A 53,747-nucleotide genomic window follows, 5' to 3' on the forward strand; every position below is an offset into this window, starting at 1 on the left:
TTCATCGTTGGCATCCAGGGAGTGTGTGTGCAAAATTTGGCATCGACCGGGTAAATGGTAAATGGTGCATTTATATAGCGCCTTTATCCAAGGCGCTTTACATAGATTGTGCATTACATTCACCCATTCATACACCGATTGCGGCGGAAGCCATGCAAGGTACCAACCAGCACATCGGGAGCAATTTGGGGTTCAGAGTCTTGCCCAAGGACACTTCGACATGTAGACAGGAGGAGCCGGGATTCGAACCGCCGACCCATGGATCATTGGACGACCTGCTCTACCTCCTGAGTCCACTTCTTGCTCATATATGGTATGGAAATCAACTGTAGCCTGTGAAGTTGGTGCATCAAACATGGCTGACTGAGATAACAGACTATTGCGCCAGTTTTACACTATGTTCTATACATCATTCAAAAAATAAATAAATATATATATATATATATATATATAATTATGTTGCCAGTCCGTTTCATGTTAATTGACAAATTCCCTTAAGCTGAGGGGAATCACGAAGACACAAGACAAGCATCATAGTAATGATAATAATTTATTTATTAACAGTATGGTAGAGGAAAAGTCTTTGGCAGTGAAAGACATAGGAACTGAGGGTGACTAGATGAGTGGTGATGTGGGGTGATACAAGGGAAGATGACTAGAGTGGTGATGTGGGGTGATACAAGGGAAGATGAGTGGTGATGTGGGGTGATACAAGGGAAGATGAGTGGTGATGTGGGGTGATACAAGGGAAGATGAGTGGCGATACAAGGGAAGATGAGTGGTGATGTGGGGTGATACAAGGGAAGATGAGTGGTGATGTGGGGTGATACAAGGGAAGATGAGTGGTGATGTGGGGTGATACAAGGGAAGATGAGTGGTGATGTGGGGTGATACAAGGGAAGATGAGTGGCGATACAAGGGAAGATGAGTGGTGATGTGGGGTGATACAAGGGAAGATGAGTGGTGATGTGGGGTGATACAAGGGAAGATGAGTGGCGATACAAGGGAAGATGAGTGGTGATGTGGGGTGATACAAGGGAAGATGAGTGGTGATGTGGGGTGATACAAGGGAAGATGAGTGGCGATACAAGGGAAGATGAGTGGTGATGTGGGGTGATACAAGGGAAGATGAGTGGTGATGTGGGGTGATACAAGGGAAGATGAGTGGCGATACAAGGGAAGATGAGTGGCGATACAAGGGAAGATGAGTGGCGATACAAGGGAAGATGAGTGGTGATTTGGGGTGATACAAGGGAAGATGAGTGGCGATACAAGGGAAGATGAGTGGCGATACAAGGGAAGATGAGTGGTGATTTGGGGTGATACAAGGGAAGATGAGTGGCGATACAAGGGAAGATGAGTGGTGATGTGGGGTGATACAAGGGAAGATGAGTGGTGATGTGGGGTGATACAAGGGAAGATGAGTGGTGATGTGGGGTGATACAAGGGAAGATGAGTGGCGATACAAGGGAAGATGAGTGGCGATACAAGGGAAGATGAGTGGTGATTTGGGGTGATACAAGGGAAGATGAGTGGTGATTTGGGGTGATACAAGGGAAGATGAGTGGCGATACAAGGGAAGATGAGTGGTGATGTGGGGTGATACAAGGGAAGATGAGTGGCGATACAAGGGAAGATGAGTGGTGATGTGGGGTGATACAAGGGAAGATGAGTGGCGATACAAGGGAAGATGAGTGGCGATACAAGGGAAGATGAGTGGTGATGTGATACATGGGAAGATGATCGGGCCGATTTGGCCAATGACACATACATCTATAGGGTTGGGATCCTTTTAATATATTAGCGATTCCCTCTTAACGGTCCGGTTCCCTTTAACAATTCCTTGGGGGTTCCAAATGAAACCTGTAACTCTGAGACTCTCTTGAGAGAGAGTACACATTGGGACTATTTGTACTTTCTCAGAATGTTGTCAGATCAGATTTGTCCGGTTCTGGATCCCAACACTACATACATCCACGAGTCTTGTCATTCTGAATGGCCAATACATCATTGGGTTAGATTGGTCGGGGTTACATAGTCAAATCTGTTGACCAACAAAGAACACTGTTGCTGGATGGAAGAACATCTGGATCATGGCAGACTTGAACTCAAAATTTGCTTAACAATGTGTACGTCCATTTGGACCTACGCAAATGGAATAAGTATGTCAGTAATCTTTGTGAATGAGCCTTTACACAATCTCCACCAATGGGTCATTGTTGTTGAGCAATAAGTGCATGTGAATGAGGAAGTTAGAGTACATGGCACAGAAATTAGCAATGGGAAGATAGAAGATGATCAGATGCCAGAGAGTGGCATGTTTAGTTAGGGTGGACAGTCTCTATGTTGTGTGTGTGTGTGTGTGTGTGTGTGTGTGTGTGTGTGTGTGTGTGTGTGCGTCAGTGTTAATTTAGTTGACTACCTTTTTTCACTTACAAAAACTAAATAAAAACTAAGCTAAGATGGCTAAATATACTGATTTTTCTACAAATAGAAACTAGACTAAAATGTTAGGGATGGACTACTGGAGAAGAGATCCACAAAAAATTGATCCACAAGTTCACAGCACGTCACGCTGTGATGCATTGTGAGCTTGTAGAACAGCTATTTTCAGCATGCAACCAAGTGTAAAACCAGGCATCACGATGCCATCAAAGCACACCAAAATGTCAACAAAATAAACTGTAGATTTAGTCTACTAAAACCTTTCAGATGACTAAAACTAAATGAAGCGTGTGTGTGTGTGTGTGTGTGTAAAATCGGTAAAGATTTCCAAATGCATCACAGTAAATTATGTATTTTTGTCTCTCCCCCCACCTAATTCATTTCCACTTCATTTAAAAACATCATCTAGCATCCGAAGAATTAATACACATTTTATGGCATGACTTGTTACAAAAACATATATATATTTATATATAAAAACAAACATACAGAGCAATTCATTTAGTGGAACAGGTGTAATCCATCATCAGAGTGGCTCACTCATTCACATACCACTGGCATCTCTGCTGCTACTGCATGATTCAGATCAGTGCTTCTCAAATGTATCCATGTCAAGGTTGGTGGTGACCAAATGATAGATTTGGTGGTCCATCTCAACATATTTTGTGCCAGGGAGTGACACCCATATGAGATTTGTGTTGCTAAATTGTTTACAAAAATATTCAAAATTTGTCACACAAAAACAGACATTTCTTTTGGGGAAAAAAGTAGCTCTACAAGCTCACAACACGCATGTTGTGAGCTTGTAGATCAGCTTTTTTCAAATATTCAATGTATATGGGGTTAAACTAACTTTGTTGGGGACCCCCTGGAATCTCCTCCCCAGGGGTCCCCGGACATCACTTTGAGAACCACTGTCCTACTCAAATAGCAAGTGCAACTGCATAATCCAGATACTGAGAGGCAAGCGGATACAAGAAGGCTTGATTGAGACTCTGCTCATTGTGCTTTCCATTCCAGGAAGTTTGTCCCTGCATGCCTTCCATACTCCATGTGCTCAGGAGAACTTTGTCGCTGTTGGTTAGAAACCTCTTCTCTCCATATTCTAACTTTTTGTGTTTTTTCAAACATTTACGCCCTGGCTACTTGATCATACTACAGCATCACACAAAGCATCAAAAGTAGCAGATCCGCAAGCTCGAATCGTGGCACGAAGCAACGCATTTTGAGCATGTCGTTCCGATATTCTTCTACTTTTGGATTTGAATTCTGAAAAGTAACAGTTTTGAACATCAGGTTTCCACCCGACAGACGACTCGCTTCATAAATCCTTACTGCCCCCACAAGGTTATTGCAAGAGGGCTCACAAATAATTGGCAAAACACTAAATGTTAATATAACATATATTACAAAATTAATGTAAAGAAAAATGACATAGTATTATTTATTTATTTTTAACCTAAAACTCAGTCAGATGGGTGGGCTGCGAAATTCATTTTTTTTAGTGGGCTCTGATCCAGAGAAGGCTGGGAGTCTGTGCCTTATTGCGTCCAAGTGCAACAATGCCAAACAGAGCAGTGTGTGTTGTCCCTTTTGAGCTAAAGAAAGGAACATTGAAGGTTGGATGGGACCACACAAGGGAACACATTTCTGGAGTGGAATGCAGCTCGAGTTGAGTCTCTAACACCCAAGTGGGGCGGCTAAGGCTATTTCAATAAGAAAAGGACTTGTTAAAACCAAGTTACGGAACCAATCGGAATGCAAAGACAATGCATTCGTCACGCAGTTCCAAGTACGAGTGCGAGTAGCAGAATAACACACGGTGCACATTGTGCACATTGGCAAAAAACATTACATTTAAACATGGCACAGGGAAAGGATAGGTAATGATGTCACAGCTCCTGTCAATTCATCAATTCATATTTCTGAATATTGATAGATACAGGAGTCCATTCATTCATCAATAAAGGCAACAGGACTGGACACTCACTGGACACACTTCTCCAATTCCATCTATCCGTTCAATCATCCGTCCATGTCTCCATTCACAAACATATCCGTCTTCCACCAAAATGTAGGCTTTACAGGCATCATCACAGAGTTCAATACAAAGGACAATACTGTTGGAGGTCAAGAGCCGGGCCTGCTCCTGATGTGTGCAAACAAAACAAGAATTCCTTCAGTTGTAGGGAGTGGTGTTGTCCACTCGGGGACGCTGTTCTGCCTCGTCACAGTCAATCTATTCGATAGAGTTCTCTAGTCCTGCTGCTGGCACAATATTGCCATGCTAGTAAGCTACACGTCCCATTTGTTGCAGGGGTTTGGGGTAAGGGCTATGGAGTATGGCACAGATGAACAGCGGTTGGCACAACTTCAAGTGCAGGGATCACGCAAAGGGCATGCTAAGAGTCTCAACTGAGCTCTTCAAAAGTCTGAGAACCCCTGGACCTCCTCCATCTGGCTGCCTTTGTTAGTGCTCTTTTGACTCGACTGGCTCTCTCTCTCTCTCTCTCTCTATATATATATATATATATATAGCATAAACGGTCCCAGTCGGGCAGAAACCTCTCTTCTATTCAGATTTTTCATAAATCAATGCCCTACTTGATCATACTGCAGTGCCACACAAAAGCATCAAAAGTAGCAGATCCACAAGCTCAAAACCACACGTTTCAAGAAGCCACGCGTTTCAAGCTTGTCGGTCTGCTACTTTTGAATTTAAATCTTGAAAACTAATAGTTTTGGACACATGAAGTTTCCACCCGACGGTGACGACATACGTTCTTGCATTGTCCTGGGTTAGGGGCATGAGGGGGACAACTACTAAATCGGGTAGTCTTTTACAGTCAAGGGGTCACAGAGTGACCTTGCTGAGTCTGAGGGACAGGCTGGAGCGGTGCTGGGAGGTGCGGGGGAGCGTGGAGCTACACCGGCTCCGCAGCTGGACCGGCCTCGCCACCGCCGAGCCTCGCACCCGCAGAAGGAAGTCAAAGTTGGCCGAAGAGTTCATGGCGTAGAACACGTTGGCGTTGTCGGGAATCACCAGCTCTGAGGGAGGGCAAAGGAGAGTTCAGAGAGAGAGAGAGAGAGAGAGAGAAGACAGGGCTATTACTAAAAGGTGTGAGAAGTCATTTTGTAAATCTATTGTTCCATTGTGAGCGGAAACTCCAATAATCCAATTATATTGGGGCCGTCTGCAGATGATTTGCTTTAATGTGCGACAAGGCTTTCTCACTCAACAGTAAACAAACATACAGTGTGCATCTTTCTAAAGTGACGATTTAAGGACTTTTAAAACCTTTTATACCTCTAAAATGATAAATAATTATACCCATCACTGCATCAAAAGTAAACAAACTATCCTATACAAATGGTCAAATATTACCTAAGAATGGAGCAAAAAGTGTGATATTAGCAATGACTTGCAATACAGAGAGTATAGTGGAAGCAAATTGACCCGTGCAAATTGTACAGTGTACATTGGGATCCCACTGTATGTTTGTACAATCTCAGTCTCAAAGTGTACCTCTTTCGTCAGAGATGACCTGCACCAGCTCGTATCCCTCCTCAGGCTCCGCCTCCAGGTTGTGCTTGGCCATGGCCCTGGAGATGACTGCTGGAGTCTTGTCCTGACTGGTCAGCTGGGTAAGGAACACAAAGTACAGTTTAAATGGCATCACAAAAGACTGCATGTGTGTGTGTGTGTGTGTGTGTGTGTGTGTTTGTGTGTGTGTGTGTGTGTGTGTGTCCGTCTGTCTCCGAAGCTAATCTGGACTAAATGTCTTGTATGCACTGCCAGTAGAAAAGCAAAGGCTCGCAACTCACTTTTGTAATGCTCCAAGTATTTATTCACAATCACAGCAGGCAGGGCATACAACAGTATTGGTCTTTTTCAAGTATTGGTATTATTGGTATTGGTCTTTACTGCCAGTAGGCCACACCCAAATGTTTTGAAATATTTTAACTTTCATTTTATACTGGAAGTCAACAGGGCTTGGATCCCCCATTGTTGGCCTACTAGGGAGGGTGTAGTAGACTATAACACGCCTTCTCCAATACCTTTCAGCCCAAAGTGGGGAGTTTCACTCCGGGTGGCTGTCTGCTGAGCAGGCATGCTAAACAACCAGTTGGAACACAACACTGTCCAATTTTCCCAAATGTGTGAACACAAACTAGTTGTGTTCATTGGAGCCAAAGGCACCGTGTAGGAACCGAGGAGTGTGTGGTGTTGGGACAAATGTATATTGCACCACCCATATACATTTCTATACATTTGGTCAAAGGCAAAGCTAGATATCCACATTTAGGCTGACACATACAATTTACAATTACAATTTAGGCATTTAGCAGACGCTCCTAATCCAGAGCGATTTACACTAAGCAAGAACAAAAACATGGTAATACATCAAATACATAAAAATAGTCATCATGAATCATACATAAGCTGGAACAGTGGAATATCTATGTAATGAAACTATGCGTATACACTATAGAGTGCTACGTTTACATAAAAGTTACATAAATTGAGCCTATGCAATACGCATACTCCTGTAAGCTTGACGAGGCTAATACATATACACATTATGCCTGCACTGCTAGCATAGTGGGAGCAACCATGATCTGGTACCACCCAGATTTAGAACAAACTGTTCTCATTCCACTGCCAGTGTTGATTTGAAGTTGAATTTTGTTTTAGTCATAGTTTTTTTAAATAAATTCTTTTAGTCATTTTTTAGTCATCTGAAACGTATTTCCTTTAGTCTAGTTTTAGTAAACTAAATAACACAAGATTTTAGTTGACTAAATCTACAGTTGATTTAATCGACTACAAGCTCATAATTATAACAGTAGTCTTAGCCCTAGAATGTCTCCTGTTGTTAAGACGTGGAGTGAAATATTGTTTTTATATCCATGTGAAAGTTCTGGCACAAAACGTGTATTTAGTTAATTATCTCCACTTTTTCTGCACACGGACGTCTTTCTCTCCGGGCAAAGTGGCCCGGAATGAAAGCTGGACTTCATTTATCAAAACTTCCTCGGATCACCACAAACGTCATCACCAATTGACCAGGGAAGCACAAATGTTTGGGACACACAATTGGCTATTAAAACGGATGTGTAACAATAGTTACTCACCAGTATGCTCTTGTAGAGGTTGCCATTGCCTTGCTCCAGGCTGACTCGTATGATGCATGCGTCCTGGGCCTGGGTGTTGTACACTGGCGGCTGGCTGGGGGACGTGGGAGACAGGGGGATGAGGGAGACGCAGCGTCGGTGCGTGCAGGGTGGGCCGGGCAGGGAGGGCGACGCAGGGGTCTGTGGGACGCTGGCTGAAGACGAGCTAGTGTCCATGGAGTGGAGAGATGTACACGACGAAGACTCTGAGAGCTGCGGGAACAACACATCAAACACAGTGGTGGTCAGAAGAAACATGGGGAAAACCTCATTCTACCGCTCTGCCACCAAAATGTGGAATGCCCCGTGGAATGCCCCTCACCTTGTTGTGCTGGGTGTCTATAGAGGAGTGTGTGGTTCTCACCTTGTTGTGCTGGGCGTCTATAGAGGAGTGTGTGGTTCTCACCTTGTTGTGCTGGGCGTCTATAGAGGAGTGTGTGGTTCTCACCTTGTTGTGCTGGGCGTCTATAGAGGAGTGTGTGGTTCTCACCTTGTTGTGCTGGGCGTCTATAGAGGAGTGTGTGGTTCTCACCTTGTTGTGCTGGGCGTCTATAGAGGAGTGTGTGGTTCTCACCTTGTTGTGCTGGGTGTCTATAGAGGAGTGTGTGGTTCTCACCTTGTTGTGCTGGGTGTCTATAGAGGAGTGTGTGGTTCTCACCTTGTTGTGCTGGGCGTCTATAGAGGAGTGTGTGGTTCTCACCTTGTTGTGCTGGGCGTCTATAGAGGAGTGTGTGGTTCTCACCTTGTTGTGCTGGGTGTCTATAGAGGAGTGTGTGGTTCTCACCTTGTTGTGCTGGGCGTCTATAGAGGAGTGTGTGGTTCTCACCTTGTTGTGCTGGGTGTCTATAGAGGAGTGTGTGGTTCTCACCTTGTTGTGCTGGGCGTCTATAGAGGAGTGTGTGGTTCTCACCTTGTTGTGCTGGGCGTCTATAGAGGAGTGTGTGGTTCTCACCTTGTTGTGCTGGGTGTCTATAGAGGAGTGTGTGGTTCTCACCTTGTTGTGCTGGGTGTCTATAGAGGAGTGTGTGGTTCTCACCTTGTTGTGCTGGGTGTCTATAGAGGAGTGTGTGGTTCTCACCTTGTTGTGCTGGGTGTCTATAGAGGAGTGTGTGGTTCTCACCTTGTTGTGCTGGGCGTCTATAGAGGAGTGTGTGGGCGTGGTGAGTCCCTCGCTGTCAGACGGGCTGCTGGAGTCACTGGAGGACACACTGACAGAGTCCATGCTCTCCCCTGAGCTGCCTGTAGGGGGCGAGCGAGGCGTCTCTCTGACGGGAGAGCTGGCTGCTGAGGAGACGTCCGCTCCGTGGAACAAGCTGGAACGAGGGGTGGACACAGTAACAGAGTACATTTATTTAACTACTAGTGTAGGCTATTTTACTCAAGTACTTTTTTGATACTTATGATGACTTCTACTCCTCTACATATATTGTATTTTTGACTCCACTACATTTCTAGGAAGAGGAAAAAGTACATCATGAACTAGTAACAACTTAAACCCTATTTTAAATATAGTGAAAACAGCTGATCTACAAGCTTGGAACTAGTTGTGGTGTGAACGTTTGAAGTATGCCAGTACCTTAACTGAAGTACATGTTTGAGAGAGCAACTTTCCCTTATAGTTGAGTAATATTTGATCCGGAGTCTCTATACTTTTAGTACTGAGTTGTTGAGCACTGGTATTGGTGAATAAAATAAATGGGTCAATTATTATAACTCCTGCTGCAGTTTTCATGCCGTCACTTTGTGTATGTACTGAGTGTACTCACAGGCTGAGTCTCTTGACCATGCTCTTGCGAGGTTTGGGTGAAGTCGGACTGCTGTCACCGAGCCCTTCTATCTCACAGGACAAGGCGTAACTGCAGGAAAGAGAGAAATGACGTGAAGAATACCATAACATAAACACCATCATAAACCATTAGCAAACCACCCAATATATATCGTCGGGTGGAAACCTCATATGTCCAAAACTGGTACTTTCAGCATTCAAATTCAATAGTAGCAAAAGTAGCAGATCTACAAGTTTTGTGTTGAAGTGTCCTCGACAAAATACAACCTGCATGTTACCCTTTAACAGCTAAAGCTCCTGATCAGGACGGTGCCTTGCATGGTTTCTGTGAATATCTAATGTGCATTGTGAAAACGCTTAGGAGAAAGGTGCTATATGAATTGTCTCCGTCGGGTGTAAACTGTCCAAAACTGTTCATTTTCAGGAATTACAATAAATAAAAAGCAAAAGTAGCAGATCTAAAAGCTAAAAACGTGTCACTTTGCACCGTGTTTCGAGATGCTTGTATGTGACGCTGTGGTGTGGTAAACTAGGGTGTTAGAATATGGAGATCAGAGGATTCTGCCCCAAAACAGTGGCAGAGACAGAAGTGAGGGAGATGAAGAGCAAAACAATGGAGCGTGAGGTCAGAGGGGAGAGGGGACGGGACATGAGAGAGGGAGGAGAACAATGAGAGAAAGAGGGCTTTATTATTGTGGATCCGGGAACAATAAAACCCCCACAGACTCATGTTACTTTCTCTCCTAATCTAATAGATGAGAGGCAGCAATCAAAAGATAAGGGCCTCAGTCAGGCCATGCAGCAGAGCGCTGCATGGGGCTGCAATGCCTAAAAGTATGACAAAAAATGGTTGTCGTCGATTACGTTTAATCACCAACAAAACCTAAATAAAAACGAAGCTTTTATGACTAAAACTAAGACTAAATAAAAACTAGACGGAAATGTTAGGGAGCGACTAGTGGAGAAGAGATCCAATAGAACTAAATGTTAGGCAGCAACTAGTGGAGAAGAGATCCAATAGAACTAAATGTTAGGGAGAGACTACCGGTAGTGGAGAAGAGATCCAATAGAACTCAATGTTAGGCAGCGACTAGTGGAGAAGAGATCCAATAGAACTAAAAGATCCAATAGAACTAAATGTTAGGGAGCGACTAGTGGAGAAGAGATCCAATAGAACTAAATGTTAGGGAGCGACTAGTGGAGAAGAGATCCAATAGAACTAAATGTTAGGGAGCGACTAGTGGAGAAGAGATCCAATAGAACTAAATGTTAGGGAGCGACTAGTGGAGAAGAGATCCAATAGAACTAAATGTTAGGGAGCGACTAGTGGAGAAGAGATCCAATAGAACTAAATGTTAGGGAGCGACTAGTGGAGAAGAAATCCAATAGAACTAAATGTTAGGGAGCGACTAGTGGAGAAGACAAGTAATGTTATGTATGGTTGCACTCTGCGCTCTGAAAAAAACTGCGACGCGTTGTGAGCTTGTAGACTGGCAATTTTCAGCATGCAATCAAGTGTAAGATCAGCCATTATGATGCCATCAAGCCTTGCCAAAATACATTTGTGTCGACAAAAATCAACTGTACATTTAATCTTATGATATTTACTCAACTAAAACCTTTAATTCTGAAACTTCTGAATGAATGAGCAGTGCTGCAGTGCATTACCTCTCCTCCTCAGTGTGTTGAGGCTGGCTCTTGAACCATCGGAGGAAGGCCGGGTCAGGACTCAGACAGTAGCTGTTACAGGCCGACTGCAGCAGCTTGATCTGGGCTATCACCTCAAACTCCTGCAAGGGACAATTAGACAAGGATTAAAGCTAAATAAAATGTGAAACAGTGTGAAAGGAGCCCCTCCCCCTCACACACACTAGCAATGTCTCCTAAACAATTAACACAATATGTAAATGCCTAAAATTGTTCCTGCTGTTCTACATAATGCCAATCAGGTGAAGAAATCACAGATTGAGGCTTAACCCTTGCTTTCATATGAAATATCTGAGACAATTAACATTTTATGGAAGATGTTCCTGAACATATTGCTTGCTATAGTTTGACCAGTTCAAATGATCTAATCTTAAAATGATAACTCAAAATAGCCTATGTACAATCACGCATTGCGATCGGCTATTTCCGCTGCCTAACATGCATCCATAGAAGACATGCTGGCTTCTACGGAGTCCAAATAATGACTGAAATAATCAGTTGTGTCGACTGAGAACTTGAATCCATGAGAATAACACTTGTCGGGCTCATAGCGGCGGAATCATGTGATCCCAGTGTGACATACAGTATCTCTATGAGCGACAAGACAACTCACCCTGCGTCTCTTCTCAAAGTTGTACAGACCACCCTGCGGAACGACACAAAGAGCACGCTGTCAGAAGAGCCCAGACATCACATACCAGCGGGCGGCTTAGACAAACAGCGTTAGGTTGGACCACTCCCAAAATGGAACCAGCAAAATTCCTCACTCACTCATGGAAACGTAACACTCCAGACAGTGGCTTGCACACAGAGAGAGAGACAGAGTTCGATAAACTCCACCATCAGTCAGTCTCACGTACACAAGCTCACATGCACAAGATCACCTTCACGCTCCCCCCACAAGCACACACACACACACACACACACACACACACACACACACACACACACACACACACACACACACACACACACACACACACACACACACACACACTTAATCAATACTGTCAAGCAGAAACCTTTTAACTCCACATTTCAACTTTTTATGTTTCCTTCGTAAATGAATGGCCTAAATCATCGTACTAGAGTGTGGAAATAGCCGATATACAAACTCACAATGCACTGCATCAAGACGCATTGTGAGCTTGTAGATCGCTCTGTGGGTTTTATAAATATTTAACCAATGGGAAGTATTAACTTCTGACTAAATAATAACCACATGGAATTCATTGGAACACAGGTTATTTTAAAAATAATGGTTTTGGATATACAAGGTTTCCATCCGACCGCAATGATACATATACACAGTATACACCAACCAAGCAGTGAGCAGGTGTTCTGTTAGGGTGGTGTTTTTACCTCCACCAGGTCAGGCAAGGCTGTATCCAGCATGGTCAAGTCTGTTAGGAAGGTCCCCAGGTATGGGATTGTTCCCTGCATGGCTCCCTGTTGAGCAAAAAACCCATTCAAAACACGCAATCCATAGCTCAGGGTTTGAAAGAGAATAGGTCCATTGTACCCAAAATAAGAGAACTTTGTTTGTTGCCGAGATGTCTAAAAATATAAAGAGCAATGTCATTGTCCTTTAAATAGGCTGTGTTGCCCCCAAGGCATTGTTGCTGAGTCTGGTAGTAAAGCTGCCATTTTCCCCTCACCATTTCCTTTTGCAGCTGCAGTCTCTTGTGAGTGCGCTTGTGGTGATCCTTGGCACCATTCTCCACACTGGCAAACTTTGAAGTGCCCTCCTGCAAAGGAAACAGACATAAACTTTAATATACAATATGACACTGGTTCTCAAACATTTACATGTCAAGGACCCCCAAATTGATATTAGGCCACGAACCCCCCCCATCTGAATTTTCCACAGGGACACTCAGAAGAGAAGGTTTATGTTAATATATCAAGTTTAAAACAATCTTTGACAATGACCTCATCCCAATGATCTACACTACAGTAACTCACCCTCATGAGCAGCTCTCTGCTGGTCAGGTAGTTGTTGTGGTCCGAGAAGATGTCGGACAGCTCCTCAAAGGTCTGCATGCTGTCTCTGTGTACACGACCACACAGTTAGAGACTTAAACAAGGGAACCAAGTGACTGAAAGAGAAACCTGTGCATATATGCACAGCTATCCTGCCAAGGGGTTATTCATCTTTATAGTCAAGCAGGAATATTTGAATTGTTATGAATATGAAGACATACTTGCTCACACAGGCCCATGCCCTTTTCAGCCTGTAGATGGGATTGGTCTGAAGCGCAGACACAATGGCTCGGAGGGAGGAGAAGTTCTTGCGCATACGACACTCCTGGAGGGCGGCAATTAAACACAAATCCCAGGCTTAACGTTGTGCTCCATAAGATGTGCCTGTTCATGCAACTGTAATATACTTGCGTTCTTTATAGTCGTGTACTTGAGCTACATAAACAAGAGCGACAGTGAAATTAGCTTCAAGTGCACAATCACCCCTATTATAAACAGCCCGCAGTGAGCTATGCAGTACACACGGTCAGGTTGGCACTTGTTATTATAATAAAAGAAGACAGGACCGTCAGATGAATACCTAAAATGCAAACCGTTGCTATCAGGCAGAAAGCCTTGTATCTCCATGTTTAGAAGGTTTTTTTTAATATATAAATTAATTCCTTACTTCCTCATAACAAGAGTGGCTCACAAAAAGTAGTGAAATTAACAGATCCATGGCAGTCAAGCGTTTGATTTGAGATGGCGATCAATGTGTTAAACATTATGTTGTAATTTAGCTATTGAAAAATAGCAGATCTACAAGCTAATAGCTATGAACTATGAACTTAGCTATGAACTTGTAGGTCTGCTATTTTTGAAAAATCGTTAAAATGTGCCTCAAATCTTTCCGAAAATTGTCATGATTTAGAAAACTTGTTTTTTAAATTTCAACGTCAGGCCTGAATGGGTTAAAAAAAAAAGGGAAAAAAAAGAACCGTTTACAATGTTTCTTTCTCTCGGCCAGACAGCAACAACAGTTGTCCAACCCTATACCTGAGCGATGTCTATCCAGCGCTGGATGACCCGTGCTCGGAGGTGCGGTCGGACCTGCCGGCGCCTCAGCACCGTGCTGGCCACGCACGCCGCCACGGCGTTGAACTGGGTGATGGTGGCGCGGATGGTGGGGGCGCTGTGCTTGTTCTGCTTCTTGTCCCGCTGAGACCAGATGGAGCCCAGGCAGTGATGAGGGACCACCTTTTTAAACAGTGCCTAGAAGAACAGGAGGGGGAGGGGGGGCACTTGTTAAGCATAAGAGCGCTGAAGAAAACATCCAAGATAATAATATAAACAAAAGGGCATTATTTAATCCAAGAGCAAACGCTTCTGGGGTGTACATTTCTTCAATTATAAAAAGGTAGTGACGTGTAATGATATTATTTTGGTTAAAACAAAACATTTTAATGGTTAAAGCTCTATATTCTGATAGTATTCATTTCTATTGTGTTTGTTCATTAAGAGGGGTCCCCCCCCCCCCCCCCCCGTCTCAGAAAATAAACAGAAAATACATTTTCAGGTGGGTGGCAAAATGCAATTTCTGGAGATACATGGAGAGACTCCCGTTACTGAACAAACACTCGACTGTAGAGCAATGAGTACTAGACTATCAGAATATAGAGATATTTAACACGTATATCTCACCACTACCTTGTGTTGTGTAGCTTCCCCCCCCCCCCCCCCCCCCCCCATTCCCTCACTCACATCCATCCCTCTGTCCTCATTCCCCCTCATCCATCCCTCAGTCTTATTAGGGGTCAAGCCCGAAGGGCGTAGATTATAATTATTATTCCCTCACATCCATTCCTCTGTCCTCCTACCCCTCATACCCCCACATCCATCCACCCCCCCTGTCCTTCCCTTACCGCGTCCATGAAGGTCAGTTGCTCGGCTACCAGGTCAGCCTCAAACGACAGGAAGTCCTCTTGGACCTCAATCTCAACTTCCTCTTCCTCCCCCAGGCAGAACGAACTGTTACCGTGGAAACCACCTGAGAGCGACCAAACAGAACAGAGTCCATTTAACTCAAACGAAATGTAATTGTAATGTGGATAAAGGGAGTAAGCTGTAAGTGACTATTAAGGAACCGATTCCGACACAGTGTTTCCAACATTTATAGTACAAGAACATAAGAAGTCTTATCATCACATTACTGATACTATAACTGTTACCTGTAAGGATATAACCAGATTTAACCAGACTAGTTGTGGTGCAATGACCATACCATGGTACTAACTAGCAATCAGCCATTGCAAGTGCCATAACACCTGACCCCATAAGTCGTCACAGAATGTTTTACAATGTGTCCAGATAATTGGTAGCTTTAATTGTTTAGCCTATCACCCCTTCTATGGTGTGCTGCGGGACAGGATGAGCACTTTCAGCCATAGGCTCACACTCCCCCCGAGGATGCACACGGAACGATACAGACTTTCTTTCAACTGCTATCAGACTATACAATGCGAATGCATAAGAACTGCCTCCCCCCAAATGGCATATGGTCCTTGGTTGTCCTGGTCTTGTGTGATTATGTCTATTTGTGTCTGTTTTGTGTTCTTCTGTCTGTCCAGTATTTTTAGCTTTTTATGTGTCACATTATGCTGTTGTAACGCTTAAATTTCCCCTCTGGGATTAATAAAGTATATCTCATCTCTCATCTCTAAAGTATTTACAAGCTCCTAAAACCACAATGATACAGTGCCACAAGCAGACTACAACACATCACAGACATGGGATGGCAAAGCAATGCGTTATCCAACTTTGCTAAAACTGGGTCACACTAATACCAGTAAGACGCCCGTATAAGTACATTTAACGTCAAACGTCTACTGGTAATGAAAGAATCAGAGCATTGTTTGGACACATTGCACACACTGTAATGTTATCGTCTGTCTGGTGGAAACCTCATATGCAGGGGTGCACACTATTATTTTGGCCTAGTACTCAAAGGAGCGCCTGCCCATGTCGTTTGGTACGCACAGTGGGAGCGGGAGGGGGGGGGGGGGGGGGGTGCAAAGCTACACTAGTACACCTAGTCACAAACAGTGTCGTCGTTAAGCAGCAGTATATCCCACTGGCAGAACCTGTCCGTTTAGCTCTAGCACAACCACAAACGTCCAACACATACAGTATACAATGAATTACTCACCTAATGCTCCATGTTTAATTCCAGCGTGTGTAACCTACATTGTCTAAGTGACAGTTTTCATATTGTAAACATGGTCGCTAACGTGGTTTAGCGACTAGCACTTTGACAGCTCATCCATCGTAGCTTGTTTACAAGTGAAACTGACTTTCTGTGCAGAAACTGCCTCAAGTCTTCTTACAGGACGTTAACATCTAATTTGAGTTCCTTTTGAATGCCTGTCAGCATTCTCTAAATCCCTGTCTCTCAGCTGGTGCGCAAATGCGCCTCCATGCCTTTGATCTACCGCGCACCAAACGTTTTGACGACGCATGCGCACTGGCACACCGCTTGTGTGCACCCCTGCTCATATGGTCCGAAACCGTTACTTTTCAGGATCCAAATGCAAAAGCATCACAGTACAAACTCAAAACGTGTCGCTTCGCGCCGCTTTTAGAGCTTGTGGATCTGCTTTTGTGTGACAATGTAGTGTTGTGAAACTTTGGAGGTAAGAGAGGATTCTGCCCCACAGCAACGACATAATCCCAGTATGCAAGGCTGCCAGGAAACTGTGCATACATACAGTTTAGACAACAGATTATGTGGCTTGGTCTCTGTCAGACGCTAACCTTCGGTCTCATCCACATTGGCCTCACTCTGCAGCTGTTCCAACAGGCCCTGTGCCCGTCTCAGGGGCTCGGAGCCTGGCAGAGTCCTCTGCAGGTAGCCCATGATCCTTTGCAGGCAGGGGTAGTCTGGAGGCTCCTGGAAGTCCTCTGGACATTGGTCCAGCCAGGCACGCAGGATGGATGCCAAGGCACTGGACAGAAGGAGGGCGGAATCAAAGATTAGTGGGGCAGGAACTGCAAGATGGACAGAAGCACTATCACAATTCGCTAGTTAGGCCTCCGCGAACCATGTCCAGTCTTACAAGTTATGGTAAATAAAAACTAGGGAGAAAAGACAGTGTGACACCACAAAGAGTACACAGACTAATCTCAATTGCCTTGGTTAATAACAACAACAACAAAGAACAGCCAGAGAAAAGCATTACAGAGAAAGTGAAGGGAAGAGGAATGGGATTACCTTCTAATGGCTCCTTTGGTTTCAGAACCTCGACTTCCCTCATTCTCCCTAACGCTCGCCTCCACACTTCCATACCTGGAACAGATAATGAAGAGAGGTTTGCATTTGCAACAAGCATTTTAATTATTTTCATCATTATCAGTCAGCTCGGCTGTGTTGCGGAACCTCATGTTCAAAAGTATGTGTAGGCTGTCTGATTCTGCCAACAGTGTCATTTTAACTTTGACAAACCCTGCACAGTCAGTGCAGTCATATTTTATTCAAAATGATGGAACCATTGACTACATGTAAGCCTTTATATGAAATTAGGATTTGAATGGACTCTGTCCACCCTTGTCTGTGTGTGGCTTATTAAAGTTTGATTAGGATTGTCTCAATGGGGAAACATCTACATCATCATAACCAACATAACAATTCCAGAGCGCAGTACGTTACCTGTCCAGTAGCAGCTGCAGTACGGTGTGTGTGCTGGTGAAGGCTCTGTACGTGGACAGGAAGATGGAGGTGTAGGTGAGGTCGTTGTCTCCGAACGCCGTCAGTAACGTCTCCACCAGGCGCTCCAGTGTTCCCGCCCGGATACTCCGGATCTTGCAGGTCTCCAGCTGGCTCACCGTGTGGCCGGGAGGCAGGCGGTCCCCTTCCGCCTGGATGAACGCAAACACACACACACACACACACACACACACACACACACACAAACACACACACACACACACATAAACACACAGGGGTTTTGTTACACTGAGGAACCGATCTGATGTGAACGTGAAATGAGCTTCACAGTTAAGTAAATCGTCGCTGTCGGGCAGAAACCTATTTTAACTTTTCATGTTTTCTTCGTAAATGAACGCCCTACTTGATCACTCTCTACACTGCAGCGTCACACAAAAACATAAAAAGTAGCTACTTTTGCCGTTTTTGAATTTGAATCCTGAAAAGCAAGTTTTAGAAATGAGGTTTCCACCTGACAGACGAAATGTACTGTTCTTAGTCTGTTCATCAACTGCTCTCCTCCTTGGTTGCAGTGTACACAGTTTATCACATAATTACAGACACACAAATAACCACTTTGAACCTGCTTGTCCCTATTTTGGGCTTGTTATTCTGTAGAAAGAGAACGTGACGTCACGCCATTGAAAGTAACAGCTGACACCCTCTCAAGATGGCACCACCTGGCCATTGAACTCAAGGGTGGGGGCTCAAGATTTTCAGAAATCTTCAGAAAACATAGTCCATCTACAATGTGACGCATTGTTGTGAGCTTATAGATTGGCAATTTTCACCACCGTACAACTCATTCAATATGGCATACAGTAAGTTACGTATGCCCTGTAGTGACTCTGTCATGAGGACAAATGAAGGCAACAGACACATGATGAGAACAGCAGGAGAAAAGACTTGAGTGGGTGTAAATGAGGGAAAGACAAAGGTGCCCTATGCCTATGATATCGTCTCTGTCGGGTGGAAACCTCATGTCCAAATTTTCAGGATTAAAATTCAAAAACAGCAAAAGTAGCAGATCTACAAGCTCTTCGTGTTTCGAGCTTGTAGATCTGCTACCGTTGATGCTTTTGTGTGACGTAAGTATGCAAGTAGGGCGTTAATGTATGAAAAACAACAGTTAAAATATGCAGATATGAGGTTTCGGCCCGACACCAACGATATATTACCCAAGCAGATGTCCGACTATTGTGTCTATACTGTAACAGCAAGGGGACAGGGAGAATGAGCGGGAACAGAAAGGGGAGAACGAGGGAGTCATTAGAAGAGAGGATAGAGAGACCTACAGTCAGAACAGGAGGAAAGAGAGAGGGAAGGGGGGGGGGGAGAAAAAGAGAGAAACCTTGGTGCAGTTTAGCACGCTACAACAGGAAACGCTCCAATCTGCTTTTAATCAGCGCGGGAGCCCCTCCTCCTCCGAGTGAGACAGACAGAGGAGGACAGAGCCAAGTTCTCCCACAACCAGCACTCCTCTGATAACAGCTCCGAACACACACGGAATATGCTGACTTCACTAATCACTGTGAGATGACCTACTGTACGTTGCTATGTGCTATTATGCATGCATGCTGTAGCTAGGGGACGGATCAGCAGGGCATGGCAAGTCCCTTCAATACAACCTTCACTGCCCAAACAGACATGCTACTGTATACGTCAGAAACATGCACGCACGCAACAGACCTATTGTAAACAGCGTATCGTTGCTGTCGGGCAGAAACCACTTATCTCCATATTAGAACTCTTTGAGTTTTTTCGTACACTCCAATTGATCGTCACACAAAAGCATCAAAAGTAGCAGAGTCACAAACTTGAAGTTTGAGCTTGTAGATCTGCTTTCTTTCCTTCATTTTGAATCCCAACAAGTAACAGTTTTGGACATAATGAGGTTTCCACCCGACAGAGACTATATGGAACCACGCGTACATCGAGCGAGAAGTTGCTCTCGTCTACAATTCTCTGTAAATATACAATTCATTGCATTATTCAACAGAGTTGTGCACAATACTGTGGCATTAAAACATTGGGAATAAATGCATATAGCTGGCAAGACAATCATGCTAAGTGCCCTTGGCTAAGTATAGCCTGTCTCTGTGAGGTTCCGAGGGCAAGGCATCTTTCTGTTTCTCAAGCCAATCTCAATCTCCCCATGTCGGATCCATGGGGACAGCAAATGGGAAAGCAAACAAACATCATAACATCCTGAATCCATGCTTTTAACCCCTTCTATATGTAAGATATTTCGTCTCTGTCGGGTAGAAACCTTACTTTACTTAAACTGTATGTCTAAAGCTTGTAGATCTTACTTTTGATGTTTTTGTCTGACGCTGTAGTATGATCAAGCAGGGTCGTTAATTTACAAGCAGCAACAGCACGGAGACAACAAATGCATGCAACAGATGGCGGTTTTGTTTTATACTGATAATGATTAACTGTATCTGCTATCTGGGTGTATTTGTTGCTGCAGTGCTTGTATGGACCCAGGCTAAGGCATGACAGAAGAGGAACAGGCAACAATTTATACAGTTTTTATACAGTACAGACAATGAAAAGGCCTATTAAATCAATGTCTTGTTGGTCTAACAGTTCAACTCCATTGTTATACTAACAATTAATAAACACGTGCCATTGCAATGGAATGGGAACATTTATTATTGGTGAACAGAAAGTCAGGAAATCACATGCTTTGGCTAAACAATCCAACTCTGGTCAAACTGTTGATTTTCACCAGCCTTTCCACTGGGTAAAATAAAAGACCTGGAGGATCATGATTAAAACAGCCCTAGTGGTGCATGCATGATACTACACAATAAAATCCACAGTGCTCATTTAACCCATTTTGGACTGAGGTCGATTAAAAAAAGACATATTTCTGAAAACCCATATTTCTATGTCAGTGGTGCTCAACCTTTTTCATGTCAAGAACCCCCAGAATTATCTCTATTGGGCCAAGGACCCCCATCTCAAAATATGTAGTTCTTCCAGGGACCCCCCAAAGCCAATATTTTAGTTTAAAATGTTCGCACCGATGTTCAAAGATTTGCACCACATTTTCACGATTTTTCAAAAATAGCAAACCTACAAGCTCATAGCTTGTAGATCTGCTATTTTTCAATAGCTAAAGTATAACATAATGCTTGAAACACCAACAGGGGTTCCCGCCCAAAATGAGTGTGCGCAAGTGGAACCAAATTGAAATTGACACTGATGGTTTTATAGTGTAACAGAGGGCCTTGCAGCTGAAGTCAACAGCCTGCTTGCTTCAAACAAGTCAATAAGTCAACAAGAAGAATAGGATGTCAGCATCAGGAACAAGCTTCCACCATTTCGGGTTTGTTAGTGCTGTCCCCTAATATATAGTCTTCCAGGTGATGGATTATGGTCTCATACCCTCAAGAGGCCAGACACGTCATGTACAACAAGCTGAATCTGCACTCCAAGCCCAACCAACTCCTGCTACCGTGTCGTGAAATGTGCCACCAAGGCCATATATAATTTGACACCAGCAGTGCAAGACAGTGATGTGTAGTACTTAGGCTACACACTGTGGGCCGGTTAACTCGCTGATGATTTCTTCCACTGATGTCTACATAGTAAAGGCCAGTCCACAGCACATTGCAACTCCTAGCAACTACTACTACAACCATTATTATCCCCAAATGGCACCATTCTGCAACTGGTTAGTTCAGACCACTGCAATGGTCGCTAAAACGGTTTTCTGCAAGGAGTTGCATTGGTGTGGACTGGCCTTACTGTAACGCCATTTACTGCTCTCACAGGGTTGACCATGTAGATTGTAGACTGTGCAAAGACTGCGCAAACTCTGTAGGTGTAGAGACTCTGTAGAGATTCATCAACATGATAAATTATCAGAAAATCCTAAACTCTCACCCTCTATTTTGAGCTCTCAATTCAGAGAGGGTATTCATGCTGAGAATGCATGACTATGGTACATGGGTAGTAGATGGAACTCGCTGGTTGGGCAAAAAATAAATGGTGCATTTATATAGTGCCTTTTATCCAAAGCCCTTTACAATGCGTGTTACATTCACACATTGATGGTGGATGCAACCATGCAAGGCACAAAGCTGAATCATTCATTAGGGATTCAGTGTCTAGCTCATAGACACATCCTGCTAAGGGCCTAGAGATTCAGGGATTGAACCAGGCATCCTTACCAAGCGACCACTCTACCTCCTGAGACGATGGTTCTCAAAGTGGGGTTTGGGGACCCCCAGGGGACCTTTGGGTGGGTATCAGTGGGTCCCCATAGCAGATACAAGCTCATATCGCGTTACTTCGTGCAAACATATTGAAAACAGAACTTTTTCAGATGGGGGTCTGCGCTGCGGCCAAACATATCAATTTGTGGGTCCTCAACATGAAAACTGAACTACTGTCCTACAAAGAACTCCTTTAATCATAAACCACCAACCAAAGTGGAAAAAGTGGCACTCCAAAATAAAAGATGCAAGACTGGCTCAGATGCAATTTCTCATTTTATTGCGAATGCTTACGCGTTTGACAATCAGCCTTCCTAAGAGCAGATTAAAAAGTGTAACTCTATAGTACTAACTCAACTATTTGGAAGAACCATGAATGAAAAAGGACAATGAAATCAGAATGACATCATAGGGCAACGCTCATCATTATAGTTTGATGTCAATTTGCATGCATGTATGCTGAGAAATGTCTACGTCCAGTGAAACTCACCCTGCAACGGGTTGAGAGTGAGACTTACAAAAGCTCTGTTCTGTGGACGCTAAGACGTCAGAAGGGACTAGCACTCACCCCCAGCCATCTCGCTCCCTTGTTGGCAGCCTGCTGGATCTGAACCCGCTTCAGTGTCACATTGTAAATGGCTCCCTCCTCCACTTCCTCCCCCCAGTCCTGCACCGAGCTCTGGAGAGAGAGAGAGAGAGAGAGAGAGAGAGAGAGAGAGAGAGAGAGAGGGGACAGCATTGCTAACTGTTAAAGTTGATCAATAGGAAGAGAATGGAAACCAAGAGCACAATGATACATAGAATCGTTATTTCTACTCCGAGCCAGTCACAACATCTCACAGTCCATTTATGATTGTAGTATCATCGTACATCATCATGGATCATCTCATAGAAGGCCTAAAGTGCAGTAAAATAATGAGACTGACTGCTTTCCCAAACTCCCAACCCCCACTCCCAACATGTGTTAAGGCTTCCCTCCCTCTTGTTTCCTACCAGTGAACTCTCTTTCCCAGGTTCTCTACTACTCATCTCCGCCCCCCTACCCCTACCCCCCACCCCCTCTCTCTCTCCCAGTGCATCTCCCACAAAAACTCTTCCCCCGTCTCACTCAGTTGTGTCCCTTACTAATCTCTCGTTTTCCCGCTGAGATCAGAGCTGAATCTGGAATCATTAAGGGGTATACCTATTATTACCTACCTACTGTACAGGATCTGAGATCTGTATCAGTCCGTTCTGTTTGTCTGCACTGGTTTTGAATTTCATTTAATTGTCTGTTTGCATGTTAATTTAATTCCAGCAGAAACTCACTGTAGCCACTGAGCCAAAATATCTTCAGAACAACTCTACAGCACAGCTACAAGAGTGACTCAAGACCAGAGGAAGTTATTCTCTGTCATAAAACACACCTAACCACACAAAACTATGCACATTTGTATGCATTATTATACAGGCATGCACACACACACACACACACACACACACACACACACACACACACATTTGGTAAGAAATAAGTGTGCTGGGAAAAACTGCGTGAATTAAATCTAATGTAACAATTGTGCTTAGTCAGGGAGTAGCAAAGCCAGGCGTCCAGGCAGAGTGCTGTGACAACAGAGAAAATATCATTTTAATCCTATAAAAAGAGGACAATATAAATAATAGACCACAGCAAAGCCCATATCGCCCAATCGCAACATGATGCAGCACAAAACGGCACAACAAACCAGAAACCCAACACAACTCACCACACACACACACAGTTAATAACAGCCTAGTCCACTCTCGCCTGCCATCCAACTTTCCCTCCATTTAAAATGCCTCAATGTCAATGTCCATTTTCTCTTTCTCTCCCCCCAGACAGAAAAGACTGCCACCAACTGGGGTCACGGGTCAGAAATGGCCGTCAACATGCTCAAATAGTCAGCAGGCCGGACGGACACGGATAGCCAGTGGCACTCAGCCACGGTGAAGCTGTGTTGGTGGAAGAAGGGCGGTTGTTTGGGCTGAATTCAAAACACGCTGTGGAGGGAGAGAGAAACCCGCCCCAAACAATCACAGGTGCAGATAAACAGCAGGGTGCCACAGAGACCGAAAAACAGAGAGGTCCAGTTGGCACACAACAAGATACGAGTTAGTTGACGACATGAACCCTTGCATCCCTATTCTGGGATGAACGTACATAAATAGCAGATCTACAAGCAACGCGTGTCATGTTGTTGTTGTTGTGAGCTCATAGATCAGCTGTTGTCGACGAAGAGATCTGGTGTAGAGGGAAGACACAAAAATGGGGCGGACCTAGCACAGACCTCTGAGTGATTCCGGTCAACAAAGTATAAGGCTATAGGGATTTTAAGCCGTTAAAACTGGGAATGCATTTGCATAATTTTTGCTATTTTTATTTTATTTTTTTTAATCTTGAAGATGTTTGAGAACCACTGATTTAGAAGGCGTTTGTAGAACGGGCCTCGGGTCTTAAAGGGTTTAAGTGGTTAACTTGACTGTGGTTGCTGCTGGTAGATAAAAACGAGCAGGTACTGTGTGTTTCCCATCGTTTCCTGTACAGTACAGTACAGTACAGTACACCCTGTCTGTCTCGCTGTTTGCTCTAGCCTGCTAGTCTCCCTGGCTTTGTGTAATAATCCTCCCTGGTTTGCCTTAATACCTGTCTTTTTTTTATCAGCAAACCTGTCTAACTGTCTGTCTCCCCCCCCCCCTCCCTGGCTGTTAGCTTCATGTTGGCTGGCTGCCGGCTAAAGCTTGACTTATACTTATGTTGTGTGCGGCAAATAGCAGCTCTACAAGCTCACAATGCGCCAAATTCGTGATGCATTGTGAGCTTGTAAATCTGACTACAGCTACGACAACCGGAACACAACTATATAAGTATAAATCAAACCCTAAAACTGGCCCAGAGACAGATAAATACATCAGTCCATGAGTCATGCAGTCCAACACACTCCCAAAACAATAGCAGGAGGTCTCTCTCTCTGCTAGCAGGCCTGGGCTGCTGAGTCCACAGTCTGCACACAAGAGCCCGCTCTTTGTCAGAGCAGAGAGAGAGAGAAAGAGAGATGTTTTTCAGAGCAGAGTTTTTATAAAAGCCCCTGGTTGCTTTTGTGTACCAAATTTGGGGCTTATGGTCAACCAAAGGCCCTAAAGCTATGCATGAAAGAAAGAAAGATCAAAGCTGCTATTCTTTCTGGCGTGTACAACAACAGTGAACAGTCTACAGACATTTCCATGCCCGCAAAAAAAGGGTAATGTCGTGATAAAGTTTGTTAAATATCATTATGACGACATCTAATGCAGGGCAGGCTATATTAGAAACCTGTTGAGATGGACATTCATGTTTGAATGGGGGAGTAACAAATTACCCCTGCCAATGAATATAAGACGTAAACAGGAGATGAGTTGTTTACTCTCTGCACTTTAGAAAGAGAACAGCTAGCTTCCATCATCATCTCTGAGAATGATGCTCACATAGCCCACAGCAGCACAGAGTGAAGGGAGGAGACTTGGCAGAAAGGGGAATGGAATGGTATTATTTTGCCTGTGCAAATAGTACTAGTCTCCCCATTATTTAATCCTCATTTATATCTAGTTGAATGCTGGCGTTGCATTGCATAATTATTAATAGCAGATGTAGAAGCACACCGCGCGTGGTGAGCTTGTACATCTGCCATTTACTGATCACGACATGCACCGGCACGCAATTAAGTATAGCTGAGGCATTACAGAAGAGGACAGCGCAGTGAAAGGGGAAAAAAACTATAAAAGCTGATGATTATCATCTATGCGTGTGAAAACAATACGCCCATGATAACAACAACAATGTGTTAAGTCTGTTGGCTTTTGTGCTTTCCTCGCCCAGACTACAGCTGGTGGGAGGTGAGAGAGAGAGAGAGATAGCCCCGGGGGCTTCGCCGATTGTTCCCTCACTGTTCCACTGTGTGCGCGCTCCGCTCTCACACACAGTCACACGCTCAACTTTTCACATTATGGCCATAAAGCAATAAGGGGACAAAGTAACGGAACGCTGTAGCCTGTGGAAGTGGGATCATTATTATTCTCGCGGTTTCCCCCCCAAAGGTCCCACTGCAAAGTGCAAACATCCATGGCATGCTGTAGCAGCAATGAATGTAGGCTATGGGGTTTAAAAGTCCACGCAGCAACAGACGGACGGGGGGGGGGGGGTAAAACAATTCAAAACTCGATGTTCTAATTTATCCCCCACTAACACCCCCACCCCCTTTCCTTTATTTCACTACTTTCCCAAGCCTCCCCCTCTCCCCCTCCCTTAAAGCTTAGATTTCAAACCAGAAAAGCAACAGCATTGCAGGGTGCAAATCACAGTATTATTAGTTGTTGTTGTCGTTTCTTTTACCATCTTAGCTTTCCAGGCGAATCTCATGGTCAGCGTCTCTTTCATGATCCGGGGACAGCATCGATCAGAACTCCGTGTTTGTAGTCCGTCAAGTCCAGAAGATATGTCAACTATACACTCCCAAAGCGCACGGAGCGACGGCACGGCGCGCCCCTTGGTTAAAATCTCTTCTTGTCTGCCTCAGTGCCTGTGTCGGTGTCCCCCCCCTCCTCTCCTCTCAGTCTCTATTCCAACTACAACCCCACCTCCTCCTGCTTCGCTCCTCTTGTTGCTGAATGGCCAAACTCCTCCTCCTCTCCTGCACTCACTCTCGGCCACTACAGTCCGGGTAGCCTCGATACTCAGGCTTTCATTTCAGTCCGGGTTGCACCTCGCCATACGACGGTGTCGCGCCCACCGAAAATTATGGAAATAAGACAAGCAGAATAATATGATGATCCGGAGACTTCACGACGTCACGTAGCACAGGGTCCCTTTTTAACTCCTCCTCCAACTAGACTTTCTTCTTTCAAATGTCAGCGGGCTGAGATTGACAGGCTGTGATAATAACTCAGAGTCAGACTGTCAAACAGTAACAACATGTTGTTATGGTTGTAATTATTAAGTGTTTAAAGAATAATGTAGGTACCGGTATATAAGAATAAAATATACATGTTTTAGATTTCTAATCATCTTGTGATACAAGGCTTTCAAATCTAGCTCAGCATTGTCTCCAGGTTTTGCATCAGTGCAAAACCTGTGTGTTTGTTTAGGCCTTATCTTTGCGAATGTGTTGAATGTATGTTAATGAGTAATTTGCAGACATTTAAATTCAATTAAATAATAATAATAATAATAAACAAACTTGCCAGACCCTGTAGTGAATAGTGACTGTGTGAGGACCCCCCCCCCCCCCCCCCCCCCCCCACCCCTGGACAAACCCTGTTGAACCCTGATCTATAGTGCATTATGCAGTACTGTACTCTATCGTATTTTTGTATTGATTGATTGAAATGTAAACAGCAGTGGTACAATGAGATTTTAAAGCAAAAAGTATAACACAAAAAGTGCTGGGGGCTTGTTTCCTTTGTGGTCTGCCTCTGTATTCAATTCATCAACATATATAGCATACAAAAATGAACACTGCGTACAAGCAGTCACGACCACGTTGCCTTAAACCAGTGTGGGAGTGGGACAATACAAGGAAGGCTGCGGGTGCTTGTCACACTGCTGTGCATTGTTAAGGGCTGAATAATGGACAACAACAGTGTACTAGTGTGTAAGTGACTCCTATCCAGCCTTGTAAAAATGCCCACTTGTGTGATTTAGTGGAAAGAGATATGAATGAAGTGGTCTGCCTGTGTGTGAAGGGTCTTTATGCAGTGGTTTGTATGATAAATTCATATCAATAAGAGACAGTAAAACTCACTGTCCGGATCATGTTCAAGTCCATTTGAAGTCTATTGGGCAAATGTCACACAGACCTAATGACTGAGACGGGACTATATACGACCAAGCGCATAAACAGGAGACAATGGGAACCATATGACACTTTTTATTGTGGTCTGCTCCAGTGGGATAGAGATGTCTAGATCTATCATGACCCCCTTTAATAATAATCTGTCTGTCTGTGTTTGTGCGTGTGTGTGTGTGTGTGTGTGTTTGCGTGTGTACGTGTGTGCGCGCACGCACATGCACGTGCATGCATGTGTGCCTGTGTGAGTGTGAGAACATGAGAAAAACTGGTTAGTGGTTCTAAAACATGACCCCCAAATTCATGTGTTTTGGACCCACATGCATCAGCGACCCCCATATAAGACGAGATTTGTGTTAACACTTTCTTGAAATGATTCAAATTGTTTCACAATTCAAGATTATTATATTCTTTTCAAAAATAGCAGATCTACAAGCCCACAACCCTTCGCGATACAGCTATTCCTGAATTGGGGACAATATTGCATTTGTTTCCGCTCCGTTTATACGTGCAGTAGATCTATGTGTCTATGTAGGTCTAGTATGTCATTGTAGGTCTATGTAGGTCTACTCGGTACAGACAGGAAACATTGGCTGACCTTCTTACATCACAACAGTTCTCTCACTCTCTCACACACACACACACACACACACACACACACACACACACACACACACACACACACACACACACACACACACACTGTACACACAACCCCCTGGCCCTGACTCCTGTTACATCACCCCTGTAATCCCACACGTCAGACACAGCATCACTGACTGTCAAAACCTCACATTGCAAGCTATGTTGGATGAGTAGGTACAGGTACGCACACGCACACAGACACACGCACACGCACGCCACAAGCATGCTGGTCAGCCTTGGCGTCATCGCCTGCCTCCCAACCCAGGGGGCTACAGGGTCCTGGACAGGTCAGGACTCTCTGTTCCTCCGAGAGTTGGGGTCATAAAAGGCCAGGGAAGCCCTGCTGTATACAGTATGTAGCCAACGGTACTGTGTGTGTGTGTGTGTGTGTGTGTGTGAGATCATGTCTGTGTCTAGTGGTGTGGGGCTCCAGTTGGATACAACAGCAGGGTCAAAACAAAACAACTAAATTAACCCACAGTGATAATGTGATAATAATCAAACATTAATATCAAACATCATCAGAAAGTATTCAGTTCAGTCTGACCGGAAGCGGAGGTCGGAGGAGATGAAACATAACCCCACCCGCCGGCCATGAAAACTAATAACCAGAGGGCAGGGGTATCAAAAGCAGAGGCATGGATTTGGTCTGTGCCTGTTGTGCGCTAACTAGCTGGCTATTTATCTGCCTCGCTGGCAGGGGTCCAGTTCCCAGGCTGATCTGCCCCAGTGTCCACACAGGTCTCCAGGGCTTCTGGGAAGCTCTGGGGGGGCAGTGGGAAGGTCGTGACCCCGGCCCTGTGGCCCGACCCCCCAAGCTCTGGTGTGTTGATCTCACAGAGGGGGAGTGACTCAGTGACGTCATCTCTCTGCCAGGCGCAAAGCATGAAGACATCTGATGAATGTGACAGCTGGTGCTACTCTGCTCTGAATGACGGATGAGGTTGCATCAGGACTTTGGATGAGTTTACACCGAGTGCTTCTCAGACGTTTTCATGTCAGGACCTACCTGAAAATGTTTTGTGCCAGGGACCCCCAGAAGAGAAGATTTGTGTGGGTGTTTTTTCCACAATTATTAAAAATCTGCCAAACATTTTAGATATTTATCAAATATTTTCAAAAATAGCAGAAGCTCGCAGCGAGGCACAAAGTGGTGCAATGTGAGCTTGTAGATCTGCTAATCTGGTTCTTATGGACACCTGGGGGTCCCTGGACCCCACTTTGAGAACGACACGGTTTACACAGATTGTATAGAATTTGTACACTATCAGTGTAACCATTCCACAGCAACATTAGATTAGGAGTAGATCTGGTAAAGTATAGTATATCTTTAACAATGCAATCCTGAACATATTTGAATGAATAGAACGTTATTTCAACCCATCTGTAGTTGGTTAACTAGCACACTCACAAATGTAGAACCTGATGTTGGGTATGTTGACACCTACTGGCTATCAAGTAGTACTGCCCGAAACTCATAATCTCAGTCCACACAAGGGTTGTGTGTTGGTAGACTAATAGATGTGGGACACCAGGGTTCAAATCCCAGTTAAGGACGTGCTGTGTAGAGTGTAGACTACAGATTTCAGCTTTAACCACTCAAATCCCGTATGGTTGAGCGGAGTCAGGGCTCTATAGTGTATGTTCTGTTTTCTGTTATTGTGAAGGACGCTTTAGCCGAAAATAGCCGATCGACAATCAACAATTTTACTGCGGAAGTTTCCCCCACGATTCAGAAGCTGGGGTTGAAGTGGTTAACTGTAGTCAGATGCATCAGAAACAGGCCAACTGTTTGGCCAGCTCAATAGATTGATTCATTCAGCCTGTTACTTTCATTTATGATCAGGGGCTCATCATCACCATGCTGGCTTTTAGCCACGGACATACAAAATGAGTACACCAACACATGAATTACCATTACAGGTCTGTAACTCCATTTGGTTCCATTTGTACACTCTCAGAGTTATGGGAACCGCTGTCCTAGTGGACTCCTAATGTGCCATAGTGTCATACATATTCTGAAAGCTGAGACTGACGTTCAATAATTGACTTATGATCAACATAAGAACATTAATGGTCTGTAAAAACAAAATCTAGAATTTGCCACAGACGAGGTCATGTCTTGCCACGGACACATTTGTCAGGGTTTGAGGGGTCTGGTGCCAATCCCAGCATGCATTGGGGATAAAGTACGTCCAATAAAGTAATTCAGTAATGATATACCACTACATTGAACTATTATAGAGCAGTAGAGCCTCCTTTTGAATTAATTTTCAATAAAGTTTTCAATCAATCAATCAATGGTTCTGAAACCTTTTCAAGTCAAGGCCCCCAAAGTTGATACGAAAAGCAAAAGCAGAAGTGAATGTGAAAGAGACACTGGCAGTGCGCAACTACCGGTACAAGTGTTTACAGTAAATCAGGCTTAATAGTCGGACCTAGTAATGTGGGGGATTTAGCCTGTGGTATTCCTGCATTGTAACACAGACCCCGGCCTGCTCCATAATCAACTTGCCAGACTGATGGCTTAATAATTAGGCCTAGTAGGAAACCCCGGTCGATAAGGATGACGTCGGTCAGACTTCACGCTGTGTTCAGGCCATCATTGTACTCCTTAGCGCTTAAAACGCACTGTGTCTCCTCTCCTCTGTACCGGGAGCTCGGTCGGTACGCAGAGCGAACAGTGCAGAGAAAGACGGGGGACAGAAACAGGAGGAGCACTGCCTGTGCTGTTATTGCACCACTGTGGGGAAAAACGCTACATTCCAGGAAATCTCCCACTTCCTGCCTCCAGCCTCTTGACTCCAGCAAGGCTGCTGTCCTCATACCTGACTGGCTGGAGCACGGTCATAAAACCATAAGCTAGAAGAGGAGAGGAGAGGAGGGGAGAGGAGAGGAAGAGGAAGAGGAAGAGGAAGAGGAAGAGGAGAGGAGAGGAGAGGAGAGGAGAGGAGAGGAGAGGAGAGGAGAGGAGAGGAGAGGAGAGGAGAGGAGAGGAGAGGAGAGGAGAGGAGAGGAGAGGAGAGGAGAGGAGAGGAGAGGAGAGGAGAGGAGAGGAGAGGAGAGACAGACAGACAGACAAAGTTGACAAAGTCTCGCTGCTGTTCAGTAGAGAGCAGTGGTGGAAAAAGTACCCAAAGTTTTTACTTAAAATAAATAAATAAAATACTCTGTTACAAGTAAAAGTCAGTAATTCAAAAAGTACTTCAGTAAAAGTATGTATATAGGTCTGAAGTGGTTACTGTATGTTTTGTAATGATAATCAAAATCTACAAAGTAACTAAAGTGTTCAAATAATTGTAGTGGTGTAAAAGTACAATATTAGCCTCTAAAATGTAGTGGAGTAGAAGTAAAAGTATTGAAACTTTGAATTCCTCCATTACAAGTACCTCAAAATTGTACTCAAGTACAGTACTTAATGTAATTAGTTACTTTGAACCACTGGTAGAGACTAGAGAGCTAGAGTTCAGTAGAGAGAGAGAGAGAGAGAGAGAGATTCAGGACAAACCAAACAGTCTGAAACGCGTGGAGGACAGCTAGCTGCAGGGTTCCTATGTTTATGACACAGATAAGGTCCTGCTGTGTCAGAGAAAGTGAACTAAAGTCTTGAGTTTAGCTTGGAGGCATGTTATCGCTACACAGTGTGTGTGTGTGTGTGTGTGTGTGTGTGTGTGTGTGTGTGTGTGTGTGTGTGTGTGTGTGTGTGTGTGTGTGTGCTTGTGCGTGAGTGAGTGTTATCTTGCTAAGTTGCTATACATTTTCCTCAAGAGAAATGGTGATTTTTAGAGATAGACTTGCAAGTAGAAAAATATTCAGGCTGGGGTTAGGATTATAGGATAAGACATTTAGAGGTTAGGTTTACAGGAATCAGACAAAAAAACAGACAATGTTTTATTCTTGGTTGCGTGCCAGTGCTTGTACTGTAGATCCGTTTTTTTTGTTTTTTTCAGCTTTTGGCTTACTTAAAAAAAATGGCAAAATGTAAAAAAGAGGGATATAAGACGTTGATCGCAAACATAGTAATACAAACGTTTGTGTGTGTGTGTGTGTGTGTGGGACAGCCAGGCCAGAGGAGTTCATAATAAGAGGTGCAAGAGGAGCCGTTTTGTTGGAAAAACACAAGCGAGACACAAGTGACAGCTAGGGCCATCAGTATGCTGGAAGTATGAAGAATGATTTCTCATTTGACACTATGGGTTGGAAAGAGACACCCTGGCCTGAGTGTCTGGCTGACACAAGCAGAGTGGAGGAGACTTCAACCCTTTGGAAGGAGGAGTTGGATCAGCAGTGACTGGAGCCAAAGTCTCCGGTGGAAAAAAGTTGTTGCATAACGTGAAAAATTATAAAGGGCCGCCTTGCTTTACTAGCATCTCAGAAAATATGTCTGCATTGAAAGTTACACCATACAACCCCCCCCCCCCCCCCCATCACAGCTATGTGTAATATATGTACATGTAATATCGTCTCTGTCAGGTGGAAACCTCATATGTCCAAAACTGTTACTTTTCATGATTAGAATTCAAAGGGAGCTAAAGTAGTAGATCCACCAGGTCAACTCAAAACACGTCGCGGTTTCGAGCTTGTAGATCTGCTACTTTTTATGCATTCATGTGACACTGTACTGTAGCATGATCAAGTAGGACATTCATTTACGGGGAGAAAACAAAAAGTTAAAATATGGAGATACAGTATGTCCTGTGTGTTATATAGAAAAGAGTTGCACGGCAGTTAATGCAGGGCAGACCTTCCATGCAAAGCCTGCACAGGGATGATGTACTGTATGCCTGTGCTTAAGGTTTACATACTGTACCGTATACTTATGGTGCGTGTGAATATGGTTTTCTACCGTGTGTTTGAGTGTGGCCCGGCGTGTGGGGTTTGTGTTCCTTGGACATACCCGACAGCAGAGGGCAGAGTTCATGAAACCACAGTGTTTATCCACAGTCAGCACTGTGACCTCTGCCAGACCGGCCAGCATGCAGAATGCTGCAGGCAGCAACAACCAGCGTTGCCGGAGTTTGTGAGAGAAATAAGTAACCGGGTCTAGGAAAACAAGGCCAAAAAGAAGTGCAATTAACACTATATATATATATATACTGTATACATCGAATCTACTGCTATTTGAAATCTCTCTCTAGGTCGTCCTCAGACGAGCCCTCCATCGTTGCTTCCAGTCATCCCGGTTCTCCATACATCTGGCCAGCTCGTTGGTGCTTTCTTGAGTACATCCACATATGTTAATGTGAGGACGTCCTTGTGACCGGTGCCTGTGTGTTGGTTCCCACAGCACTCACTTGCTGGCTGCCAATTTCTGGAACATTCTAACAACCCCAATCTAGTATGCAAAACATTTCCATGTGGGGGGTTAGGACAAATTCATGAATATTCATTTGGGGTGTCCATGACATGAAAATATTTGAATAATTGAGAACCACTGGTTTAGATAATAATTGCGACCGAAGGTCACGCAATTCCTGTGTGTCGTGCAAAATCCCCCAAAGTTATTAGTGCAGCCACGCCCGGCAGCCAGAGAAAACAAGAGTTCTCAACAGGCCCGAAAATGCATTATTTGTCAATGGGACCCGGCAACTACTGGCGATAGCAGGCGAACAGGTGATGGTCGAAAAGTGGGCGGAGGAATGTCTGCCGAAAAGATGAAAATAATTCATCTTTTGGGCGACGTCGTCAGGCGACAGTGGGCGATAGCCAATTAAATTCAAGTGTCGCTCGCCATTGTCCCGCTGTTAAAACGCACTGTTACATCTCCATATTCTGTTCTGACATTCCATATGTTGATCTGACCTCATCAAACCCTGTACACTCAAGACACGCTCCATATATGTCCAGAACAGAATTCATTCCATGATGATCTCACCCCCATGCCAAAGCGCCAGCGCTCGCCCAGCAGTCTGCCCTCATTAAGGCGGATGTGCACCGTGCACGCGACCTCGCCCTTAGGCGTCTTAATATCTATTTTGTTTAAATGGAGGCAATCCCAAATAGGCAACTACACCCAAAAGAATGCAACCTGCAACTACCTGCAACTTTACAGAAAAATAACCCCAAAACATAAATAAGAACATAAATAACATAAATAAGCAGACATGGCAACACTGGCAACAATACCAGAGGAGTCAGATGTTTACAGTGCGGGTGGTGATGGTGATGATGATAATGATGATCAGCCATAACTATAAAACCAAAGAGCACAGGCAATCAAAGTTAAGTGTCTTCGGTCCTTGTTCAAGGGCATGGAAGCTGTCAGGGTGCTTACCCTCTTAATTAAGTGATTGTGATTGCCTCTTTTCTCTGCTACCTGTTTTTTCACAGCTATGCCACCCGTTTTATTCAACCTTTTATTTTACCAGGCAGGTCAAGTCCCGTACCAGTGAACAAATACTAAGGCAATAACACAGTAGACATTGAACCCGCCACTAAATATGTACAGTACCATATGGAACACATGCACAAGGAAAAGCACATGTTATACAGATGCAAACATACACAGCTGTGCACTTTAGCTCACTCTCGCTGTGCGTGTGTGTGTGTGTGTGTGTGTGTGTGTGTGTGTGTGTGTGTGTGTGTGTGTGTGTGTGTGTGTGTGTGTGTGTGTGTGTGTGTGTGCGTGCGTGCGTTCGTGTGTGTCTGACTGTCTCTTTCTCTCTCGCTCTCTTTCTTTCTTTCTTTCTCTCTCTCAGCTTCTCTGTTCTTTGGTCTGGTAGGTCTATTGTTCACACAGCCACATTAAGGATCTCTCTCTCTCTCTCTCTCTCCCCCTCCTGCCGCCCCTCTTCTATTCTCTCATGTCATGTCTCTGACTCCCCTCTGATGTATTGTTCCTGCACTGCTCAATGTTCTTGCTCTCTCCTCCATACACTAGAAGGATGACATCACCGGTGCTGCCAGTAACCTCCAGCCCACACTCCTCACAGAGAGACCCCTCCTCCAACACTCCTACACTATGACTGACCAACAACTCTCCACAAAGAACCGACATGCACTTTAACTGAGGAAATTAAGCTTTACTGTATAAGCTTGGAAACAAACAATAAGGCACACGCACACCCAGCAGTCCCTGAAGTTCCAGGTGCCGGACAGAGGTCAGAATAAAAAGAAAAAGAATAATGTCTGCACACTGGATCAGTGGATCATGGTCCAAAGTTAAACATCTTTTGGTTTACACAGCATTTGGACATGATGTTTCCAGCTTCGGACTTAAAATAATTTCAATTAGCAGTTTAACTCTACCTGCATATTTGGGCATTAGGGGAAATTATTGGGGTCGGAATAAAATTATCCAGTTTCTGACCGTACCAGATCAACTCTTATAAACAAGTCATATTGGGTCATTTCTGGTCTGAACCTTGACCAAACAAGGATAATCCACTGCAGAATTATGGTGAGTCAGATGGCTTTCGGTTTGCTAAGACGGTCATTTCAGCCGTTCCCGTATTTAGACTAGTAGGTACCCCCTAACACACACACACACACACACACACACACACACACACACACACACACACACACACACACACACACACACACACACACACACACACACACACACACACACACACACACCCACACCCACACCCACACCCTCCGATGGGCCCCTTCCATGACCCCCCAGCTCTAAGCCCTGCTTAAGTCTCTCCTGGGCTGGTCTGGACTGGCCTGGCTGGCTGTCTACAGCCCCCTGTGTCCGTGCGTGTGTGCGTGCGTGCATGTGTGTGTGCGTGCGTGCGTGTGTGCGTGCGTGACTGCGTGTGTGTGAGTGAGTGAGTGAGATTGGGACCATCTGTTCCTTGGCTGGGTAGGTACTGTAAACTGTCACAAATGCGACAGAAATAACACGCTAGCCGTTTTACTGTTTTACCACCAGCTTGGAGCTGGTGGTAAAACAGTTAAGACAGCTCATTTCAACCAAGAACTTTGAGTCTCTTGCAGGGAAATGCGTACACATCAGCGGGAGTTTAGTAATCATAACATAAATGTGTGTAACATGTACTTCTTTTATGTATTCATGATTGTATACTGTTCTTCGTCGCATTCCCCCCCAGCTTCGGCACAAACATGGAGATCAACTACTATTGTGCCACCAAAATGTGGCACATCATTTTGAAAAAGTTTGAGAACCACTGTTGTAAAGCATACAAACAGTGTAGATATACTGTTTTATCACTTGATAAAACATATCAAGTGATAAAAACAGGACACACTACGACTAATAAAACAGAATCAGTTCTTTATGGTTCATTAGTTTCATATCTGTTGGGAAAATGTCCAGAACTGTTACTTTTCAGGATTCAAATAAAGAAAATCAACAAATCAACAAAGTAACGCATACATTTTAAGAAAAAACACAAAAAGTTAGAATATGGAGAACCTCTTTGTAGTGGTTTGTCATGGTTTGACCTCTGACCCCTGAGTGCTGAAAAAATGCTGACAAACATAAACCATAATAACAAATGTCCTCTGCTACAACACCAAGTGACCACCAAGCAAGATTTACACACTAATGTTTGACAAGGACACATGCACAATAACACACACGCACGCACGCACGCATGCAAAGCACGCAAGCACACACAATGACAGCTTGATCCTAGTCATGGGTCCTGGCTTACATTGCATGCCCTGCCTGAGCGGGAATAGAGGATATAAAACAGAGTGGTGTGTGTGTGTGTTCAAAGGGATATTAGAGGGGTTAGTTAGCGCAGTGGTTCTCAAAGTGGGGTCCGGGGACCCCCAGAGGTCCCTGAGGGTCCTCCAGGGGGTCTCCAGCAAAAGCAGCTAAAGAAGAACCAGTGACATTAAATGATGCCCTCAGAAGAAGGTACTGTATTCCAATAAATAATAAAATCTAGCGTTACAATCATTCTAACCACGTGATCCATTTATACGTAGGCTATTAAAAAATAGCAGATCTACAAGCTCACAACGCGTCACTTCATGCCGCTCTGTGAGCTTTATACATCTGCTACTTTTGAATAGACAACTTATTTTAGACAATAAACAATGTAATTTGTTTTACATGAATCTTCTTTTCTGGGCGTCCGTGACCAAAGGCATATCAATATCCTTGACATGCCACAGGCTGCTGATGGCGGACCAGAGCAACCTGTCACACACACACACACACAGCTGCCCATCCATCCATCCAAGCCAAACCGAATCGAGGAAGTGTGCCGCACATATTGCATTCTGCCTTCTGTCGATGCGCCCCCCCCTCCCATGCATTGCACAAACACACACACACACACACACACACACACACACACACACACACACACGACCCACTATCATCCACCCACCCCCATATGGTGTGATGAGTTTCTGCCCCAGTTGAGTAAGCATCTCCTGTGGCGGTGTTGCCTTCATTGTGCCGGACACTGTCTGGGACCCCCAGTAATAATGACTCTTCACACCATTCCTATTATGTGAACTAATTGGGCCACAGATCACAACACGATGCCCGCGGCCGCCTGATAACATGCCATAGGGCTCACCCAAGTGTGTAAACAACACCATGTTAGAAGGTCTGCCGAATGACACGGAATAAAATAAAGTGGACTTTGACGAGGAGAATGTGTCTGGTGTATGAATGATGTTAACAGAGCAGAAGGATGCACTACAGGGACGGGCGGAAATCAAATCAAATACACATGAAATATGAGACTACTTTTATTTGTATATTTTAATATACAAATAAAAACACTAGGAACAAAAAACCACTGACAACATTTTACGAACGAACAAGGAACTGAACACACAAGGGCAAACCTATAGACATTGGATAACTAGACACAGGTGAACACCACTGACAATCAACACTGGGATAGGCTGGGGAACTAAGGGGACACAGGTGGAAACATGGGCAATCACAGGACTAGTGAGACAAGACAGGAACAGAACTACAGGGGCAGACAGGAAGGCACAAAACATGACTACAAAATAAAGGTTCACAGTGTAAGGCAAAACTGCAACTAAGAAACGAGGAAAATACAAAACATCAAGATCACAGGAACACAACAGAAAGGTAAAACAATAACAAAAACCAAGAACAGGGTACACAAGAAAACATAACACGTCACAGAACGTGACAAGTTGGTTGCATTAACAATTTGTAATTGGTAATACATTACGGATGATATAATCACTATTGTTTTATCCATGTTATTGTGTTGTCCATTGGGCTTTTCTTTTTTTTACGGGTAAACGTGTTTTGTTTTTTGTTTGTTTTTTTCTTGTCTTTTTCTTTTGTGTAAGTCATGTGTATGTTGTATGCTTTATTGTAAAATCAATAAAAAAGGGAAAAAAAAGGAAATGCTGACGCCAGCATGAGCACATGAAACGAAACAGAGATCATGGCAACCAACCTCCATTGTGTAGTGTATGCAAGTCGTGCACACCTCAGCATAAGGCTGAATGGATCACTTCATCATATAGTTGCTGATGTGTCAGGTCATGAGACGAGAGACACAAAACCAAAACTCTTAAGAATGGAAATGGAAACACTGAGAAGTCACCGAGGGTGACCCTTCCTTGAGACGTGAACTTCTCTGTCCAACGGAGAGGAAAGAGGAAGGAGGAGTGCTGAATAAGCTCCCCGTCTTTTTCCTTGGAAACCGAGCGCATCAACCAAATGTCTGTTTTGTTATGTCTGACTCCTGCATGCCTGTTCAATCGCAACTTCTACATTCTTTTCAGTGACATTCTTTTCATTTGTATTGAATTGAGCAGGTGGTTATCAGAAAAGCCTGGTGAGTGTGTGTGTGTGTGTGTGTGTGTGTGTGTGTGTGCACACATGTGTACGTGTGTGCACACGTGACGTGCGTGTGTGCGCGCGTGTGTGTGCGTGAGGCAGAGAGAGACAGACAGACAGACAGTGACAGATGAGTATCCCCTTTACTAGAGTTCATAGATCTGCCTTATTATATTGTTGCTGTAGGGCAGATCTGATCTCCATATTTTAACTTTTTGTGTTTTTGAGCCTTACGGAGCTATGTGTGTGGCTGGGTGGGTGGCTGGCTGGGTGTGAGCACAAAACAAACTCCATGTCATTAAAGCTCAGTGTTGAAGTTACAACCCAACAGGCCTACAGCAATACAGCTCTAGTTATGTCAGTGACCTGAGTGACGTGGTGACACACGACTCCAAGGAAAGGACTCTGAGTAATACTCTGAGTGACACATATAAGAGGCCCATGTGACTGACAGGGTTCGTTCCCGTTTAAAACAAGTGGGTTGTGCACATCCAGTAGATACAAATAAAACACTGTGGAGCTGAGCCTGTTTGCGGACTTCTCTCTTTTTAACAGGGTTAATTCCTGGCCATACCCTTCTTTACCCCCATAGTCCTGCACAGTACAATTCTTGATGTCGGACCCCCAGGGGGGTCCCCAAATTAGTAGCTTAGAGTGCAACATTGTTTTCTCACTCAACAGTAAACAAACCAACAAACAGTAAAAGCGTATTCAGGGTATCTGCCTATTTCCAAGTTTGTAATGAAACTAATAAATAAAATAAAATAATAATAAGGCTATTACTATATAAAAAGTAAGAAACAAACTACCGGTATACTATAATACAAACAATGGTCAAACATTAGATAAATTGTCAAATATTGTGAAAATTGCTGATACAAGCTCACAATGCAATTGTAACGCCTTGTAATTGAGCCTTAATTACAAGGCTTTGTGAGCTTGTAGATTGGCTATTTTCACAATATTTATCTGTGGAACAGAGTCAACCTTCTACACAATTACAGCCTCAACTACTACAATTCCAAACAGCTTGTCAGGGCGGGGGTCCAATCACACCCTCCACTGCAGCTTGTTAGTAGTGCTCAAACTCCACAGCCTCCTCCCATATCATATCTTGTCTGCATGTTACGTAATTGTGTGGATGAATGTATGGAATGTATCAATATCTGTGGATTGGATGTTGAAGTTCTGGCCAATGAGGGCTTCAAAAGGTCCATATAATAACTAACATTTAGGCTCTGCTTCTTCTGCTATTGTGATACAACGAAAACACAATGCAAAAACAATGCAATATGCCTGCAAATAAATGCCTTTATCTTGACGAAAGTTATAAAGTGTGTGAATGTGTGTGTGTGGCTGAACCGTGAACCTGACCACGACTAGGATCATGACCATGCATCAGGGTTATGTAATCAGCCCAAATCACTGGTTTTATGACCCACCTGGTTTCATAACTTGCTCAAAGTAGGTAAAACTGAGACATATGCCACCGCTACAGTACACACACAGAGAGAGAGAGAGAGAGAGAGAGAGAGAGAGAGAGAGAGAGAGAGAGAGAGAGAGAGACACAGAGAGAGACCGAGAGAGAGACAGAGACCCATGCCATGAATAGGGCTGTGACCGATTACGTTGACGATTAATTGGCATACAAATAAATTATGATTAACGATTAAATTGTAAACATTACATTTCTGTTTGCCTTTTAGGCTTTGTAATTGAAAATTGGAGAGGGCAGATAAGTAAGAACTTAAATATACAATGTAATAATAATTTGATACTTTAAAAAAGGAATAGGCAAAATAGCTGATCTACAAGCTTACAACGCATCACAAACTTGTAGATATTAGATAGATATTGTAGCTATTTTTGGAAAATGTTTTAAAATGTATGAACATTTTTCAATATGGAAACGATTATGTTTCGGCTAATGAAGCTAGCCATGAAGTCAGGCTGAGTCTCCCCCAGTCCACTCAGTCCAACACACTGAATGAACGTATACTAACTAAGTGGAATGTGAATCAACGTTACACAATTGCTGTTCTCGAGGAATGGTTGGAATAGTTTTGTATCGGGTGGTTGCTGGTTGTAACGATATAATAAAACAGCTACAGGCAAACCAAGGCAGGTCTTTGTGACACCATGTCATTTACAGTAAAGGTTTACCTCCGGTGTCATTCCGTTTGTAATGCATGTAATTAATTTTATTGAAGGCATTTCTAACTCTCTGCCAAACAGGCTTTAACCACTTAACCCATTCAGACCTGAGGCCGATTCTCACGAATGCCTTCTAAATCAGTAATTCTCTCAAATTCTTTTCAAAAATGTTGCACTGCAAGCTTGTACAGCTGCTACTTTGGAATAGCCAACGCAAAAATCTCAAATGACACAGATGCTTTCCCGGTTTTAAATCCTTAAGTAAACTAATACATAGTGGGCTGTAGTCGACTCTGTACTTGGATTCCCTATACACCAAGCTTATAGCTTGTAGGTTTAAAATGTATATATATCAATCTGGGGGTCCCTGGCACAAAAACGTTTGAGAGTGGTGTGGTGTGGTCTGCACAAGCTGCCCTCCTAGCTGCCTCCTTATCCACTGGAACAATGGACGGAAACAGGCCTGCATGTGAGCATGGAACATGCAGCAGTCAGCCAGGATGTCAGATAGGATGAGAGGAGGACCAATCAAAGGGCTCAAATATAGACCACTACTAGATAGACAGTTCTTATTACAGAACAAGTATACAACTCATGTACTGGACCGAATGTTTTGTTCCACTCCACTCTCACCCACAGTGTAAACACACTGCACGGAGGTGCACGTGAGCTGAACTCACACAAACATCAGAAACATTTTATCTCCGTATTGTGCCGAACTGTAGCAATCGTGCCAAATTTATATATACAGTATTTGACCAGGGACCCCCCCCATATGAAAATGTTTTGCGCCAGGGACAACCAGAAGAGAAGATTTGTGTTAAGAATGTTAAGAATTATAAAAAAAAAATTAAACACTTTCAAGATTTGTTTTTTTAAATGTTCAAAAATAACCAAGGTAACACATTTTGTTGGGGAATGGGATCGCCTGGAACCCCTCCCTGGGGGTCCCTATGGATCCCACTATTAACCCTGTGTGTTTATATGATACATTAAACACTGTATAAGCTCTTCAAGCTTTGACAGCAGTGGATACTTGAGAAGCAGTCAGCGATGCCTGTTCCCCGAACTCACTGACCAGTCAGCAAGATTAAGAGTTCACAGCAGCCACACTAACATGTCTGACACACACACACACACACACACACACACACACACACACACACACACACACACACACACACACACACACACACACACACACACACAACACGCACGCATGCACAGTTCCCAAACATCAGTACGTGTACGTGGCAGGCGGTTCCAGTGAATGTGAACAGCAGTGCGTCATAATAGGTCAACGCTTCACTGTCTTGTCACATGGAATTAATTTCCGTCGAGCACTGAAGGGTATAGTTTGAATAATCATTGACAAACAGGGTCTTTTCAGTTATGGCCAAATTAAGTTGCATTTTGTGAAATGCACAATGTCTTTGTATACCGTATATACCTAAATTTACTTTTCGAAACCCTGAAAACTCATTCTTAGCTCTTTGTCAGAACACGGCCAGCAAGTCCAACGCAAAACTAGCCCATGTCAAAGTGTTTCACATTCCAATAGCCATGGGCTAAAATCTCTGCCGGTGTCTAAAAGGCAGTGATGTAATGATCCGTAAAAAGATGGGTGAACTACGATGTCACGTCAATAATCATAACGAGAGGCAGAGAATAGTAAATGGTCATAACGTCTGGCCCATCAAATGACCTGTTCAATGCAACAGGTGGCAGAGACTGTGCTAAAAGCAGTGGCCCCTGCATCAATTCCTTGCCATATTATACAAACGAAAGTTTTGTTATGGCACAGTTTGCAGATTGTTGTCAAATATAAAAGCTGATAATAGTATTAGTTCTATAACGTATTGTTTCTGCCAGGCACTTTGTGTGCTGCACCACTTGAGTCATCAAAAATCTGAACGAACTCCATTCAGCGGGTTACATTACATGGACTTTGATGCAGAGTGCTGTAAAAAGTGTTGACTGCTCAGATGCCGGATGAGTGAGTGTCACTTGCGGTCAGCTCTTTATGTGACCCATCAGCCTGGCCAGTGCTGACTTTAGAACAGCCACAGTGCGCACGCAGGCACACACACACAATAACTAAAATTAAAATCTTTACTCTGTGCCATATTCTGTGCCAAATCTTTACATATTGCCCCCAAGGCCAACATCCTGAGAGATGAACAGCACTTTACACATATATGCACTTTGAATGCATCAGCACTTTCTCCTGCCAATGTTGTCTGCTCCTTTTACCTTTTAATGTTTTTTAAAAGGCTTTGCCTCTTTTTAATGTGTCTATTGTTTTTAAATGTGAAGCACCATGAGTCGTGGAGAACGGTATTTTGCTCCCCTGTATGCCCAGTGTATATTGTGGAAGTGACAATAAAAAAGAAAATCTGATTGATTGTATTTGTCTCTCTGTCTATCTGGGGGGGGGGGGGGGGGGGTCCACAGACAAATACATCTAATTTTGGGCGTCCTGAGACGGTCCTTCCTTAGAGACGGTTACACAACCTCTCTCTCTGTGTCTGTGACTCTGTGTGTCTCCACAATCACTAAACAGACCTTGGATGTATAACAAACATCACCCAGCAAGCCACGTTGTTTTTGCCCTATTATCTGAATCTCACGCTGCATGTCTGCTGCTGTTTAGAACGGCTGTGACCTTTCTGTGTTATTCAACATTACACAAACATCTTCCCGCTATACGGAGCGAGCCTGACCTCCCTCGTGTGAATCGGTCTGTCAGGAATTCCCAAAACCTTTTCGACAGAATTGCACTTGAAAACACATACCGGTAAGTCTGCGAGACAGTTGCTGGAGACAGAAACGAGAGGGACACAACATCTATCAGACTTGAACATGAACTGAAGATACCTCTGCTTCCACAGCAACAAAAAGCCAAGGATTTGTACAAGCAGGTGTATTCACCAACATGCATACACACTCGCTCGCACGTGCACATGCACAATTGCACACGCACACATGGACAGGTACACATATGGTTTTGGCAAACTTACCTATCTTCCTTATGAATCCACAATCAAATTGCAATAATTAGACACACTTTATCCTAACAATGAATTTGTTTGATGTTCAAAATATGGCCTGTCATACAGTCCTTTATCCTGTCACATAAAGTGCAGAACATCTGTACATCACATACTCATACATTATACTATAAATCCAAATACTGTATACAGTGTACTGTATGAAGACCTTGGAAATCGTAAGATTCAATCAGTTTTAAGATGCTTCAAATTCTAAGCAGGGGGAATTCTTTTGACTGTGCATTTTCTCAAATGTGAAAAACTGTACTCAGCATATCGTCTCTGTCAGGTGGAAACCTCATATGTCCTAAACTGTTACTTTTCAGGATTCAAATTCAAAACCAGCAAAGATACTACTTTTGCGTTTTGTGACACTGTAGTATGATTAAATAATAAATAGGGCATTATTATTCACAAAACAACCCACAAAAAGCTAAAATATGCATGGAGATAAGAGGTTTCTGCCCGACGATGTACGTAATATTAAATATAGCGCATGTATAATGACACATAAATACAGGCTGAACAGAGCCGGCGTGTATCACACACACACACACACACACACACACACACGCACACACACGGTACTGACCCAGTGTCGGGGGCTGCTCTCCGGGGAGCGGAGCTGGTACCTCTGCAGGGACACCCCTCCTCCCTCCCCCTCCAGCAGGGTGCTGTCCAGGTCAGGACAGTGGTGATGGGACCCTGACGACGTGTGCCAGGGCAGCAGGCTGCCCAGCTGGGGGCTGTACTGGGAGATCATACTGGCCGGTATGGTCAGCAATAGGGGCGGCATGGCTGACAGGGCATACTCTAGCCTGGAGCGCAGTGTGGATGGAGTCTGAGTGGTGGCGGGGGGTTCCTCTGGTGGTTGTTGTTGTAGTTCTTCTTGTCCACAATGCTCTCGTCTGTTGTATTTGGTTACTTTAATTGTTCCTTCTTCCTCTTCGTTGATGTTTTCAAATTCCAGGATTGGAGAGAGGGATCTATTAGTTGGGAGTTCACAAAAAGAAAGAATAAGAAAGAGAAAAGGCTAGTCGGTATCACTCCAGAGGTCTTTGACTGTCAGCTGTGATTGATGGGTCCAGTTCTTCTCTCTGTCAGTCAGCACTAGTAAAGGACTGGACTTGTGCTCAGTCAGTTCAGAGGTGTCTGTCTGCTGGTGATTAACGAGAGCTCTGCACTCAAATCTGGCTCTGCTTTCAAACTATCCTGTTCCTTCCTCTGACTCAGTCTAATACACAGTCAGACCCGTCAGACCACAGGCTTTCTCTCCTCCCTTTTCTTTTCTGCCTTCCTCTCTTGGTGACTCCGTTATGAGTGGCTCCAGGCCCGCCAGTTGCTCTTAACCACGAGAGTGATTAAAGTCTATTGTCTCTCTCTCTTTTTCTTTCTCACCCACACTCCGTCCATTCGTCTCTGCCAACAGGGGGAGGGGTTTGTCAAACTGAGGCCCGGCCCCCATATTACTAGGAACACCATTCAGTGGACTGGACAGAGTGTGGAAGAGGTTGAGGGAAGGAAAGTGACAGGAAAGCTGAGGCAAGCAGGAGGATGTTTGGGAAGTTTGGTACTAAGAATTATCAAGGACTAGGTCCTTACCCGTTCAGATATAGGACACCAAATGATGTACAGAGTGGGTACAGTGATGTAATATATCCTATTATTGATGTATATATTTTGAGGTGTTTGAATCAGTCTGGTGTCAGAGACACTTTCCTGTGGGGTGCATAGATTGATTAGACATACCAACAGTCCTACAATCATGAGTCCAACAACACAGTCACTCCCGACTGCGGCGCTGCAGGTTAAAAGTAACCTATGCTGCGGGTTTAAAATCACCTGTGGTTCCCGACATGTGCTACGGGTGAAAACTAACCTGAGGCGGGTTAATATCACCGTGCCGTCAGCGTGCGGTTAGGGTTAAGTTAGGGTTTTGGGTAGTTTCTCAGACTCATGACTGTAGGACTGTTGGGTATGTATAACCAAACATATGGACCCTCAAGTAGTACAGTACTTTTGCTTTTTTTTTTTTTTTTTTTATCCTGAAAAGTAACTGCTTTGGACATATGAGGTTAACACCCGACAGAGACGATATGGTCCTTGCTATTTTGGCTCATGTCCTTGTCGTACTTTAGCAACATTTTGTCCGAGGTAGTCCTCATTGGTTCCAAATCCACACTCACCAAGCAACCCAGTTTCACTCTCACCATTGACAACTCCTCGGTTTCCCCCTCCCCTCAGGTAAAGAGTCTGGGTGTCGTCCTTGACAGTACCCTATCATTCCACACCCACATAAACACCACCATCCGATCCGCCTACTTCCACCTCAGAAACATCAACCGCCTCCGCCCCTCACTCACTCCCCACAGTGTCGCTATCCTGGTTCACTCTCTCGTCACCTCCCGTCTGGACTACTGTAATTCCCTTCTCTTTGGTCTCCCCCACAAACTCCTCCATAAACTCCAACTAGTCCAGAACGCTGCTGCCCGTATTGTCACCAGAACCCCTGTCATCAGTCACATCACCCCTGTTTTACACCAACTCCACTGGCTCCCCATCAAATACCGTATCGACTTCAAGATCCTCCTCCACACATTCAAGGCCATCCATAACCTCGCCCCCCCATACCTGTCTGACCTTGTCCACATCAATATCCCCACCCGGTCTCTCAGGTCTGCCTCCTCCCTCACCCTGAAAGTCCTCCCAGCCCGTCTCTCCACCATGGGGTCAAGAGCTTTCAGCCGCTCTGCCCCTCACCTCTGGAACTCCCTCCCCCCTGACATCAGAAACATGGACTCTATCACCATATTTCAAACTCACCTCAAAACCCACCTGTTTAGGCAGGCATATGACTCTGTGTGACTTTCTGCTGCAAGCTGTGCCCTAGTTTAATTATTATTATGATTTTTCTGCTTTTAACTGTGTTCTTGTACTGCTTTTAATCTGTACGGCGACCTTGAGTGCCCTGAAAGGCGTCTTATAAATAAAATGTATTATTATTATTATTATACATCCCTAGAGATTTGTTTCTGGGAAGGTACACAGTAAGGTTCTGAGCATTAAATGTACAAAATGGACCCTTATCCCTTATGCACATTGCACAATAAAAGCCTCTCAGTGCGATTAATGATGTAACTCCTCAGTGTTGTAGCTCTGAAAGTGTAGCCTATACAAATGAAACCAAATAGATCCTTACATTAAAACCAAGGATTTTACAGTGTGGGGTTCAATGGAGGGGTTTGTATTTTGAGGCTAGCTGTGACTCATTGGTTAAACATGCACATGAATCAATCCACTGGGTTTGGATGGAAGAAGCCTGTAGGGTTGCATGCACACACACACGCATGCACGCACGCGTCGCACACACGTGCGTGCGCGCGTGCGTGCGCACACACACACACACACACACACACACACACACACACACACACACACACACACACACACACACACACACACAGCTTAGTGATTCTAACTGTCTGTTAACCATCAGTGTGATGATCATCACCTCGGTGACTGAAGGCAAAGGTCAAACTAGACAAGTGTGTGTGTGTGTGTGTGTGTGTGTGTGTGTGTGTGTGTGTGTGACATACTTTTATGTGTGTGTGACATAATTTTACGTGTGTGTGTCATTGCATTGACTTACATTCATTCCATAACCAACCATAACTGATCAAGTGATGATAAGCCTATCTGTTTATCCTTGACCCTGATAGATACTGTGTGCCTAATTGGGGGCAACAATCAACTGATTTGATGTCAAACATTTTGTACCCAAACTGCCCTGTGTGTCAGGAACACACACACACACACACACACACACACACACACACACACACACACACACACACACACACACAAACACACACACACACACACACACTGCCTTGTCCCAGATAATCCTCTTTCATTTTACACATGACTGGTTTTCTCTCTCACTCTCACTCTCTCTCTCTCTCTCTCTCACACACACACACACACCCACACAGGCACACACACACGCAGAACAGTTAATATGGCACTGTGGTGTAAGCTACAGTATGGACTCATACCTGACATCCTGTTATTTTAGGTAAATAAACAGCCACTGGAAAAACTGAACACACCACAGCAGCATCCGGTCCACAACACACACACAAACGCAAGCACGCACACGCACGCACGGACGGACGGACGCACGTAAGCACGTGCACCGTCCGTCCATCCGCACGCACACACACACACACACACTCACGCACCCACGTACGCAGGCACACACATATCTGTAATTGTGTGAGCTTGTACCTTGCATCAGTACATAATTACCACTGTGCTGTTAGCTTATAGCCATCATGAAACAACATTTAAGAAGTAGTGAAAAAGGAAGATGGACAAGCTCACAGTGCTGTCGCTTCACGCCAGCTTGTAGATCTGCTATTTTCACCACATTTGGGTCCTGGGCAAATTTACATCTAATTTCTCTTTTGGGTCTTGAGACAAGACTGTATGAGACCTGTTTCAACTGTGAATCAAACCTCCATTGCAACCAGTTGATACATAATGAAAACATATTATAACAGTTATGTATGTATGCATGCATGCACGCATGCACACACACACACGGATGGATGGACGGACGGACGGACTGAGTGCAAAACATACTCTCTCCCCATACCTTTGGCCTGGTGAAGACAAAAACAAAAATGTGGCAACTGAATTACAGTTATTAATCAAAAGTTACTTATAGTTGAAGGCCATTCACATTGTTGCATCTTGCAAGTAACCTTCCTTGATGTTTTCCATCTAAAAATGCACGGAATCTGTGTGTGTGTGTGTGTGTGTGTGTGTGTGTGTGTGTGTGTGTGCGCGCACGTGTTTGTGTGCGACTCTCTCGTGCATATAGCTCGAGCACCTTCTGACTGACCGACTTCAAACTTGGAATTTGGTCAGACCAGCGGTTTGTCCAGAACCAAAAGAAAATCAAAACCTCTGCATCTCTGTGTCTGTGTCCCATCATCAATAATTCAATATGACATCATACTGTAGCACTGATGTCATATTGAATGGTACTATGTCATATTTTAATGGTACTATCATAATGGCTATAAGTGCTCTGACAACGTGCACAACAAATATTGCATAAACCAGTGGTTCTCAAAACATTCCAGGACCCCCAGTTTACTATGCATTAGGCCGTGGACTCTGACAGTAAACAAATGGAACCAAACGGACCCTTACAGGTAAATTTGGTTCCATTTGCACACTCTCAGAGTTACCAATCATTAATTTCACCAGGGACCCCCTGAAACCCTCCCAAGGACCCCTGGGCCACTTTGAGAACCACTGGCATTAACGAAAGGGGGATTGCATTCCCAACAGGCTTCGCCCTACTATTAAATAACTTTGAGTAAAACATTCTTGACTGTAAACACATTCCTGCAGAGCTGCGTACTCTCATCGTCTCCTTCCTAGAAGATGCCACCACTTCCATTCTATACTGGGTGACTTCAAAGACTAAAGTATTTTCATGTTACTTTCTCTTCTGTCTTCATTCAACCTCTCCTTATCTGCCTCTCCTCCTACTCACAGAGCTGATAATGTATTATTGTACCCAGTGTTCCCCCAAAGGCCTGCTTTCCCTCTAAACCTCTCTGTATACTCCCTTTCATGTCTCTGAAAAGCACTTTTTAACCATCTCTCTCTCTCTCTCTCTCCACTCAATGCTGGCCGACCTCAGTCACGCCTCCTCCTCTCTTGTCTTCGGCCCTCTCCTCTCTTGTTTTCGACCTTCTCTCCTCCCTCCCCTGATTCCTTCCCCCTCCCTATATATCGACTGACTCTGCAACCTCCTTTCTCTCCACTATTTAGTCTGTCTTTCTGTCTCTGAAGCATCACTGTGTACTCTCTCTCCACCGAGCCGGCGCGCACGCCTGTGTCTGCCAGCCCCATGTCTATCTGAAACCATCAGAGCTTAGCGAACACGTATCAGGGCAGCTGAAAGCGAAGTGGTGCAAAACGGGGCCAAACAGATGACTTTGATTCACTTCTCTCTTATCTTCTCCCTCTCTTCTTCCTAGTTCCTAGTGCTCGACTCTGACCTCTGCCTCTAACCCAAGGTGCTCTTTGCACCTTATCCTCCCTCCTTTAACCCCCCCACCAGTCGCCCCACCCCTCTCTGCTGAAGCTGGTTCCATCTACCAGACTGACCACCTGACCTCTAGACCAAGGGAATCCAAACATTTCAGCCCGTGACCGCCCAAAATAATCATATTTAAACTGGGACCCCCCCCCCCCCCCCGACCTTGACAAACACTTTGAAATTGAGGCATTACATTTTGTTTGACTCTGTTCCAGTTACATATTGTGAAAATGCCAAACTACAAGCTCACAACGCCTCCCACTGCGAGGGGTAGAACCCCTCCTCAATCTTCCAGACCATCTATTACCACTAGGTCAGTAGATGGTCATCAGCACGTCTACAACCTCAGGTTGCGTCCCGTTCTGCCTTCAGGTCAGCCAGCCATTCCTCAAGGAAGCAACCCTTGACCTCTTAAACGCCAAGATCTAACAGCCCTGTATCACTGCTTTCCTTTCTTTACAGAACTATGTAACTAGTCGTGATGTCCTCAACCCTTTGTACAATCTGAGAGGGAAGGCGTAGATTTCAAAGCATTAAAGACAATCAGAGACAGTGGCTAGAATTGAGTCATGGATAATATAAGTGGTCAGGACAAAAAGGCCTTTTCGGGGAGGGTCAGGCAGAATAAATTGGTTATTCGTCTCAACTGCTCATATTGACGTCATCCAGCAGCCATTATAATATCTAAAAAAAGCACACACATGTGAACTGAGTGGTGCAATTCCCCCCCCCCCCCCCCCCCTCTCTCTCTCTCTCTCTCTCATTAGAGACACAGCACTACCCCTCTCTCTGTTTCTGGCGCCCCCTACTGGTATCAATAAGTCACATACTCGTGCTCACACAGGTACACAAACAAACAGGTACACGGACATTGCTGGTTGTAGGAGTGGTTGCACCACTCAAAAAACAGACTGCAGTGAGATGCAGTGAGATCAACATATGGAATGAATCCTGTAAGCCTACTGGCCATATATGGAGCGTGTCTTGTGTGTACACTGTACAGGGTTTGATGAGGTGAGATCAACATATGGAATGTTGATCTGACTGCTGTACTTTATACCTCATACTAAGCACTTAAAGTATGAGGTATAGTACAGCAGCCTTGTGTTCATAAAACAGAAAGATTGGGTATTGGGTAAGACTGACGTTATGCATCTTTCAGGACCTTTCACTGCTTCGTCTCAACCATTACTCTATGGCTCTGGTCTCAGCCACTGCGGTGGATATTTTGACATTTCGTTGTTTTTTTCCCGGAATGTCGCCACTACTGTTGGAGCAGCCATAAACTACACAGGTTCATCCGAATGTTCTGGGCATCTTTGTAATGTTAGTGTTAGTAAAAAGCAGGTAAAAGAGTAACGTTTTGAGGCAGACTGTACATCAGTCACTCTACCATTCACCTTAGTAGAAGAGGTGTGGGTTCCGCAGCTATGTCGGCTCCGCCTACAGGAAATATGTAAGCTGCAACCATGAGCCCCGTTTCTGAATTTGTCTATAGACGAAGTATGTTGGGGTGCGTATATATATACGGACCTGGGATATGACGCCCCCTAGCGTCGTGGGGTACATATATACAGACATGGGAAAGAAAGAATTTAATATATTTTTAAGCCAATACTTTTGTACTTTTACTCAATATCCAACTTGTGAACTCCTGTCATGTTCACCAGACCAGAAAAATCAAACCCCTGCTGTATGAATTGAAAAGAAAAGAAACAAAGTTCAACCATGTTGAGCAATAGCTCTGTCTGAATATGAATGTGTGCGTGTGTGTCTGTGTGTGTGTGTGTGTGTGTGCGTGCGTGTGTGTGTGTGTGTGTGTGTGTGTGTGTGTGTGTGTGCGTGTGTGTGTGTGTGTCGCTAGGAATGAATGAGCACAGCGTAGGAAGGAAGAGTGAGTACACAGAATGCCATGTCTTGTCATGGACTTCCCCTGAACTGTCCCCCCTGTCCCTTCCTCCCCCCCCCCCCCCCCCCCCCCCCCTCCCCCAGCGTTTCCTCTCTCTGTTGTTCCCTCCTGCTCTCTCCCCTCACCCACTTTCAGTTCAACATGCTCTGCCCCAGTGTTGATTTGGACAGCTCATTTTGATTTAGTCTTAGTCATGGTCTTTTGAGTCAAATTTCATTTAGTTTTAGTCACATTTGAGTCATTAGTGAAATGTTTTAGTCGACTGAATATCGTAAGATTTTAGTTGACCAAATGTAGTTGATTTTGCAGACTAAATTGTATTTTGGCAGGTCTCTAGATTTTTTTGTTCTCCACTAGTCGCTCCCTAACATTTGTCTACTTTTAATTTGTTGACAAAATTGTCAATATAATATAATAGTCAAGTCATACTTTTAGTCATAGCTTAATTTTTGTTTTGTTTCTAATTAGTTTTTGTCAGTGAAAAAAGGTAGTTGACGAAATCTTTTTCTTTTTTTACAAACAACAATAATGTGTATAGGAAGGAAGCAATCAGAGTAGCAGAAATGTATCAAGATCACGAGGCGTGGACTTATTAGTTATTATCAACACTGTGCTACCGTTTCTCTACTTTTATTATATTCACTCTAAAGGAGGACAAATTTATCACTATTAATAATGCCAGAATGTAAAATTCAGAAGTTGAATTCAAGTTCAGAATCGTTTCTACTTATGCATTTATTTTTATTTTTTTATTATTTTTTATGTCAGAAAGCATTGAAGTGTATGATTGAACCTTGGTGGTCTATGTTTAGAATTGTTTTAAAATGTTCTAGTATAATAAAAACAAAGTAACTCGCAATAAATCACAATATCGAATCGATTCGCAATATACTTAAGAATCACAATATAAATCGAATCGGCACCCTGGTATCAATAAAGGCTCCATGTTTTAGCACTCAGGTAAACTAATGAGTCGTTCACCCAGAAAATTACTTATTTTCTATCAAAAATTACACACCCCATGAAACCTTGAATTCATGAAGATTTTCTTTGATTTTGTCGCATTCCTGAGCCAATAATTTGATGAGTGTCAGAGTCTCTGCCTGGTAGGAGACTCAATTGACCTGCATTTGAGTCTCCGCCTGGTAGGAGACTCAATTGACCTGCATTTGAGTCTCCGCCTGGTAGGAGACTCAATTTACC

The 53,747-nt window shown here is 44.1% G+C and overlaps 1 protein-coding gene across 2 annotated transcripts; it reads right to left on the reverse strand.

The window, feature by feature from the left end:
* Positions 1-2,862: 2,862 nt before the first annotated feature.
* rgl1 (ral guanine nucleotide dissociation stimulator-like 1) lies at positions 2,863-45,484 on the reverse strand. Of its 2 annotated transcripts, none has more exons than XM_083767351.1 (18): positions 45,107-45,484; positions 22,632-22,742; positions 17,778-17,986; positions 17,343-17,417; positions 16,886-17,076; positions 14,998-15,122; positions 14,132-14,347; positions 13,318-13,421; positions 13,079-13,163; positions 12,772-12,861; positions 12,476-12,562; positions 11,727-11,759; positions 11,075-11,196; positions 9,387-9,476; positions 8,741-8,933; positions 7,582-7,833; positions 5,972-6,086; positions 2,863-5,493 (listed from the first exon to the last, which is right to left on the reverse strand). In XM_083767351.1, exons 1-18 carry the CDS (start codon positions 45,308-45,310, stop codon positions 5,300-5,302), a joined length of 2,496 nt encoding a protein of 831 aa, XP_083623477.1. In that variant the 5' UTR covers positions 45,311-45,484; the 3' UTR covers positions 2,863-5,299. The 2 variants fall into 2 exon arrangements, with proteins under 2 accessions (XP_083623477.1, XP_083623478.1); XM_083767352.1 differs by lacking the exon at positions 45,107-45,484 and adding an exon at positions 26,448-26,631.
* Positions 45,485-53,747: the final 8,263 nt, after the last annotated feature.

Source organism: Protomyctophum parallelum, assembly GCF_964188405.1.
Source record: "Protomyctophum parallelum genome assembly, chromosome: 6".
NCBI lineage: Eukaryota > Metazoa > Chordata > Actinopteri > Myctophiformes > Myctophidae > Protomyctophum > Protomyctophum parallelum.

Excerpts from the sequence above, each read along its gene's own strand:
- rgl1 (XM_083767351.1), bottom strand. The coding sequence starts at position 45,310 with ATGCCGCCCCTATTGCTGACCATACCGGCCAGTATGATCTCCCAGTAC. Across the intron at positions 15,123-16,885 it reads CAATGTGGATGAGACCGAAG|GTGGTTTCCACGGTAACAGT; the intron begins GTTAGCGTCTGA and ends GGTCGCTCTCAG. Across the intron at positions 5,494-5,971 it reads GGTCATCTCTGACGAAAGAG|AGCTGGTGATTCCCGACAAC; the intron begins GTACACTTTGAG and ends GCCCTCCCTCAG.